Source organism: Toxorhynchites rutilus, chromosome 2 (assembly GCF_029784135.1).
Source record: "Toxorhynchites rutilus septentrionalis strain SRP chromosome 2, ASM2978413v1, whole genome shotgun sequence".
In the NCBI taxonomy this organism is placed as follows: Eukaryota; Metazoa; Arthropoda; class Insecta; order Diptera; family Culicidae; genus Toxorhynchites; species Toxorhynchites rutilus.
Genome location: NC_073745.1, coordinates 214105767 through 214177855, shown reverse-complemented (window position 1 = coordinate 214177855; position 72089 = coordinate 214105767). Strand labels below are relative to the sequence as shown.

At 38.8% G+C, this 72089-nt stretch overlaps 4 protein-coding genes across 6 annotated transcripts; 2 read left to right on the top strand and 2 right to left on the bottom strand.

Moving 5' to 3' along the window:
• Window positions 1-19663: 19663 nt before the first annotated feature.
• On the bottom strand, window positions 19664-21322 carry LOC129766654 (RAB6-interacting golgin; the record flags this gene model as incomplete). The annotated part of the gene is made up of 4 exons (XM_055767232.1): window positions 19664-20417; window positions 20478-20618; window positions 20676-21135; window positions 21199-21322. Coding segments are annotated over 4 exons (978 nt in total), but the record flags the coding sequence as incomplete, so codon positions are not given.
• A 19513-nt stretch (window positions 21323-40835) lies between these two features.
• Window positions 40836-41280, top strand: LOC129768183 (uncharacterized). The gene has a single exon (XM_055769649.1). It carries the CDS (start codon window positions 40912-40914, stop codon window positions 41197-41199), a length of 288 nt encoding a protein of 95 aa, XP_055625624.1. The 5' UTR covers window positions 40836-40911; the 3' UTR covers window positions 41200-41280.
• Window positions 41281-41411: 131 nt separating this feature from the next.
• LOC129766653 (uncharacterized) lies at window positions 41412-61848 on the top strand. Its single transcript, XM_055767231.1, has 10 exons — window positions 41412-42004; window positions 42056-43139; window positions 43201-43459; window positions 43525-43722; window positions 57985-58133; window positions 59404-59972; window positions 60029-60484; window positions 60544-61171; window positions 61228-61483; window positions 61542-61848. The coding sequence occupies exons 1-10, from the start codon at window positions 41480-41482 to the stop codon at window positions 61741-61743; spliced, it is 4326 nt and encodes a 1441-aa protein (XP_055623206.1). The 5' UTR covers window positions 41412-41479; the 3' UTR covers window positions 61744-61848.
• LOC129768182 (uncharacterized) lies at window positions 61833-68307 on the bottom strand. Of its 3 annotated transcripts, none has more exons than XM_055769646.1 (2): window positions 68067-68307; window positions 61833-62500 (listed from the first exon to the last, which is right to left on the bottom strand). In XM_055769646.1, the coding sequence occupies exons 1-2, from the start codon at window positions 68232-68234 to the stop codon at window positions 61877-61879; spliced, it is 792 nt and encodes a 263-aa protein (XP_055625621.1). In that variant the 5' UTR covers window positions 68235-68307; the 3' UTR covers window positions 61833-61876. The 3 variants fall into 3 exon arrangements, with proteins under 3 accessions (XP_055625621.1, XP_055625623.1, XP_055625622.1); XM_055769648.1 differs by lacking the exon at window positions 68067-68307 and adding an exon at window positions 67622-67654; XM_055769647.1 differs by lacking the exon at window positions 68067-68307 and adding an exon at window positions 67145-67267.
• Window positions 68308-72089: the final 3782 nt, after the last annotated feature.

Below are 72089 nucleotides of genomic sequence, written 5' to 3'. Positions count from 1 at the left end.
TGTCAGCGCGGTTTCGATTATATACAGTTTCTGATTTCTTTTCACTGTATATAATTGAATCCTGTATATAATCGAGTGAAAAAAAATTATTTTTTATTTCGTTTTTATTGCATGTATTTTTGTTTTTTTTAATATAAAAGAGGAATTTGATTTTTGATTCATCCCCCTAAAGGCAGAAAACACCTTTCTCACATGAAAAAAATAAATTTATCCAAATTCTCTCAGGAAGTGATAGACGACCAAATTTGATGAAAAAAAATCCTTCTACGCATATGTTTGAATTTCAACAATGACAGAGTTATTGAACTGTTTCGGACTTTGTTGCCTCAAACTAGCTCTACATTACAAAGTACGCTACGGGATACGATTCTGTTGCTTTCATTTGGAAGATGGAGAAATTTAGTACAGGATACAGTAGTGGAATATCTAAATAAGTGGATTTTAATAACATTTTGGAAGTGAAAAACTTAAAAGTTAATAATTTTCAATGTGTTATTATTAATTTCATCCTTAAAATGTATATTAAACTATATTGTTTCTATCAATGAAATTGAAGCTCTCTAACCCGCCCTACAATTAGTTGTTTGACGCCCAACTTCTATCTTAATTTGGCTGCAATATCGATATAAACAATCAAAATCTTCAAAAATCACGATTTTTACCCCACTGTACATGTAATAACCACTTAAATTACACCTTAACGTTGAAAAATTAAATTTCTTCTTGAAATAAGTCATATTTAAAATATAAAAAAAAATCCAAACCATATATAATCGAGTCCAAGATTGTATATAATCGAATCACATATAATCGGGTCTGTATATAATCGATTCCGACCTGTATTTATAATCAATTATTTGAGTCGAAAATTCGCACTCACCTCCAGATTCCATTTTTCAAACGAGTCGATAGCAAGTGAGGATACGACTTGAATTCATAAAAAGTGACTGCTACAATCAAGTCATTCGCCCCAGGGAATACCGTGAAAGTTCATTGGTGTTCATTCGAGGTGTGTTTCCTGTCACATTCGCCGGCCATAATAGAGTAATACGAGTGACTTGAGTTTTCTCACGTCATTCGCGGCGTGGAATAAACCTCAGCGTCTTGGAAAGAGTTATAGCGTATTGATGTTAAAACGTGAAAAAAATATACACTGAGAAAAATTAGTACTCTTTATTTATTTAGAAAAAAAAACTTTAATTGCAATATCTGGAATACACTTTTTTTAATTTTTTCATATAAAATAGAAATCATGTAGAAAATCAATAATCAGTAAACTAAAAGTTTAATCAGTCCAAGGTGGTAAAACTATTTTTGGCGAACTTTGTGAAACATCAATTTTTTATGAATTTTCAAAACTTCGAATTTTTGTATGTTAACAATCATTTTTAGTTACCCATGTTATATTTAAAAGTTTTAACCCACATGTCTTCAATATTTTTCAACGTAACTCCTAAACATATATTCTTACCACAATGATGTATTCGTAAAAGTTGTTGAAAATTATAAGCAAATTCATAAAATATCATGAACATAACGGTATAACACGACAAACATATTTACTGTAAAAGACATTACATAAGAAATATTTTTTTAAATATCTCGAGAATGACCGCATTTAGAAGGAGATTGATAATGAGCTTTTTTGTTTTAAATCTCATCAGAATTCATAAATTGTGGCTAAAAATGATTGTTAACATACAAAAATTCCAAGTTTCGAAAATTCATAAAAATTCGATGTTCCGCAAAGTTCGTCAAAAGTAGTTTTACCATCTTGGACTCATTTTTGAAATTGTTTTTCATGACTTCTATTTTATATGAAAATTTTAAATATTAGAAAATACATATATAAATTAAAAAAAAAATAAAATTGGAAAAGACAATAAATTAGAAATGTTTTTTCAAATATCTCGAGAATGGCTGCATATAGAAGGAGATTGATAAAGAACTTTTTTGTTTTATATCACATCAGAATTCATAATTTGTGGCTAAAAATGATTATTAACATAAGAAAAATTGAAGCTTCGAAAATTCATAAAAATTCGATGTTCCACAAAGTTTGTCAAAAATATTTTTTTTGTAGATTTTCTACATGACTTCTATTTTATATCATTTTATATTTTATATCAAATTTAAAAAAAATTAAAAATATGTATTTTAGATATTGCAAATAAAAGTTTTTTTTTTTTGTAAATAAAAAAAAAGAGTACTAATTTTTCTCTCAGTGTATATTTTTTTCACGTTTCAACATCAATACTTCATAACTCTTTCTAATACACTATTTCGGTACAACTCATAGTTTTTGAGATATAAATTATCAAAGATTTCTCTTACCAAAATCGATACGCTCTTTTCAAAAGTTACACTTGAGTCGAAAAATTCCCAAATGCTGTGAAAAACTCATACAGGGTGGGCCATTTAAAGTGGAAGGATTTGTTTTTGCAATAGCAAAGTAAAGAAGTGGAATTTTAAATATTTTTTTTTGAAATTCATTTATTTTGGTCCAAGGAGATTTGTTCTAACTACTTTTTGATTATGATATCTCGTAAATGATGTTTCCTTCGTTGTTTCCCCGTTTCATATCCCTCCTATCCGATCGATAAACTTTTACTTAGTCGCGGCAATACATACACACACTCTTTACAGATGCACGGGCCAAAGGTTGTGCAGTCCACTGATCATTCAACAAGAGCCAAAGGTTGTACCGCTCATGACAACTCTACACGAACTGATGATTGCGCCGGCTAGTGACCATTCTATCCTGGATTCCTCGAGTCGAGAAAGACGCACCACGCTAGATATGGGGTACAGACTAGGGAGCGTTGCTGATTAATGGTCAGCTGCATCCCAATAGGAAGTAGCCCGTGGCGGGCACACGTATAGAGCATCGAAGACTGCAACATACCAATTATGAGAACACTTGTAATACTAACCTCGAGCCAACCGCGAGTAATCGGTTACATATTACTAACATAGTTGTAAGACAAAAATTGTCAAAATATTGGACTCCCGGCCCCGTCAGGCTAACGCCACATGTGCCTTAATAAAAAATATATTTTGGAAAAAAAAATCTCGTAAATGACCGCCTCTGGCCTTGACCGCAAAATGTGCCCTTTTCTCGGCATTTTCCATCACTTTGCCCAATGTTTCGGCCGATATGGCAGCAATTTCTTGTCGGATATTGTCTTTCAGCGCAGCCAGGGTCCTTGGTTTACCAGTGTATACCTTGGATTTTAAATATCCCCATAAAAAAAATTCAGGAGGCGTCAAATCAGGTGATCTCGGTGGCCAGTCATAATCGCCGTTTTTCGATATTAATCTTCCGGGGAACATTTCGCGCAATAATTTGGTCGTGGCAGCCGCTGTATGGCATATAGCGCCGTCCTGTTGGAACCAGTAATTGTCCAATTCATTTTCACGAACAAATGGCAATAAAAAATCGTGCCTAACTCTTGCGAACGATGGCGACCTGATGTCGATGGAGTCTCTGCAACACTGGCTCGAACGGCATCAATATTCTCGTCGAAACGTCTTGGTCGTTGTCTGGACAGATGACTGGCATTACCAACACTACCAGACGATATAAATTTGGCATATAATCGACGTATAGTGTTGTCTCCAGGCGATGTTTTAACTTTATTTTTATTTTTCCACGCACGTTTAGTTAACACAATTGAGAAGTTATTTTGAATGTACAGCTGAACAATTTCAGCGCGTTGTTTAGGTGTGTATTGTTCCATGGTTAAAATTGTACTGAAATGACGCTTCCAACGCGGTATGACATTTGTTAATCTGACATCTCTGTCAAAAGTTATGGGGTTGCCAGATGCTTCCACTTTAAATGGCCCACCCTGTATTTCCTCCAACCCAAACGGAATACAAATATTCGTTCGAATCAAAAATACAATTTAAAATCTGCATTTTTAGTTCGATTCCATTTGGAATCGCACAAATAAGAGGAAATGAAAAAAATACGAAAGTGACCCCGTTAGCTTCGTAGCACTCCATCCATGCAGACGCTCCTGTAGACACTCCTTGAGGTAGATCTGTCCATTTACAGTCCCGGTAGCCACGAACGACGCACTCCGTTTGCCACATGAGCAGATCAATGCCAAATCATGTGCTTCTTGGTAAACTTTGAAAGTTTTCGAAAAACTGACAGCGATCAAAATACAGTGTTAACAATACACTCTAAACTTTTTCTACCCAAATTTTCAAGAGAAAATACCCAAAGGATAATTTGCAACAGAGTTTTTTTCCGTGATGCAATTTAATGTGGGACACCTTTTGTGATAATATGGCAACAAATGTGTTTGAAAGGCATGCTTCCTAATACAGTACCTTATTCCATTGAAATGTAAACAACCAATATTTTTATCGCATTGAAAATGTCGAAAGAGAGGTACGCATATGTATGTTTCGCAGTGGAAATCATCATTCAGATCAATTTTACAGGTCTGAATGATAACGTACAAACTGCCTTGAAATATATTCGTTAGTTTTACTAACCAAAATATTCTATAGAAATAAATTGTATGGCAGAACAACGTTTGCAGGGTCAGCTAGTTGATTATATTTTTGAGGGACTATTTTAGAGATATGCATGTGTCTGTGCGAAGGAATAATATTTCCTTCCAGCAGCAAATCTCATGGCTTTATTTGTGTGATTAACACAGAAGTCGCATAGCATTAGGCAACCAGAGGCACAAGTAAGTAAAACATAACAATATCTAAGCCTAATGACGAATATTGATGTTGATAGTTCATCGCGAACCGTGCATTTGCAGAAGCAAAAACTAAGAACCTGTTCCGTACATGAGCAGTTTCCAGGAGCTTCATTTGTTTCATCTCATCGCTCCTCTTAATTCCCGAGAAAGTGAAGCTATTACTGCTGTGCTTGATAACGAAAGGTATGAAACGGGTCGTTCCTAACGTGGGACTGGTTTTTCTGCTCAAACTGGCACTAGCGCATAAAAGTGAAACACAAGCAGAAAAGTCATTCAGGGAAATTGAGCAAATGATCTCTACCCGTGCCACTTTGGATTCCTCACTAGATTCTAGCGCGCCATTCATGCCATAGAAGTGAACGCACCGATTCCATTCGAACGGGTTACCTCTTATGCTTACGCTTTTTTTTCTGCGCCCTGCGCAAAATAGTTCAGCTGCAGATCCAGTTCCTCGTGCTTCTACAATTTGACTGACCGGTACCGGGGGGGTTGCATGCAATTACATAAAAGCGATGCATTTATATGTTGCTGTGACGATTTTTCGCAATAAACTACCATCGGCCGATCCAAGTGACGAGAAATGTTTCATTAGGTACTGGTTGATGTATAGACGCGAGATGTTTTGATTCCGAACGTAGTTCACGATATGGTTTCCCCATTCAAGGGCCAGCATCTACCGTATCCTATCATGTGATTCGCTACGAGTCAAAATCGTTTTTCTCCTAATGAGCATTTTAATGAGTCTTATCATTATATGTAGCGCTTGATTGTGGTATAAATAAACCAAGACTGGATAATACTTGCTTGAAGCATAAACAAACTTAGCTACCGGTACATTAACACCAGGTGAACGAAGCATGATTCAAATTCGTAACAAAAAACATTCTGTCAAATATATACCGGGAATTTTTTTTTTTTTTAACCGTTTAGCTTTCCGGAAGGAATTCCAAGAGGACAACACCACAAATATAGAAGAAAACTTGAAAATTTGAAAATTTTAAAATTGAAAAATAATATAAAATTATAAATTCTCGATAATGTTTGGTAGAATGTATATCTAATGTCGGTTATGTGTACAAAATAGAGACACGACCGTTGAGGTAGAACTACAAAATTAATTAATTTAATTTACTTGTTTGTCACTTCGAATAGTATTTTAGAATGAAATGAAATTTGAGAATTAACTGTTTAGTTTTTCTTGTAAAAATGGGTCGATGGTTTGCGTGGATTTATAGATGCCGCTCTCGCGTACTATACACTCTGTCCAACTTCTAAAAGACCATCCTGATTATATATTGTTGGAACACAAACAGTTAGAATACCAACAAGATACATTCATGCATTGTATAATGCTTAGAATAAAGTATACGAGGGTCACTACTCTTAGAAAAATCCTCGGTCGAAAACTACTAAATACATTTGGTAATGCAAAATTAGTAGAATGTACAAATTTTTTGTACATATTGTCAACAAACCCGCATCCCTACCAGAGATTAGTATATTTTACTCGATAACATTAGTAAGCTTGGATATTGTCATATCTGAAAATTGGTGAGAAAAGAGCGCATTAACCATTTTCATTGTTCCCATAAGGCAATACGGAGGTATAATAAGGATATAATTCTGATACGTGCATTTTCGGCGAGAAAATGTAGCCGATATTGGGCTTCTGAATCATGGTTCTGCTTGACATATGTGTTTATTAGTACGGTCGAAAATGACTATAGATTGGTAGTATTTACCAAAAATTCGTTATATTTACTAATTATTTCTCTCAGTGTATTTATATTTCGGGAATTGGCAACACTGATGTCATGTGAGTCCATCTGAGAGAGGATTCTAGAACATGTATGTAATCCTTGAATGATATGAAAGCTGTCTTGAGCTTTCCGGCTGCAGAGAATCCCGCCCGAACCATGCACGAGCCTCCACCAAAACTCCTGGTTGAAAAATACTGTTCCTTCTTCCGTAAATCACACCAGTACTCGTTGAAACCATCAAGACCATCCTAATTGAACTGTTTTTCGTCAGTGAAGATAACCTATATATTGAAGAACTTTTCTTTATGGTATATAGCAAATATATTCTTTTGGAAGAATTCTTTGTCACAACATACCATGTCCCACTGTCGGTTCATGTGAGCTTTGGTAAAACTCAGACGTTTTCCGATGTAAGATGGTGTAAGATGAGGAGCTTTAACCTCTTAAACCCTCTTTATGTGAGGATCTATTACCAAAACTTGACGAATTGTCACCCGAGTATCATTTAAATTGAAATATTGCTTTATTTGCATAAGCGATTTTGTGGTATTCGAATCTGTTCTAGCTATTTCCCGCTTATCCCGGTCAGAGAGCTTCGATTTACGTGGAGCTCTCTTCTTTTTACCGTATCCTTGAGCATTCGTCAAATAATTGAGCACCGACGAGAAATTTCTCTGATACCAACATTTTCTTGGGGAAATGCATCGATTTGTCTTTTTTTCTCTCCGTAAGCACTTTTCCCTTCGACTTTTTCCAGATTTATTGACCAAAACAACTAAAACAACGGAGAAATGTAACTGGTCGTATAGAAACTTGACACTTGAAAAATACAAAACCTTTGGTTTACGCTCAGCGCTTGCACACACACATATGAAATCATGCAGTATATGGAAGTCACCAATATCAACAAACTAGAATATAAGTTGAAGCATTGTTTATTTATAATGGCGATGTTGTTAATTGCGCCCCATCGAAATGTTTATCATCTGCCCCTACCATAAGCGGACCTTACACGGTCAACTTTATTGACAATATGATGACATTTGAGAGCATAATGACAGCTGAACATGGCCGACGACGCAGAAATCCGGATTTTCTGATTTTCGAGCATCAATATCGTGACATTTCATATAGATGCATGATGTTGACGTTTTACCTCACGGACTTCCAGACTGAGTTGCCAGATATGCAAGCGCACATTTAATTTTTGTTAGTCTTTTTTGCGATTGCAATTAAAATTTATAAACTACTGAAATTGTAGGAATCATAAATGGAAGCTTTTGGTTTGGAAAACCGATACTTTGAATAGCAAAATACGGTACTTTTCACGATACAAATCAAAACTTCAAAGTAAACTGACAATGTGATGGTGAGAGAGTGGATGAAACTTAACAACGTTTTAGGAATTTTTTAACGTTGAACTCGGTCATTCTTTGCGCTAGTGAGCGGGTTGTGTGTTTCTTCACACTCCGCTATAAAATTTGGAGAATGAGAAGATCTGGGGAAATCACAGATGAAAAAACATCATGTGTTAATTCAAGCTACAGTAGAATCCCGATTATCCGCGGAATAGTCGGGCAAACTCACCGCGATTAACGAATATCGCGATGACCCATTAAAGGACAAAAAAATGCAAACACGAAAAGAGATGTTTCAACATAAAAACTATGTTCTATCAATACAAAAATCAATCAACTATCCATCTATAAGGTCGTGTACACCAGTGGCTAAATAATGTAAAAGCCATGACCACAACAAAAGAGCATGGGCCTACCACTCACTAACAAATTCCGGAAAGGCCTATTGATTTACTATGGAACTCGCAGTCACGAATAATCCGCAGGGCGGATCACCCGCTCGCGGATAATCGGGGTTCTACTGTCATAGTCTCATTTATGGAATAAAAACATTTGCTTGCAGATAAAATAACTTATATTTTGGCAAACTAAAATAATCTGGCATCTCTGAAACTGAAAGGAACAGTCTGTATTTGTGAAACGAGTATTATGATGTATTTTTGAGAAGAAAAACCGAATTCTAAAGTGTAAATTATGAATGAAAATTAACTTTTACGAATCAAATTAGTATTCTATGTGAATGCAAATCACTTTTTTTTTCTGCAAGTGGTGAGAAAATCCCATACAAAAATTATGTCTGAAATTGACGTTATATTATAATAATACTGTTTAGTAGGAATATCTGAAAATTCAGAGGAAGTAGGTTAAGTTAAGGTTAGGACTACGCGCTTCAACTTATTAAATAATACCAAGTAGATATTTTCATTCAAATTTTACCAATTGAAAATTGCCTTTTAGCCTTCTAATCTGATAGAGAATAGTTTGGATCCCAAACTCGAATGTCGCCACTAGCCATCGCGGATATTTTCGTTGTCTCGGGTTGAGGGCGATATTGACCGTGTAAGGTGGAAAAATATTGATTGAGGTTAGATCAGATGTTGAAAGCCTAGCTGTCACGATATTGAAGACACTTATTGTCAATCCGGTTGATCGTGTAAGGTGCCCAATAGATTTACGCCACTGACATGTAGCCACACCCGTTACCGGTTGACGTATCACCGTGATCGGTAGGACCAAGATGTGTAGAATAAAGGTGTGACCGTGTCGTCAATAAGTGCGCGAGGGGAAACGGTACAAATATACAGAGGACTGTGGAAAGGGATTTGACTGCAAATAGAGATGTCTAAATTTTTCGTTTATTCAATTGTCGATTAAGTTTTCACCAGTTATATCGTTATATAGTTATTGCAGCCAAATTAAAAAAGCAGAAGTTGGGTGTCAAAAAACAAATTTTAGAGCGGTTAGAGAGCTTTAATTTAATTGATGGAAATGATCTAGTTCAATATAAATTTTCAGGATGAAATTAATAATAACACATTAAATATTATTAACTTTCAAGTTTTCCACTTCCAAAATGTTAAAATCCACTAATTTAGATGTTCCACTACTATCCTTCCTTCTCCTTGAATGGCGTTAACGTTCCCTGTGGAACTTCCGTCTCAACGTATGCATTTTACTAGCGTCATTTATTAATACTTAGTTGAGATTTCTTAAGCCAATTAACACACATTAACGGCATGATAATGTGAGACGCTAACCACTCGGCCACGGATGTTCCACTACTATATCCTGTACAAAATTTCTCATATTTCAAATGAAAGCAACAGTAGTTTTTAAAGTAGAGCCAGTTTGAGGCAACAAGTCCGAAACAAAAAAAAAATAGTTCTATAACTATTTCATTGTTGAAATTCGAACATATGCGTAGAAGGATTTTTATTCATCAAATATGCTCGTCTCCTGAAAGAATCTGGATAAATTTATTTTTTTTCATGCGAGAAAGGTATTTTCTGACTTTGAGGGGGTGAATCAAAAATCAAATTCCTCTTTTACATTCAAGAAATGAAAAAAACATACAAAAAACGATTAAAAACTTTTTTCTGACTCGAATATATACAGTGAAAAGGAATCAGAAACTATATATAATAGAGTCCCTGTATTGTGCATCATTTTCATGGTGTGCTCTTTTTTCAATCATCCTCAAAAAATCATGAACTTCAAAATTATGACATATTTTTTTTATCATAAATGTCTGTTTGTTTTGATTACAAGAAATAAATATTGGCTCGATTAATCGAATACTGAAAGACAATTATTCGAATCAATATCACCCCACGATTAATCGACAATCGAATAAACGAAAAATTTAGACATCTCTATTTGCAGTCAAATCCCTTCCCACAATCCTCTGTATATTTATACCGTTTCCCCTCGCGCACTTATTGACCACACGGTCACACCTTTATTCTACACATCTTGGGTAGGACTAAACAGACAAAACAAGAACAACAATTCTCGCGTAACTTTTGAAAAGGTCCTATGTAACAAATGTAAAGAAATCGAGTTAATGGATGCACGCTATTAGTTTTTAATCATTGAATGTATTACAAAAACAATCGTTCACGTATCTATCTTCTTTATCTTTTTGTCGCCGATACAAAAAATATCCAATGTACAGATTCGGATTTTAAGTACCCGGCTGTTACTTCGGACGCCACTTTCCTCCGACGGCCGAAACGTCCGAAGTAACAAAGCAGTCAAAACAACTCGCAGTCGTACTTCGGTCGTTTTGAAATTTGTTTCTTACAGGTGTTGTTATAGATTTCAGTGCAATTCAACGAGCGATAATAATAATAATCAGTCTTTAGAACGAAATGTTGATATTTGGATTGTTGTTTATTAGTTAATTTCAAATTCTTATAGTGCAACGTAATATGTCCAATGTGCAAACGCGGCAGTCAAAACGTCCAATGTAACATTTTTCGCTCCGAGGCTTCAACCTTAATCTCAAATCACGGATCAACAGTTACGATTGGTTTTACGGAGTTATTCTTGACAGCTAGTGGTGAAAACAGTTATAAAGATCGATAGCTTTTAAGACAATTCGCGAAATAATGTTCGGGTCTTCAACTTCGTTTTTCTCGAGTTGGTGAAAATGTTACATTGGACCTTTTCAAAAGTTACGCGAGAATTCATCTCCTGTCATCAGAAAAGAGAAGTGCGTACAAGTGATTGAAGTAATTTAAAAATATTGAGAAATTTCCTCGATAAAAGTATTGAGCGGTGGTTGAAGTAATTGAATTTTCTCATCGAATCACAGAATATTAAGCTATTATAATTTGATAGCGTTTGCAACGACAGTGACTACATTTGGAAGTGTGAGTTTCCCGCGATACCACATTAAGTTGTTTCTTGCTACCAGGTATTCAAAAGCGATATAGATGTCATAAGATTGATATATTTTCTCGCAATTAAAAAAATATTTCAACATTATAAAATGTATACTTAGCAGCCCAGAAATAACCAAAGACTTCAATACTTCCTGATAAAAGGTGCCACGGCAAAGCAAACGGTCACCACGGAAAATACTGTTAGTGTCGCTTGATTCACCTAATTTACGAGTACGGTCGGATTTAAAACTGATATTTAAAACAGCAAGAATCACTAAAGTAAGTCATACACAGTTATTATTATGCCTAGCTACAAGTTTATGAATTTTAGGAGTTTTAAACTCCTGTTCTTAATAAAAAAATTGTTGAACAAGTCCATGGAATTTGATTCGTCTTCGCTGTAACCAACAGATGTACTAAGGCTGAAGTTACCCAAAGGTGTGAAGATCGTGGGCTCCGCGGACGACATCGGAACAACGGTAATCGGCGAGATGCTCCAGAAAGTGGAAATGTTGGCGACGGAGGCAGTAGACACGATCGGTTGCTGGATGGACAGGGTAAAGCTCCAGATGGCACATCACAAAACCGAGGTGCTGTTAGTGAGCAATCGCAAAACAGTGCTGCGGGCTGAAGTCTCGGTCGGGAGACATATCATCGCTTCAAGCGGGCAGTGAAATACCTCGGAGTTATGATCGACGACCGGCTAAACATCAATCAACACGTCGATTATGCATGCGGGAAAGCGGCAAAGGCCATCAACGCGGTGGCGAGGATCATGCCGAATAGCTCTGGTCCAAGCAGCAGCATGAAGCGCCTATTGCCAAGCGTATCTTCGTCGATACTGAAGTATGGTGGCCCTGCTTGGTTGGCGGCTCTGGAAACCCACCAAAATTGCAGGAAGCTGAACATCACATTCCGACTCATGGTCATGCGAGTCGAAAGCGCTTATAGGACCATTTCGACAGAAGCGGTGTGTGTAATCGCCGGAATGATTCCCATCTGCATCACTCTTGCGGTAGACAGCGAGTGCTACAAGCGGCGGGAAACCAGAGGTATTCGGAAATTGATCAGCGGAGTCGTTGGACAAATGGCAGCAAGAATGGGATACGGCAGAAAACGGTAGATGGACGTACAGGCTGATACCGGTACTATCGACCTGGTTGAAGAGGAAGCACGGTGAAGTTAATTTTTACTTGACACAGTTCCTGGACATGGCTGTTTCAGGTAATATCTACATCGGTTCGAGCACGCAATGTCACCCCTCTGTCCGGAGTGTGGAGATTTGGAGGAAACACCGGAGCACGTCTGTCCCAGATTCCCCGAAAGGCGCGAGGGACTGCCTGCACTTCATGCCGGGAATATTGTGGGGGATATGTGTCGCGATGAGCGGACTGGAATGCCGCGAGCAATGCAATCACACAAATCATGTCGGAGCTGCAGCGAAAGTGGAGAGTCGACCAACATGCGGACAACGCCTGACTGTGCAAGGTGAACAACGGCGACGGCTGTTGCAACCGATGGTACCCCACGAGAATAGCTGTGACGGAGTACGCGTCAGTTTGGAGGGCACTACTTAATCGACACTTCGTTGGGAAGAGAAATCCTACGAGGGTGGCTATGACGGGCGCGCGTTGGAGGTCACTTCCTAATCGCTTCACGTCTCGACAGGTGTGCGCTTCAAGTTGAAGGGCAATTCCTAATCGATACACGTCATGATGGGTAAACGGATACCGGCGCGGAAAACAACAACATGCTAGTCTGGTAATATCTGGATGGAGTAACACTGCGAGCGTTTCGACGGAGCGAGCGTCAAGGAGGACGTCATCATGAAACCGGTGAATACCCCACGAGAGTAGCTGTGACAAAGTGCGCGTCATGATGAAGGACACTGCCCAATCGGTGCTCCGATGGAAAATCCCGCGAGGGTAACTGTAACGGGTTGCACTTCAAGTTAGAGGGCAATTCCTAATCGGTACACGTCTCGATTGGTAAACGAATGCTGCAAAATTGGAATAGAATGGAAAAGAAAGAAAAAGGGAACAATAGGCGAAGTGCAGGAGCACAGCCGCCCCCCGAAGTAGTCGCCTAGATGTGATCCCGAGGGGAATTAGGCTATGAGAAGAGGGCTTGGTTTTGTGGGTGAGATCCCCATTCGACGTCTGGATTAACCCTTCCCAGGTAAGGCTGGTAGAGCGTTCCTCACCTCTATAAAAAAAAAGAGTGTTCAAAAAGTTCGAATACACTTTAAAAATATGTTAAAAGTGCAGATACAAGATATTATTCTCTGCGTCAATTTTTATTGAGGCAATGTTTATTGAGAACCTTTACGACATATTAGCGGCGAGCACCCCCGCTTTGTGCTGTATGACGAGCTTGAGACATTTCTCAAAAGAAAAGACGGGTGGGTAATGTCGGGGACATAACCGGAGTGACGTAGGACTATACAAAGGGGACAGTTTTTGCTAAATATATATTTTAAATATATTGTTTTCTTTTCTTCTCCTACATGAATACCTACCTATCTACCTGAAAAATGGATTAATTTACTGTTTACTCTTTATGAACATGTTGGTTCTAAAAAGAACCTTTGGTGTTGTGTTTTTGCTTTTTTTTTTACAAACTTTCTCAATTTTTTCTCACTATCTCATAGTTGATTCTTGATTTTTTTTCTGAAGGCTTTGTACTTATTAAATGTTCAACGCCGGGCATCTTTTGGCGTATGCACATATCGTACAATCTAAATGATGGCTGTGATAGGGAACGCATAGGTGGTCATCAGCTCATTTACTATCATATATTTCCCTATTGAGCACATTACCGTACCTAAAACTGTGGTTTCGGAGACGAATGAATTGTAAGATTTGTATCTCCGCAAACAAAGTAAATAAAAATGAAAAAGAACTGGGGTTTTGGAAACGAACTCTACGATCTGTCGAGAAATAAACGAGCTATAAGCGTTCTGAAAAACCAACAGTAAATACAGGGACGGATGACCTTCGGATTAAAGTCCTTTAAAATAAGAACAGAGCAGCAGGAAATACATAGCGCATCATGTTGCTCCTTAGTTATGTTTCTATACAATGCATATGTAACGTCAGTCAATTTTCAACATCAGTTATCAACCAAAGAAAGCAGTTCTTGCTACCGAAAAAATTCGTTAATGCCATCCTGCATACAATGTGTTGTAATTTGAAGCCACTTTCAATTCGGGAACCATGCATGGGTTTGTGAAAACTGAATGATCAACTTAAAAGACCCCAACCACCAATAAGTTCAAAAACAAGCATAAACAAAATAAATTAGTTCATATTATATATCATATTATGACACTTTAGAATGCATTGGTATTGTGAATAACTTTTAATAACTCTTCTTGAAAAGGTTTAATGGCCCTGAAAAGCGCCGTGTTTTACGGTGGCTGGTTTTGCCACCAAAGCAGTCTGTATAAACAAACTTTTTCCTTTTTTTACCTGCTGCCGTTTTTCGATTGCGTTTGCCACTCGCTGAAACTAGTTGTTGCCACCGAATCGAATGTGCTCTGTTCTGTAGGCGGGTTTTCTTATTGTCGTGAACAGCTTTGCAGACCAGCTCGAGCACTCCGGCGCCCGAAATTCTATAATCGCTGTTAGGTATACTGGTGCTCCGGCAGCAATCCGTTCGGCCTAGTTACCCTTGCGGAGCAATCAGTGAAAGCGACCAACAGGGAACTGCAACCATGCACGGTTCGAGAGGGACTTTGCCTTTCCCTTAACTTGTCCTGCTTTGTCACGTCCACACGTCCAAGTTGCTGCTTGTGTTGCTTTGTTGATGTGATGCGATACGAAGTGAAACGATGCCCCGTACAACCACACAAATTTACGGTTTGAAAGAGAATGTTATATTTTTCAGCAGATCCGCGCGTTTTGTACTTTAGCGGTACACGCTCAGAGGATAGAGACAAATCGGCAGACTCAGCCAAGTTGGGCAACGAGATGAACGAATGAGCGTTAAAAGGCAGCGATGGCAAAAAAATACATACAACCATAGGTATTCTTTAAACATCCCAGAAAACGGTTTCCCCCACGGCTCAGCACTTTCACCTACCCTTTTCAACATTGCTATGCAATCCATCATCGAACTCATTCCCGATCACATAAAGATCATAGTCTATGCAGATGACATAACTCTTATCTCTACGAGCTGCTTCGGCTTAAATCAGAGAAAGAGGCTTCAAAAAACCTTAGACTCCATCCAAAACTGGGCTCTAAATACAGGTTTTAAAATTTCCCCGGAGAAATCCAAGCACATGTACATTGGAAAACATCTCAGTAGAAGAACCTATCTTTAACTTAACAAAATCTCGATCCCCACAACGAGGACATTGAGAATACTAGGAGTTACTTTTGATAAGAAACTCAACTTCTTACCACATTCCCAAAAGACCAAAATAGCCACCAGAAAGAAACTGAACATTATCAAGGCTATTGCAGGCAACCTAGCCTCTGGTAACAGAAAGACACTGCTGAATATTGTAAACGTTTGGTTGGCCCCTAAAATCCTATACGGAATAGGCACCTTCAGCCGCGGAGGGGACAGGGTGTTAAACACCATTCAACCAGTTTACAATAAAGCAATCAGGATTGCAATCGGAGCTGTTCCCACTAGCCCCACTCTTGCCGTAATGGCTGAAAGTGGTCAACTTCCCCTCAAACACCTGGCGACTAAAGCCATCACAAATAAAGCCATCCGTCACCTGTCACTTCCCGACAGTGACCACAATGTCCCACTAATACGTAGGGCCAAAACACCCATGATTTCCTTCCTACCACAATATTTTCCGACTCAGCTAGCTGTCTCCATGACCTTCTAAGTGGAAACAGCAAACACCCATGGATAATACAAACAGAAGAGGCTGCTTCAGATAAAAACATCTCCTTCTGCTGGGTTCCCGGTCACTCAGGAATCAGCCGCCGACATACTGGCCGGCAAGGGCAGCAATATCGAACCCCCAGACATGTCCTGTCCTCCATCAGACATTGTCCGCTGGGTAAAACAGCAAGTCCGTGAAAGTTGGGACATAGGCTGGATAAACAGCCGTCCCACGCATCTTCATAAAATTAAAAATTCCACTCTCCTATGGGAGGACGGCCTCAATTGGGCACACTAACTTCACCCACTCACACTTGTTCTACAGAGCCGAAAAACCCCAATGTGATTGCAACGAAGCACCTGTTTCCGTTAGCCATCTTTTACTTTGGTGTCAACACACCAAAGATGCTCGAGTCCGACACAATCTAGGTCAGAGTCTCCGAAATATCCTCAGTAGAGACGAGACCCAAGAAACCTATTTAATTGCGTTTCTGAAACAAACCGACTTCTTTGGTAAAATCTAAATCGAAACATTAAATACTTTTGAAATTGTTTATTTATTACAGTTCGCCACTTCACGGTCATGTATGCGTGTTCATGTGTGTATATACATGTATGTATCTACATACATATACATATATATATATATATATATATATATATATATATATATATATATATATATATATATATATATATATATATTAATACATATTCTCACATCTATATTCCATTTATTACATTACTTAACTGATTTCCTAACTTTACAGCCACACTCACCAATAAGGACAAATACATTAAATAAACCTATCCATTTTTCAGCTCTACTATATACCATTAAATTTAAAACCACTATATATTATTATCTATTCAAACTGTATTTCATTTCATTTCGGACAGATTTGATGAGTGATTTTTTGGTTTCCCTTTCGCCAGTCCTCTCTGGGCTGGTTTTATTGTGGCTCTTCACTGAGCCAGAGGCGAATGAACTGCAAATGCATGACTGCATTTCTTCCCATCCAGCTAGTGAAATGTTGTAAAGTGACATACAGTAAATTACATTTATCACCACCACTCAGTGTCGGATTGGAGGCAATTTTAACCTGTAGTTGACGAATTTACGTTGGATTTACAACCAGATGGCGCAGCGATAAAATGAGGATGTTTTGTTTTTTGGTATGAAATTCGTTCAAATTTTCTAGAAAAATCTGAATTTATCTTTTCCCGGTTTCATGTATTCTTTCCTCGCTGAAAAGGTTAGAAAATCATCATTTCACAATGTGCTATGTATATTACGAGGAATGGCTTGTTATAAGTATTGTAACTTTAATTTTTTTTCAACTAAGTAAATGATGAATAGGGTGTTTTGTGCTAAAAACACTGCAAATCCTTCTCGTATCGGCCCCTACATAATCAATGATATGAGCCAATTTGATATGATATCGACTTCATCGCAATTATCCATAGTAGCAATAACCGGTATGCATTGTCAAACTTAAAATTTTAGAAAATTCTCTATGACTTTGGTCAAATCGCGTGTTGAAACCATCGGCAATATACTAAACAATAATTTTCTAACCATATACTGACGACATTTAGTGGCTGAAATGAATCTAAATAAAAATAAAATTAATAATTACGACCGAATCGCGCTTTTCAGTGCGTAAAATAAACAAACACCCTCACATTTGTGGTTCTGAGCTCTAATGTAGATGTCGCATGAGCTGATTCAGCTAGGCGTAAATTCGTCAATTGAACATTTGCGATGACAATAAACACAGTATCGACATTCAATGTGGGGTCATAATTTGGACCCTGCACTATATGTTTACAAAAATACGTCGCATTACATGACCGTCCAATTAGCTAAATGTCGAACTAAATGTAAATTACTGTACTTTCAATCTGGAAGCAATTTAGGAATTGGTGAAAATTTAATAATCGGGAAAGTCCCCAATCATCAGTAAGCTCAGAACAACTCCCAAATTCTCATACTCATCATATCCTGGAAAACAAATTATAAAAAAAAATCAATTTGTATTTTATTATTATTTTGGAATGCATTGAACTGTATTTCGTAAACTCTTTTTTGAAAGGTTTAATGGCCCTGATAAGCGCCTTGTTTCATGCAGGGGTACGACTAAAACGTCAAATCCCTCATATTGCCAGTGTACCCAATATTGCTGCGGTTTACTGACATTTTGGTTCAATCAATTACTGTTGTGTACAACTCGGTGCGGTTATATAGTCGAATAGTGGCTAACTTTAAACTCCATGTTAAATGTGAACACCTCCATGTGAAACCGGAATATGAAAATCGCTCATGCAGTTAGAATAAAGCAGCGCATTTTTCGATTTCAATCCTCGTAAATGATATGTTGATAAACAAATGACGCCATATTGATTTTGATTTTGGGTAGCCTATATTCAATTGATGTCTAACCCCTGGTTTCATGGAAAGGTTCCAATTTAAAAAACTTAGTACTCGTGGTTTTGAAAAAAAAACCATTTCGAACGCCCTCGATGCCGCCTTGTTCTGTATTTGCCACCAAAGCAGATTGTATAAAGAACAAACTTATTTCTTCTGCTACCTGCTGCCGTTTTGCGATTGCGTTTGCCACTCGCCACAATTGCCTGTTGTTCTCTTGATGTCCACCGAACCGAATGTGTTGCGGGTTTTCCTATCGTCGCGAACAGCTTTGCCAGCCAACTCGATCACTTTCTTTCTTTTTTAAAAGGCTTTAAACTTTGAAGTTCATTCGCCTCTAAAACACTCGATCACTTTGGCGGCCGAAACTATATAACGGTGGCTAGGTGGACTGGTGCACTGGTACTAACGCGCTCGGCCTAGCTACCCTTGCGAAGCAATTGGCGGATAAACCTACGGGGAACTGCAGTCCAACACGGTTCGAGCGGGATTTTGCCTTTCCCTTCACTTTTCCTCCTTTGTCATGTCCAGACATGGCTGCTTATGTTGGTTTGTTGATGTGATGTGATGCGAAACGATGTGGTGTACGGTTTCGATGAGAATGATCGTTACGGCAGCGGAGCGAGGATTTTTAAGCTGACTGGCTGGCTCGAGAATTACGCATGTGTGAGACTGCGACCAATGTTTCGTTCATTTTATTTCTTTTTCCTTTCCAATCGTGCTTCATTGTATTTCGCTGCTGCTCTGGTTGCCCGTTTTGGTCGGTACGATTTGAGGAACACAAAATGGACCAATCAAAAATGGGCACATAGTGCATTTGGACAATGTTTGACATTTCACAATTATTCAATTGTTTATCTCAAGAAAAATGAAATGTTATTCGTTATGATAGATTTCCTATCAATTGATGCAAAAACCTTTGCGATCTATTGAGAAATGCTCGAGTTATAAGCGTTCCAAATCTTGCATTTTTTCCTACTTGTTCAGTGCCTAGATTTTCATTTCACCCAAAAACACGCCAAAATGCGAAAGTGCGCAGAGTTAGGAGGCATGCGAAGTTCGGTGGAGTTACGGTATCTGATCTCCAAATAAGAGTCCAGCCTCTATTATTATTACTATTATCCGATGTTTGTAACAAAATCAATTTACCAGTAACTTGATGTCATAAAAATTTTTATTAGAATAATTATATAAAATGCGTTACAATACTTATTTACTTGCTATCACGTTTTATTGTCCGTTTGTAGTTGAGTGTATTTCTCGGAGATAAAAGAATATATATATTTTGTTCAGCACCGAACGAAGGCTATTTAATATTTGTAACCGGTTGATAAAACACATTGAACTTGTTCCGAAACAATGTTTGTCAAAGAAACAGATATCCGTTATAGATTTGCACGAACAATTACTATTGCCTCTGGAAAAGGTAAACAACGAATATCTGCTAAAAATACAATTCCACAATATTCAACAGTTACATATAAAAGTTAAACTTAAAAAGAAACAGTACAATATTATTGCAAGACTTTTCATAAGATCATGAAGCGGATTACGTCCTCTGCTGCAGCTCCATCTTTGAGTTTTTGGTTACTTGTAGCGTGAAAACAGGAATTAGTACGTTAAAATTGGTTCATCAAGGCAAAGCACCTCAAGGTCACTATTTTTTCGGTGTGTCAACCGTGGACGAAATTTGAGAGGACGATACGTCCGTATTAATGGTGTCGTCGAAATCTCCGTTCACAGAGAGGCCTACTTTTTCCATGAGTTCCGAAAGCCGTTTCGCTTTACGCTCTTCATTGTGCGAAATTATAGTGCACAAATGCTCCGTTAGCATCTCCTTCCGTTCATGAGCCTGATGCAGTTCGACCTTCGCCTTCAGGAAAAGGTTCTCAATACTGAGGTAGTTTTTTCTGAGAAAATAAAATGTAAGCGATGATTGTTATTTACCAAAATTGAATCAAATTGCTTACTCCACGTTGGAAAAATGTAAACTTGCAGCATCAATTTGTTTTCGCAGTATCGAAACATCCGACGCGAGCTCGGTGTCCAATTTTGCCAATTCTGTTCTAATTTCCTGAAGTTTACTGGCTTCTGCGGCAGTCTTCTGCGCACTGGAATTCAAAAGCAGAAATTCAATAAAAAATAATCCGACAAAATGTTCAAAATACTGTTGGTCTATCGTTTTCTGGAGCATCGCCCGCTTCTGCTTGTTCTGTTCCTGCATCAGTCTCCTTTGTTGCTCGAAGTCTTTCAGTGACATTCCCTTGAACGGAGTTACTGTATCGGGTATATTCCTATCCATTGGAGTGGAAGCCGGTATTCCGGTAAGTGTTGCTCCCTCCGCGATAGAGCGAAAATTTCCTGTAGCACCAGTAACCACCGGTAGCTGCGTTGGCAGTATTAAAATGGATTCATCTTCCGGTGCGTTCATCATCAGCGGTAACGGTTTGAAAGCAACCGCCTGTTGAATGGGATGATTGGGGTAAATGCTAGAATCGACGCAACTGGTGGTTATGCTGCTGTCAGTGACATTCGGCTTCACGAGCTCTTTCGGTTGAGCCATTGTCGGTGCAGCTATCTTTTCGCCAAACCGCACGGGCTTTTGGTGGGGTCGCGAAATATGTTTGCCTACGTAGAAACAGAACACAATATTATATTGACCGTACACGTAATTTACGCTCCCATATTTACCGGAATCTTTCCCATTTGTTTGGCGCTTGATTTTGTAGATATCGTCGTCAGAGAACCCAACAAAAGGCTTGGACATTTTAACACGGAAGATTTGTTGCTTTTTAATGTTTGATTCGCACAAATTTGTTTACGCAAGCTGACAGTTTCGGTTGAAGCGTCGCCTCCAAATAGTTGAAGCATCATGTGAAATATTTCAAGAAAATGCGGTGCAGCGAACGTCAACGCTTTTTGAAAAAAATAAATAAGATTGCAAATTGTATATTTTCTGAAAGCCTTAAACTTAAAAATTCGTTCGCCTCTGCGATTATGATTAAATATAACTAGTATCTAGTATCCCCATAACAATCAACTTCAGACCAAGGATGGAAAACAAGGGAGCATGATGCGATTTACGATTAATCGCAAACTGCACAGATCGCGATCTTTACAAACTGCGACTAACGATTAATCCTCTCCCATTAGAGGCGAATGAACTGAAAACTTTAAACCCACTTAAAGCCAAAAAGAAGAAGAATCCTCTCCCATCATAACCAACTGTGTTGACGTAGGACTACGTCTTTCATTTCTATACTGGGGTGTAAGTTCAAACTTTCGAAAACGAAAGCGTTACGCCGGAGAACGAGATTTTGAGCGTTCATAGCTCCTAAACAACTGAACGAAATGGTATGATATACACTTCATTCGAAAGATAAAATATCTACGCATTCTATGCTTGTTACTTTTTGATCCAAAAACTTGTTCCAATAGCCTTAAAATTGCCTTCAAAACAGGCTATTGAAATCACACCAATCGGTATAAAAGCGAGTGTCGCTCGGAAATCCACTCAGTTATGATTGCGCAACGATTGAGGTACCATCGCTGGAATGAATGGATGTTTCCCTAACACAGACTTCAAAAACCATGGAGCCAAGGGAAACTGGTATTGCAAATTAGATGCAAGCAGCAGGAACTTTTGTACTCGTTTGAGTTTTTGCAAAACGGAATGTTTTCTAAATACAGTGTGTTGGGGAAACCGTAAATCGGGCCAATCAAAACGAGACATTTAAGGCATTTAGATAGCGCTTGACATGTTGACGTAGGACTACGTCTTTGATTTTTATATAGGGGGGTCACTCTACGAAAAATGTAACGTTTTATTAAGAGTTTTCAAATGCATATTACGCAGAATCGTTCTTGCGATATATTAGGCTGTCAAAAAAGTCCTGCGGTATTTTTTTTGAATTTTCATTTGTTCATAAAATTAGTTACAATCATCTGTTTTACGTCAAATATGCGCCGTTTTGTTCGATGACTTGTTCCCAACGAGATGCCAACTTCATAATACCCCTGTTATAGAGCTCGCTTCCTTATTGGCAAAAAACTCGGATAGCCAATTTTCACAGGCCTCTTTTGTGGCTAACTTCTGACTACCTAGCTCATTCGCCATGGACAAAAACAGGTGGTAGTCACTTGGTGCAAGGTCCGGACTATACGGCGGATGCAAAAGAACCTCCCATCCGAGCTCCCGGAGCTTCTGGCGCGTCACCAAAGAAGTGTGTGGCCTGGCGTTGTCCTGATGAAAGACAATGCGGCCTCTGTTTATCAAAGATGGCCTCTTCTTCATGAGTGCTACCTTCAAGCGGTCCAGTTGTTGGCAGTATAGGTCCGAATTGAGCGTTTGGCCATAGGGAAGCAGCTCATAATAGATTATTCCTTGACAATCCCACCAAACACACAGCAGAACCTTCCTGGCCGTTAATGAGGGCTTGGCCACCGTCTGAGCCGCTTCAGCGGGCTTCGACCAAGACCGTTTGCGCTTCACGTTGTCGTAAGTGACCCACTTTTCATCGCCAGTCACCATCCGCTTCAGAAACGGGTCGATTTTGTTGCGATTCAGCAGCGATTCACATGCGTCGATACGGTCAAAGATGTTTTTTTGCGTCAACGTGTGTGGCACCCATACATCGAGCTTCTTTGTGAATCCAAGCTTCTTCAAATGGTTAATAACGGTTTGATGACTTATCCTCAGCTCTTGGCCGATGCTACGGCTGCTACTATGCCGGTCTTTCTCGGCTAATTCAGCGATTTTGTCGCAATTTTCGACGACAGGCCTTCCGGATCGTGGCGCATCTTCGACGACCTCTACACCAGAACGAAAACGTTGAAACCATCGTTGTGTGGTGGAAATGGAAACTGTATCGGGTCCATAAACTGCACAACTTTTATTGGCAGCTTGAGATGCATTTTTGCCTTTGTCATAAATATAAACTGTAAAATATGTCGGATTTTCTCTTTATTTTGCTCCATATTTGCGACACTATAACTCACGAACGACTTAACCAAACAAAACACTGTCAAGGACTATATTATAGCGCGCAAAAATACCTTTCCAACAAGCTATAGTATGACTCGATACAATGAATACAAGTAGAACTACGCGCTTACAACGACACCTCGCGGAAATACCGCATTACTTTTTTGACAGCCTAATATGTTATAACATATACCATTAGACGGCAAATTTATCCAACATTTTTTTCGCCTTAGGCATCAACAGTGGAAATAATTAAACAAGTGAGCAATTTAACAAATAAGAGAAGTATGTTTTGCGAGCGAATGCGAAGGTGAATAATGTATTGTGAATTCTTTCTTTCAACTTTTCTTTCGTTCCCATAAATGTTGTATGCAACATAAAATTGTGTGCAATTGTTCGTTCTCTCAAACAAGTTAGCAAGACGTTTTTCGAATCTAATAAGAAATCAGATGCAAGATGCAACGAGGAAAGTGTAGCCCATACAGTGATCGTTAGTTAACCCCTTGCCGTATGATTTAATTTCTAACAACAGGGCCCAAACACGAGCACATTGAATCGTCCCGATACTCTGTTGAGTGTGTGCATCTTACTAATGATCGTAACAGTCCCGCATCATCACACGTCTGAAGCATGTATCCATTTCACATCGATAGACCACGAATGTGGTTCTGGCACAGTTTAATCGCAACGAGTGTGGTTCGACGTTATACGTGAAGGGGTTAATTGGGCCGGAAAATCAATACAATTATCGAATTTCACTCGCTAACTGGACTGCAAAACAGTAAAAGCTATATTTCAAATTGAAGATGACATCTATTATTGATACATAACTGCTTTGCTAACTGGGCTAACGTTCGCCCAGTCATAGATAAGTCCAGTTGAAGATAGTCCAGTTATGAATGACTTATGTATATGACGGGGTGACGAACATCTTAAGCGAGTGTCTTCCGGGATGCGGCAACATGGGCAATTGTACAGCGAAAATGATATCAATACTAGGAGGGTGGCATCGATTATCATTCAAGGACTTCTTGAGACATGCATTACATGGCATCACAACAATGAAACGAATAATCTTTATGACGCATATTCATAATTCTCAATGACTTAATTCCTTCTATGATAGATTGAGCAGTAGAATCAACACGACTTGAGCTCGAATTATCTGAAAAACGTGAATACTGATTTAACAAACGAACGGGATTCGCAACAAAAAAAAGTGGCGTTTGGTAGGCAGATGAAAAAACTCATTTATACGAAAACTAGAATAGATGTTTCGTTTGAATTGTTTAATTTTCGAAAGTTCGAATGAATAGATTTGATTCGAACGAATTTCATTTGTATTTTAACTCAAAATATAATGAAATCGTTTCATGTGTATTTTGTTACCTCAAACATAACGAAATCATAAGTATTTTCAAATTGTTTTTTGTTTCTTTCCCATAAAATTCATATTCGATGTAATCCATGATGATATTTTTTTTGTTTGCTGATCCACATATACTTCATCTACCATTCAATCCTGTTATGTGTCTAAGTTAAACTAACAGATCTCTGAACAATGAAAAGAATTACATTAAAAAAACAACTGTTCTGAACAATCACAGTCCTACGTCAAACTACCGTCCGTGCCCATAGACTCAGACCCTTCTACTTTTATTTGCTTATTTCAGGAAAAATAACATTTTATAAATTGTGGTAGACGCGTAGGAATATTAGGTTGGGGAAAAAGTAATCCATTATTTTTGGATGAAATTCAAAACTATTTTTAATATGCTTCAGATTGTCCCATTTGGGCCAAATATATACCGTTTTGTTGGAAAATTTATTGCTATTCTAAAGGTAGCTTCATAATGTCCTTATTATTAAAGCTCTTGGTCCTTATTAGCAAAAAAACCATAGCAATAGATTTTTACAATCTTCTCTTGATCCCAATTTCTTATCAGTCTGGAAATTTTTCCAATGCGAGAAAAAGGTGATAATCGTGAGGTCTGAACTATATTGAAGCATTGAAGCATCCCAATCAAGCTCTCGAAATTGTGTGGTTTTGCGTTGTCCTGATGGAACACAACACCTCTTCTGTTGGCCAATTGTGGCCGTTTTTGGTCAATAGCTAGCTTCAAATGGTCCATTTTGACGTAGGACTACGTCTAACCGGAAGATATAGGGGGTGAAATGGAAATCTAGGCACTGAACAAGTAGGAAAAAATGCAAGATTTGGAACGCTTATAACTCGAGCATTTCTCAATAGATCGCAAAGGTTTTTGCATCAATTGATAGGAAATATATCTACGCATCTATCATAACGAATAACATTTCATTTTTCTTGAGATAAATAATTGAATAATTGTGAATTTGTCAAGCATTGTCAAAATGCACTATGTGCCCATTTTTGATTGGTCCATTTTGTGCTCCTCAAATCGTACCGACCAAAACGGGCAACCAGAGCAGCAGCGAAATAGAATGAAGCACGATTGGAAAGGAAAAAGAAAAAAATGAACGAAACATTGGTCGCAGTCTCACACATGCGTAATTCTCGAGCCAGCCAGTCAGCTTAAAAATCCCCGCTCCGCTGCCGTAACGATCATTCTCATTCAAACCGTACACCACATCGGTTCGCATCACAACACATCAACAAACCAACCCAAGCAGCCATGTCTAGACATGGCAAAGGAGGAAAAGTGAAGGGAAAGGCAAAATCCCGCTCGAACCGTGTTGATCTGGAGTTCCCCGCAAGGGTAGCTAGGCCGAGCGCGTTAGTACCAGTGCACCAGTCCACCTAGCCGGCGTTATATAGTTTCGGCCGCCGAAGTGATCGAGTTAGCTGGCAAAGCTGCTCGCAACGATAAGAAAACCCGCATTCGGAACAGAACACATTCGGTTCGGTGGACATCAAGACAACAGGCAGTTGCAGCGAGTGGCGAGTGGCAAACGCAATCGCAAAACGGCAGCAGGTAGCAGAAGAAAAAAGTTTGTTCTTTATACAAACTGCTTTGGTGGCAAATCCAGAACAAGGCGGCATCGAGGGCGTTCGAAATGGTTTTTTTCAAAACCACGAGTACTAAGTTTTCTAAATTGGAACCATTCCATAAAACAAGGCGCTTTTCAGGGCCATCAAACCTTTCAAAAAAGAGTTTAGGAAATACAGTTCAATGCTTTCTAAAACAATATCCAAAATAATAATAAAACACAAATTGATTTTTTCATAATTTGTTCGCCAGGATATGATGAGTATGTGAATTTGGCAGTTGTTCTGAGCTTATTGATTTTCACCAATTCTTAAATTGCTTCTAGATTGAAAGTACAGTAATTTACACTTATCTCGACATTTACCTAATTGGACGGACCTGTAATGCGACATATTTAGTTGGACATTTTTGTAAACATAGAGTTCGGGGTCCAAATTATGACCCCACATTGAAAGTCGACACTGTACCACTATCATCACAAATGTTCAATTACAGGTTAAAATTACCTCCAATCCGACACTGAGTGGTGGTAATGCGACGTGCCATTGAATGTAATTTAATGTACAATATGTCACAAGCTGGATGGGAAGAAATTTTCCAACTGTGAAAGCTGTGGCGAGTGGCAAACGCAATAGCTAAATAGGAAGGTTTAACCGAACAAGATAGGAATATCGAGTGATAACAAAAACACAACACCAAAGGTTCTTTTCAGAACCATCAACATGTTCATAAAGAGTAAACAGTAAACTAATCCATTTTTCAGGTAGATAGGTAGGTATTCACGTAGGAGAAGAAAATAAAACGATAAATTTAAAATATATATTTAACAAAAGCTGTCCCCTTTGTATAGTCCTACGTCACTCCGGTTATGTCCCCGACATTACCCACCCGTCTTTTTTTAAAAGTAGAGATCATAATTTAGTGTATTGCACTGAAAAAAAATTAAAAAATTTACAAAAAAATTTAAAAAAAATTGAGAATAAATTAAATTGCACGTATTCTACAGGTGCTGTATCGGCACCATAAACATCAATCACAATTTCAGCGGTCTAGTTTGCATTTTTGCATTTTCAAAATAAAAATGTAAAATGTACCGAATTTCATCCTAACTCATAACTGAAAGGAACAAACCAAAAACAACATTTCTGAAAATTTATAGATAACAGTTTCAATTAGGGTCATTAAAACGTATTTTAAGTAATTAAATAACGTCTGGATGAAAATTTCATACAAATTTTAGCAATTTACAACTACCTTCTGGCCGACTAATCTGATAGAGAATAGTTTGCACCTCAACGACTTGTCTATTGGGAAACGAGGAAAATATATCCTGATTACTTCGTCACTTTCAGTTCTGCTATTGTTTCAGCATCGTGGGACTTTGCATTTCGATATTTTGCAGGAGTAAACAAAAAGAGAACGCTATGATCTTGAGGAAAGATAACATAAAATCGTACCTGCAACGAAACCCGATACACTATCGTATTTGACGTCAGATCAGCTTTAAGTGTATCACATTTCCCTAATTTAAAAAAAAAATTATAAAAAAATAATTTTTGAAAAACTTTAGTTTGTCGAACAAACCTAGAATTTTTGAAAATATTTTTTTTTCTTTGGCACATGCGATGTAAGGGGCTGTCCACATACCACGTGGACAACTTTAGGGGGGGTAGGGGTCACGGAAATGTCCACGCTTGTCCACGGTGAGGGGGGAGGGGTATAGACAATATCCACGTGGACACGTTGAATGAATATTTTGAAAAAAAAACTGTTCACAAATGTGTTCAACAATATATGGACATTTCTGCATTCTGAATTTTCACTAAATTCAGTCGTATTTATCGACAAAAAGGATTGAGCTGTCTGTTAGTGCTGAACATCTATATTTTTTATATAGTTGGAACTTCTTTGCTGAAATGTGTATTCAGAGGATGTATTTTGGAGTGTATCTTTGAGGCAAGCGGAATGAACCATAATCAGCTATTCCCAAAAGTGGTCTTCACCCGGAGAAAGTCAACTTTGTATCTGATGAGATTCGAAAGGAATTCTGCAACTACACAACTGAACGAACCAAAATCAGTGATTTATAATTAGTCAATATGATAGATAAGCTGTTCCACCAGAATTATGCCAAATCCCATGTTTCTTTGACAGCCCGAAAAAAATCTTGAAGTTTGGCTGGGATGTGATACTCGGTGGAGTACCTATTTGGGCCGTACTCACCAGATATTGCATCTTCAGATGCCGTTGGAAAAAAAGGGCAAGAATTTCGACTCATGGAATGGCATAAAAGCATCAACTATTAGGGACAGATTATTTTGATCGTTTATAAGATTGGATATTTGAAAAAAAACTGAACCGCCAGTGTTTCATAACTATAGAATCAGATGGAAAAGTCAGGAGTAGAACAAGTATTTCGGAATAATTTGTTACTGTTTTTGTGTCAAAACGACCGCGATTTTTGGGTAATTGGGCACCAGTTTACGAAATCCGGACGGTCTTCAGGAACTAGAGTCTTCCCCCTGAAAACCAATTCGAGAACTAGTGATGAATAATCTTATAAAGGGTAAATGTAGCTAAAAAGCACTATCATTATTTGAACGGATATTGAACTAAAATGAGCTACGGATTAGAAACTGGTTGTAATTCATGCAAAATCGATTAAAATTTTGGAAAGGAGTGATAGTTTTCCATCTGGTTCTTCATTTATGAATCACCGGCATTTTTTGTTTAATTTCACGGGCAATGTTAGGCAATAAACCAAAAATTGACTATGAACCCCTATTACTAATGAAGCTAACATTTTTATCAAGTAAAACAGAGAATAGAAAATAAAAACGAATTTAAAATGGAATTTATACGCAACACAATTTTTTCGCCGAATTTTGTTTACAAGAATAGAATAAATGTCCACGTGGTCAACAGAGGGTGGAGTATAGAAAATGTCCACGCTTGTCCACGGATTGGGAGGGGGGTGTCTAAAATCACGCTTTTTCTGTCCACGTGGTATGTGGACAGCCCCTAATATACCTGGTATTCTATTTACTTTGGACGAATCGATATCAGAAAATTCGGATTCTCATCATAATTTACTGAAATACTATCATATTGAGTACACCATCAATATACAAATCACGGCCTTGTGAAGTGAAATATTTCATTCCGACGTTAAACCTGACCTCTATATAGTAGTAGCAGAACTATATTGGTATATCAGCACTAGGGATGCCAAGTTATTTTCCAATTTTTGATCACGGAAACGAAACATGCCTCAGACTTCTTAACACGTTCATCGCCCCGTCACCCAGATATGGATGACACTTTCCTCGTTCGAATTGAATGGGATTTTTAAAATGAATTTGATAGAATAGGCACCAAAACTAACTGTAACTATGACTAACTGTAACTGTAACTACATGTAAAAAAATCATCAGTTCATAACCATATTAATATAATGTTGAAACTATACTTTTTATTAATTTACACTACGGATGGTTTGTACTGCAGGTTTTGGCGAAACCCATATTATATGACATTGGCATGTGTTATTGTTGTCAATTCACCTTCAAATTAAAACAAATATTGCTAGACCATGTAAAAGTTATCTACAAACTAAGTTTGATTTTTATTTTATAATTTATCCGCAAGTTAGGCCCTGCAAGAAACTCAGAAACGTCGCTTTGGGCGACAAACGTGTTAATCTACGAATTAATTCACCAAAGAGCGGACCAAATTCAAACGTTTCCGTCAGTAACGCATCGAGAAATATCACTATTCTGCTGAACGCCATATGATAAGCAAGTGTACCACAAGTCAGACTCGGTGTTATAGTTCTTGGTCCAATTGATTTTACCGTTACCGGGTTTGGGTAAAAGGGTCAAATATATTTAAATTCAATGTAAGTGTAAATTATTTGAAACAATGTTTGATTTCTGATTTTTAAATGCTTCCGTGGCCGAGTTAACCTCACACATATAATTCCGAGGATTTGGGTTCGATTTTCGTTCTGGCCTGTGACTTGCCATTCAGAATACATTTAAGCCTTTTTATTTGACATACAAAATTGGCGAATACAAAGATTTCCGCATACCGGTGCATGTCGGAAGAAGTAGTCGGAGAGATTGGTTGGCTCGGTTAGACCTTGACTACATGTCCTAAATCTATGTGTTTCTCAAAGCTATCGTTTTTCATTTGTGAATTGCCCTTATACAATTATACTTTTTTTTCTTCGTCAAATGTTTCGAGATATTCGGCAAAAAGCACAGAATATATACAATCAAATCTGCAACATTGTCTCTGGGATTGTAGGATTGAAAAAAAAAACAAGTTTTTGTGTCAATAAAACTCAAAGTTTTATCAGTCAGCAATAGCAATCGTCATGCATTGCACTCGCGCAATGCAATCTAGTTGACTGTAGTTATTGAGCGAGACTTAACATCGTTTCGCACAATATGCATTTAACTGCAAAAGAGCAGCTTGTTTTCCATAGAGCTATGTTATGATTTATGGCAGTTCTGTTTGTACATGCCGTACCTCGTCACATCACTTGTGTATTATGCTGTTATTCTAAATTTGCATAAATACTCAATATTTTTGTTCAAGCGGTTCATCTAATCGCTCGTGTACGATCGAATTAGGATGTTGAATATTTATAAAATCTTTCTATTAACTTCCCTTGTGGATAGCTGGCTGGTTGGATAGAATCATCGACCCACTTTTAAGATCTTCATAAGTTTTACTTCAGATGAATTCTACAAGAGAAATCATTAGCCAGGAAACAGGTACCGATCATAGTCACTTGCTGTCAGTCCGGACAACAGGGGGATTTTTTGGAGGTTAATTTTTACGTAGGACATCTTTAATTTCTGTACTGTAAGTTCAAAGTTTCTAAAACGAGAGCGTTCTGCTTGGAGTGCAAGGTTTTGAGCGTTAATAGCTCTTTGCCGGCTGAACGGAGTGGTATGAAAATCACTTCATTTGATAGACAAAATGTCCAAGAGTTATATGATTGTTAATTATTGACCCGGAAAATTATTTCAATACCTTAAAAATTGCTTTGAATACGAATATTGAAATCACAATAATCTGTATATGAGTCGGTACTCGCTCGGAAATACATTTAGTAATGATTGCAAAGTGAAATGGTCTCGCTCGCTTGTCTAAACACTATGCTCTTCTCTCCCAATTCCATTTATTTTCTACCACTGGACTCAACGGTGGTTTATTTTGACACGATTGTCAGGTGCTTTGTCGTGTTTAGACGTTTTCGTCCATGTTGGTGATCGTGACCGGAATAAATCGCCACAGTAAACAACTGCAACAGAAACAACCACTTAGAAAAAGTGTAGTAGGCGCGGGAAAAACATCATGTGTATAAATGCCTCACATTTCTATTATAAATTTATTCTCTTGTTCTCGTTTTTCGAAATTTATTCTGAGGACAATGTAATGGGAACGAAGTCCCCATTTGGCGAGGATAAGGAATCGAGGCGGCCCAAGCCGCCAAGATGACGTGATCCGAGTACACCGCCGACCCGCCGTCGGAAGCGGCGGTGTCTCGCACGCAAACCTGGGATCCACTGATTGCCCGATTAGTTTGAAACATAGGATACGATCCTTTAGCAATGTCCGACCGAACTCTAGCGAGCGTCGGACGGCATACGTCTGCCCGGGGCGTTACGTTTGCCTGGGGCAATACGTTTGCCCGGTTAATTCTTGTTTTGAAATACAATACCGCGCCACAATATTTATAGCCTACTACACTTTTTATGAGTGGTGGTTTCTGTTGCAGTCGTTTTCTCCTGCGTTTTATTCCGGGAATCATATGCCCCGTGAAATTAAATTGAAAATTAGTTTTTTTCGAGGCGGTTTTTCAAGTGGGAGCATTTGCTATAACTTCGCGGATCACAAATTTCCCGCGGAGCACCATTTGAAAACCCCTGAGATATAATAAACATGTGACATGTACACGATTCAAATTCGGCTCTGTTACAGCTAAATGCTAATGAGTCTAAAATAAACAAAAGAGATAAAAAAAAAATCACAGGAGGGTTATGTCCAGGACACGACCGCATAGTTGACGTAGGATTCCGTTAGGCTATCTGCTGATTTTGGATATGTTTGAAGACATTACATTGTTAAACACTTCGATAATGATTTGGGTCCGTTTTGACTGGTTGTTAGGTATTGTTTGTTCACTCCACCAGTGTCCATAACCGAGTGATAATGATAGAAGAATGGTGATTAGTCATTAGATAGTGCGTATCACGTACCAAAACCGTCCTCTGTGGTCCTGGACGAGATGGCTCTTGTGTTATGTATGGATGAAATAAAGAAAAAAGCTGATCAATGTAATATAAGATGATTATCATCATCGAACACAAGTTTTCTCACCAGAAAAAAGAGTTACTTTAGTATAGAGAAAATATATTTGAAATGGAAAAGGTAATTTCATCTATATTTTTTTTATTTTCTGAGTGTTTATTCAACCCATTTCCTTTTCGCTTTAAACCCAACGGAAAATGATGCTACATACCTCAAGGCGATTGGGCTAATCGCCTTGAGGTTCAATTGAGGTTCACTTTTTCGAATATTCCTTCATTTTTCCAATTTTGCTCGTCGTATGAACTTTTTTTGGGGGAAAAAAATCGTTTCATATTTCAAGTCATTTTAACACAATAGCTACCATATACAATTTTACGCTTACAATTGTGCTAAAAGTTTTAGAATACATGATCGGTCATTGATATGAAATTTCACGATGCAACCAACATAAAAGTTTCAAATTTAAATTTTATTTATATTCTATCAAGCATAAGTTCTTTTCAGTTCATTAAACACCATTCTTCAATCAACCCATCGATAGATTCTTATTGGATCGAAAATAACAAAAAAAAAACACTCGTTCATCGCTCCCAACTTATTCGCCAGCACGTATGCAATCAGCAATGCCCACACTAGTTACAATGAGCACTATCCATTTGTGCGCGTCATCAGTTAAACTATCGACCACGAGGGTATTTACATGCTGATTTCCCCCAGACACCTTGGATTTGAAATCTCTGCTAGGGAATACATGTCGGTGGGAAAAAAAGCTCACCCTACTTTCATGTGTTTGCAATGTCGATTTCTCCCAGGCAGGTTTTGATGTCTCTGTTAGGGAACCGCGACATGTGTCGTCAATTTCGACCAATCAGAAGTGGGTATTTCCGTTAGGATAGGGGTTGAGATTTTACAATTGTTTGATAGTTAGTTTCATGACATATATTATTTTATTCAATGTAAAAAATTGTTTTGGAGTGCCGAAATTTATTGACGCAAAAATTTCATCAATCCATCATGAAATGACTGAGCAATAAGCATTTGAAAATGGACAATTTTCACGGTGCGCTCGATTTTCAATTTTCAATTTGTACCCCAACATGTTCCCGAAAGACGTAATCCTACGTCAAAGTAACTATTTAGATATGTGTTTAAAAATGATAAATGATGACTCCTCCTTGAAAAGGGTAGTAATGGTTTCGATGGTTTTTTGTGTACATTTTTGAACAGAATGTGGTTTCGAATTCTACCACATTATCTCATCTAACTCGTTTAAAGTATACAAATTCATACGAAAAACGTTTTTTAATGGTTCCCAGGGTTTCAAAAAAGAAAAATATACAGATTTTGATTAATGAAAAAACTCAATTCAATGCAATTACTACACATAATCACAGTCCTATGTCAAGATCCTGTCCGTGCCCCTGGGCTCAGACTCATCAACATTTTTATATATTTTCTTATTTTGTAACTGTCAATCCCAGATATCAATTTTTTCTATATGAAGTACAGAAAAAAGATGAGATCCTATATTCTGTAGGAAATGTAGGTGAGCGATGCCATTTGAATTCGAAGGGCGATTTTTTTGGAATTTATTTATTTTATATATGATCAAAAGAGCGTCGTGAAATAATCCTGCGCACTCATTTCGAGAATCCGGAGTTGTCACATCGGGACATCGGTAAGATGCTGGGAATCGTCCAATCCACGGTCAGCAGAGTACTAAAACGATACTTCGAGAACCTAACCATCGACCGGAAGGTGAAGAACGGCAAAAATGGATGCTCCGTCAGTGAAAAAGATCACAAGCGCGTAGTTGAGCAGTTTAGACGTGATCCGAGAAGTTCGGTCCGGGATGTCGCCAAAAAGCTGAATTTGTCAAGTTCATTCGTCCAGCAGACCAAGCAGCGGGAGGGCCTGCGTACATACAAGGTTCAGAAGGCTCCTAACCGCGACGAAAGGCAAAACATGGTAGGGAAGACGCGAGCCCGGAAGCTGTACACCGAAATGCTGACGAAGCTGCATTGCCTGGTAATGGATGACGAAACCTACGTCAAAGCGGACTTTCGTCAGCTGCCGGGCCTGTTGTTCTTCTCCGCAGAGGACAAATTTAGCGTTCCGGAGGAGATTCGCAAGCAGAAACTATCCAAGTTTGCCAAAAAGTACATGCTGTGGCAAGCGATCTGCTCTTGCGGAAAGCGGAGCGCCCCCTTCGTGATGACCGGCACGGTAAACGGGCAGGTTTACCTTAAGGAGTGCCTACAGAAGCGCTTACTACCAATATTGAAGCAGCACGAGGGCCCGACCATCTTCTGGCCGGATCTCGCTTCGTGCCACTATTCAAAGGACGTGTTGGAGTGGTACGAAGCCAACGGGGTAACCTTCGAGCCAAAGGAAATGAACCCGCCCAACGCGCCGGAGCTTCGCCCAATAGAGAAATATTGGGCGATTATGAAGCAGGCCCTCCGGAAGAACCCAAAAGTTGTCAAATCGGAGGCGGACTTCAAGAGAAAATGGATTTCTGTTCAAAAAAAACTACAACCTGACGTTGTACAGAACCTTATGGACGGGGTAAAGAGGAAGGTGCGAGCATACGGGCTTGGGCTCGAAGTATGAATAAAAAGAAAATGCCAAAAGTTGTTTAATAGTTTTTATTTTGCTGTCTAAAATTTTCAAAAGAATCGGTCTACTGGGCGAATTTCTACAGCGTTTTTTCCGTAATGCAATTTGATGTGACACACCCTTTAATCTATTATGAGCTGCTTCCCTATGGCCAAACGCTCTATTCGGACCTGTACTGCCAACAACTGGACCGCTTGAAGGTAGCACTCATGAAGAAGAGGCCATCTTTGATAAACAGAGGCCACATTGTCTTCCATCAGGACAACGCCAGGCCACACACTTCTTTGGTGACGCGCCAGAAGCTCCGGGAGCTCGGATGGGAGGTTCTTTTGCATCCGCCGTATAGTCCGGACCTTGCACCAAGTGACTACCACCTGTTTTTGTCCATGGCGAACGAGCTTGGTAGTCAGAAGTTAGCCACAAAAGAGGCCTGTGAAAATTGGCTATCCGAGTTTTGTGCCAATAAGGAAGCGAGCTTCTATAACAGGGGTATTATGAAGTTGGCATCTCGTTGGGAACAAGTCATCGAACAAAACGGCGCATATTTGACTTAAAACAGATGATTGTAACTAATTTTATGAACAAATGAAAATTAAAAAAAAATACCGCAGGACTTTTTTGACAGCCTAATATTTTCGATCTGAACATATTTCACTATCTTAAATCGAATTGAATATATTTCACAAATTTATTGCTTTTTATTAGTGATTTTATTACTTTATAAAATTATAATATTTTTGTCCACCAGTTTTTTCATATGGATCCACTTTGCAATAATTAATATTTGTCATGCGCTGCGACATCCAAAGCAATTCAACCATCAGAAGATTATTTTCTGAGAAAATTTCTCTAAAAAATTAATAAAATAAGGCTTATCGGCATCGAAAATAATCTATGTTTTACGAACATTTATTTCTAAGTTAAAAGGACTCGAAACCTCAGAAACGGTAGCACTTTGCAAAATTTCTCCGCACACATTTTTGACTGAAATGCGTACTTTCATAAAATCGGGTCTTAAAACAATTATAGCAAACATTTCAACAGCGCTGCGACATCTAAAGCAATTCAACCATCAGAAGATTATTTTCTGGTAAAATTCTTCTAAAAAAATAAATAAAATAACGCTTGCCATAATGTATATTTTTTAACACAACCTTATATCCTAAATATTAATCACAACATTTAAATCATACAAGCGTTACAGTCGCGAAAAAAATCTATGTTTTAGGAAATTTTATTTCTAAGTTAAAAGGTCTCGAAAAACATATGAAAACGACCAAAAGTTGAGAGTTTCCAGTTAATTTTATTTCAAAACCACTGTATCTCAGAAACAGTAGCACTTTGCTAAATTTCTCCGCACACCTTTTTGGCTGAAATGCGTACTTTCATAAAATTGGGTCTTAAAACAATTATAGCAAACATTTCAACAATTTTCAAAAATCCAACCCTTAAAAAAATTATATCTATTTTGTTCATTATTTCTCCATTTTGGCGCACTGTGCAATAAACTTTATAAGTTGTCTGCTGCAACATTTCATATATAAAAAAAATCAATAAAGTAGATGGGTCTGAACCTAGGGGCACGGACGGGATCTTGATATAGGACTGTGATTGTGTGTTGTAATTACATTTCGATTGAGTTTTTTCATTGTTCAAAATCTGTGATTTTTTCTCCTTTGATACATCTAATGAAATCGGTTTTCCTCCTTACTAACCATAGATGTAAGAAAATTGTTTATAGATATATAGTTTTAAAATTATATCAAAGAATTTGACTCCTTTAAACTTATGTAACTGAGCCTGTAATAATAATCGAATTATTTAAAAAAAAATCAAATGGAAGACCTGATAAAACCCTTTTCCTGTATGAATTTGTATTTGCAATTATGCAGAAGAAGAAGAAGAAGAAGAAAAGTCATCATGTATCATTTTTAAACACAAGTCTAAATAGTTAAGATCTACATAAATATAGGCCTAAGTCAAATAAACCTATGACAACAGAAAAATATTATAGATAAAAATAGGATTTTCTCCTCCGTTGCCACGTTGTCCGGAACATTGTTTGTAATAACTTTATAGCCCGGTGATGTACAGTAAAACCTGTTTTTGTGCGGTTTTTTTGTGCGAATTTTTTTGTGCGATTTTTTAGGTGCGATTTTCTGTTCTTGTGCGGTTTTTTTGTGCGGTATATGAAAATAAGCATATTTGACGAAGTTATCGTCCATTTAGTTTTTTTCGATGGTTTATATGCATTTCAGTGCGAAAAAAGCATATTTGCTTCTCAATTATCCACTTCTGAAATCATTCCCCTCCTCTCATCAAATGCTCTAAGTTTTTCTAAGTTTTTGCATGGCATGATTTCTAACATCAATACGTTTCGACATGCAACTAAAAGCACAAAACAGCCACGCGCAACCGAAAAGGCAAACTGTCTCATCGCAAAGCAGGGATACAAAAGGAAATTGAACAGTGAACGGCGTGGATTTGAGTTATTTTCTTGGGGAAAACTCCCTATCTACCGCACAAAAAAAGTTTTTTTTTCAAAATGTGTACCGAACACGATTTTTTAAAGCTAATGGTTTAAAGTTTTGCACGATTTTTTTTATGCGTTTTATTTATGCGGTCCTTATCCCCCGCACAAAAAAAAGGTTTGCTTGTATATTGAGTATTCTCTGGCCATGAGTGCTCTCTTGGAAAATTCGTGTAGCTGCAGTAGTCAATTGATCTCATTATGTATTAAGTGCTGCTCATGTATTAAAGTGAAAGGAGAATGGGCATGTGCATTCGAGGAAGTGAAGCGGGTTTCTTAGGAAGACATATATGGGGAGCATAATATTAATATCGCGACTACTCAAGCTATCATAATCTGATATGCGTGAGTATACCCTTTCGATATTCTAAATCAGCAGTCAGTTAAATTCATTGATCGCATTTTTTACATAACCAAACAACGTGCTCGATATTATGACATCCTAGACAACAATTAAATAAATTGTTAGCAGCAAAACCATGACATGACAAAAATGTGAATTGAGCAAGAACTGATTAGGCAACATGCAATACTATAACTGATAAATGCCTATTATCGGTGAATAGAAAATAATTCATATACGCATCAACTCAAATGGTGAGTTAACGCCCGAATTTTGGCAGAGAGATTTCTCGTTGCGTCGGGGAGGATAGCGAGAGGTTAGTGCAATCGAAAGAAAACATACCCATTTTAATCGTCAAATTGTTAACTTTTTTTGCTATATTCACTGTTCATGTTTTAAGCAAAAAAAAATATGCTGGATAAATTTCCTGTCTAATGGTATATAATTTTGAGTAATATGCGTTTGAAAACTCTTAATAAAGCGTTAAATTTTTCATAGAGTGACCTCCCTATATAGAAATCAAAGACATAGTCCTATGTCAAAACACCTTTTTAGAGAAAATTGAGTTTTGAGTGTTGTTTTTTCAGCGGTACATGTTTTCTCCATATAGCTCCAACAATATCCTAAAACGTTGCGAAGGACATCAACTCAATCGGACCAACCGTTTTTGAGTTATATTTGTTTTGAAATTTTCCGAGCAATTTTTATTTAGTCCCTTCTGAAATGTAAGGCTAGAGTCAAAATATAAAAACAATGATGCAAATTGTCCTTTTTGGGCAGATAGAATACGTCTGCAAAACTCGAGCCAAATAAAAAAATATAAAAATAAAATTTATGGAAAAACTCGTCATTTGCGGTGGAATGCTTAGGTGTGTTTTTCGAGATCAAATTCAAAATTTGTGCAAGAGTATTAAAAAGTAGTATCTAGCGTTTTGTTAATATATAATTTATCAGCACCTCTATCAGATCGATGTTGAGTAAGAGCGGACTAAGTGAACTAGTTTTTACTTTGTAAAGAACGAATTCAAAGCTTGAGATTCTGTACAATGCCTTTTCATTTGCTGTTTTTCTGAAGATGCTGTCGTGAACCTAACTACTCTGTGCCATTCACAAGATATCTGCTGTGAATCTAGCTGATAGTGGTGATCATGCTCTGTAGGAAACAACCTGTAGGGATGTGTTCAATAAATTCAAAAAATATGATTTTGGATAAAAAAAAAATTTTTTGGACGTGAAATTTAAATGCTCCCAGGAGGTTGAAATGGGTATTTGCCAACGATGAACAGTAATTGCATGGTTCTTACAACTTCTTTCAAATAAGAACTAGTTTATTCGAAAGTCAAGCAAGAACTTGTTCACTGTTCAGTTATGTTATCGGAAATGACTTATAACCACAAAAAAGTTATAGTTTTTTTTCCGTAGCACATTATTTATTATCACTAAACCTACCAATGTTTCATGTATACCTATTCCTACCACAGCGGGTCAAGTGACCCTTTATAAATAGTGATAAATGACTCGATTCATATAGTTTTGTTGACAAACGTGACACACCATATTTCTCCTGTATATTTCGACATTTTCGGATATCAATTATTAGCAAAATATTGAAATTACAATTTTTGACACGCAAAATAGCACTGTAGCTTGGAATGGTTACTGTTAGCTCGCTTGGATAGTCAGCAATACAATTAATTCTGATCATTCACTATTCATTCACAAATACAACAAAATATATAAAGCAATAGCAAAAAAATGTGTAATGCAACGGTTTTGTTTCGCAACCACACAAGCAAATCTACAAAAAAATACAAGAAAGGAGTAAACACTGGAAAATACATTCGATGTATGTTTCAGGAAAAGTAGTTTAGGTAAATGATGTTGTGACAATGTAATTTGCAAAAAAAAATTGAATAAATGATCCATTTTAAAGATCATTTGACACCTCGTGATAGGTTTAGTGTTGAACAATATATAAACGATTCCATGATCATTTAACACTTTCCCATTTACGATATTCAACCTCTAGAGTGCTTTCATCACATCGCGCAGTCACAACAAACCGCAAAAAGTAATAATAAGGTCTTATGTAAGCGTGTTTATTCTTTATCGTGGGAGACGCATCCTATTAGAGAGATGAAAAATGGATGCCGTTGTAAACCGACATCCGATATTGAGATTTCGTTCCAAGTGCTTTTCCCTGCTTCTACTGGCGCAAATCTGAATGCGCAAAAAAAAACTGAGTGGCAAACAATTGCACTTGATTGGCAAACGCTATATCCGCATTATGTGTAAAAGGTTCCCACGCGTTATCAAAGTGTATCATTAGTCCGGGAAGTCTCGCGCGTCCCGAGAAGCGCTAGAGGTCGCGTTGAATCATCACCAGTTTGTAACCGTTTACGGGAGAAAAACATTCAACTTTCCAGCACAATTGTGCTTCGTGATGCACAGCTTTAATTTATTCAATTTTCTCATCGATGAATTTTATAGAACAATTTCTCTAATTGTTAGATATCTGCGTGCGATTTTTTTGCAACTATAAAAGACTAGAGCTAAGCTTCTTGGAGCATCAGTATTACTCGAAAGTTCATTAAAACAATTGTTCTAATCCCGCTTAAATAACACAAACTACAAAATGAAGATCACTCTGGTGCTGTTAGTTGTTTGTTTCATTTGTGCTACGTACGCCCAGGATGCTGCCAAGGACGCTAAGGACTCTGCGAAGGCTGCTGCTGACAAGGCGAAAACTGATCCCCCCACTGATGCACCGAAAGTAGACAAAGATGTTACCACTACCCCGGACCCGAAGGATGCATCCAAGAAAGTGGAAGATGGTGCAGCAAAGGCTAAAGATACTGCGGCTAAAGCTAAGGAGGATCTTTCCAACGCCGGCAAGAAACTCCAGGATGGGCTTAAACTATGAGTGTGATGTTTCTGTTGCTTGATAATGAGGTCAACTTTGAGAGTGTTGTGATTGAAGGAATAAATCGACCATTCAAGAGTATGTGTTGAGGTTTTTGTTTTGTTTATTATTATTATCGTATCCGAAACTAGTCCAAAAAGCTGATAATGTCCCGTTTTGTGGTATCTGATGATGGTTGCGGTTGAGTTTATACACTATAAAAGCGGCGACGTATCTTTCATTAGTAACAGTTCGGTATTTGCGATCCAGAGATTCTAGTTTTCAGCTACCCAGTGAAGCCATGACGGATGCGAATAATTTACTAGCGCTACTGCAGCGTCCCCTGGAGCCAACGTTTATGCCGAAAGACGACGGCAAGACCATCATCGATGTCCCGGATGAGTTCTATACCGACCGTTACCGACCGATTGGATCCGATTTACAGACCCGATTTTCGGCGGATGTCGAGCAACGAATTCCTGTCCGGAGTGTTACGCCACCAGATCTATCGTTTGCCGATGGAATCGAGCGCCGTGGGTCCTTTTCGCTGTTTGTGCCAAAGCATAGAGAGGCTGCGGCTGCTTTAATCCAGCTTTTTATGGATCAGCCGGATGTTTCGTCGCTGATGAGCGTTGCTACGTATTGTAGGGATCGGTTGAACCCGGTTCTATACCAATATGCGCTCACCGTAGCGATGCAACATCGAGCAGACACCAAGCATGTTAACATACCGTCTATTGTATCCCTTTTCCCCGACCAGTTCGTCGATTCTTCTGTATTCCCGAAACTCCGCGAGGAAGGCAGAGTCATTCAGCAAGCGAACCGAGTAAGGTATTAAAAAATGGGGTAGATTTTATCTAACGAGTCCATTTTCCAGATGGTGATCGAAATCCCACCAAACTACACCGCCTCCGATAGGGAAGAGGAACAAAGGCTGGCGTACTTCCGTGAAGATATTGGCGTAAATATGCATCATTGGCACTGGCATCTGGTGTATCCAGGTGAAGGTCCGGATGAAGTCGTCCGCAAGGATCGTCGCGGTGAACTGTTCTACTACATGCACAGCCAACTGATCGCCCGCTACAATGCTGAACGATTCTGTAACCGTTTGGCTAGCGTCAAGAATTTCAACAATTACCGAGAACCCATCCCGGAAGCATATTTCCCCAAAATGATCCGCAGTTCGAACAATCGCTCGTATCCCGGAAGACACGCCAATATACTGCTTCAAGATGTGAACCGTATCGACAACAAAACGATTGTGCAGATAAGTGATCTTGAACGCTGGCGCGATCGCATTCTTGAGGCTATCGATCAGGGCTTCGTGCTGGATACTAGCGGCAATCGTATCATGATTGATAACGAGAAAGGAATTGACATTTTGGGGGATGTTCTCGAGTCGTCAAGTTTGTCTCCTAATCCCCGATTGTATGGCAGTCTGCATAACTTTGGACACAACGTGGTTGCCTATATCCACGACCCGGATTACCGATATTTGGAAGACTACGGTGTTATGGGCGATGTAACAACGGCAATGCGTGATCCATTTTTCTATCGTTGGCACGGTATGATTGATGAGATTTTCCGTCGCCAAAAGGACCGCCTGCCAGTGTACACTGCATCCCAGCTGGGCTTCCCCAGCGTGAAGGTTACGTCCGTGGGCGTACAGCTGAATCGTGCCAATACTCTGCCCAATGTGCTTCTGACTTACTGGCAAACCTCTCAGGTCGATCTTGCCTCCGGTATGGACTTTGGACCGGATGGTAACGTGTTTGCTTCCTTCACCCATTTGCAACACGCTCCGTTTTCGTTCCGTGTTGAGGTTGACAATGACACTGGATCAGTGCAAAAGGGTACCCTGCGGATCTGGATTGCCCCTAAGGTAGACGAGCGCGGAACTGCGTTGAAATTCGTTGAACAACGGCGGTATTTCATTGAGATGGATACCTCTACTGTGACCTGTAATTTTTTGGTTTGAATTTAATGTTTTATGTCACAGCTGAATAACACTTCATCTTACAGTGAACCCTGGAAAGAACACAATTGCCCGGCGTTCGGACCAATCCAGCGTGACTATTCCGTACGAACGAACCTTCCGAGCTGTGGGAAAAACTGCATCTCCCACCGACGAAAAGCAGTTAGCTCTGTTCCGCTTTTGTGGATGCGGTTGGCCAGCGCACATGCTGGTTCCCAAGGGCTCAGCCGGAGACGGCGTGCAGTTCGACATCTTCGCCATGGTTACAAATCACGCGGAAGACTCGGTACACCAACCAGCTGACCCGTAAGTTAATTACCCTGAGTACAAGGTTTAGGGTCTCGATTTTGATACCCTTTGTTATTCTCCAGAGCTGGACCATGTGACGATGCTCATTCGTTCTGCGGCCTGCGGGATAAGCTGTATCCCGATAAGCGAGCGATGGGATTCCCCTTCGATCGTCCGGCTGCCACGGCGGTTACGACCCTGCAAGACTTCGTCACTCCCAATCCGAACATGGCAATCGGAACCATTCTGGTGAAGTTTAGCAACAAAACATTCGCGCGGACGTGAAATGCTTTCGTATGGTACACGAACATCAAAAGAAGAGAATAAATTATAATTGAAATTGCAACATAGAATTCACTGTTTAACTGACCGTTCGCGCTTTGAAGCGACTCAACATTCGTTAATTGACAAACCATTTAACGAAAGAGACTTTCGAAAAACTATGTCATGTTGTGTGATAAGTGTGGTGTAGCCATCGTATCTGACGTGTGCCAGACCACATGTTTGTGATAAGAATTCGAGCCGCAGCCATAACTGAGCCTGGGGAGTGCATTTGTTTTACTGATATCCATTCGATACCAACAGAGTTTACACAGATGTATCTGCGCGTTCATTCATCCAACCACGGATGAACTTATTTGTTTTGATCTTGCGCCACGGAGTAGATAAACATTTGTTCTTTGCTCGCTCCGTGTAAAAATTAAAACCAAAAACCCAATCAATCATCTTGTACGACTGCATCGCGGTATTTTGGGAAGCTAATACTTGACTTAATTATTCCCTTCGTTTAACTTCGAGCAGAACGATTGAAATAAGTTAGATTTAGCATTCTGTTACTCATGATTGGTGCTTTCCGCGTGTGAGCATTATACGATAATGTCAGGGCTGCCATAAAGTTGTTGCATCGGAACTACATTTTTGCACAACTGTATGCATCTGGTTGTATGTTTTTTGACTCCTCTGTGTGCTTATTTTTGGCGAAAATATTCAATCAGTGAGAGCAAAGTTTGTTCGCGGATCAATGGTTAAAAGTATGTTTGATTTATGAGAGATGTATAAAAATAACATAGTTTGGATTTAAACGCCTTTGAAATGGTGTTGTCTTGATATTCAGCAATATTCATGGTAGTTTTACTCTAAGACAATACCAGACAATAGGGGGTCAATTTCGGACCAGCTGCTGATTGGTCAATTTTAAAGGGTTGAAAATAATTTTTTAAAATAAGCTTCTACATAATGTACTCATGGTATGTACTCTCATACTAGTTTTCATGATGAAGCATACCAGAAAAATACAATTTATTGTGAAACACGCAACAATTTTGCTTTACATAATCTAAATGTAATTATTCATAAAATATCTAATACGAAAACATATGTTAGGGACGTGAAAAAATAGTCATCAGAAACTTTGTCTCATTTGGAAACATGACATCTCGAGTGGTTCGGCATCCCTGTTGCTCACACTTGGTCGAAGAGTCAGAGTAAGAAACCAGTTGTCACGACTTGTCTTAGGTTTTACCACAGCAGTGGAACTCCATACAATTCACTGACTAAAAAGTGTCCACATTTTCAATCCTTGTTTACATGAAGAATACATTTTTCTCAGGCACACTTGAATTCAGATTGTATTGATTTCTAGCAGTCTTGCCGCAAGGTCTTTAATGAAGAATGATATAATGGGAAGGTTTCTATAATTTTTATTTACTATGACTCTACATCCCATTGATATTAGATCTGATTCACTACTCTTCTCCAATAAACCTGGTCCATGGCTGCAGTTCTCCAACTCCCGGCTGCACCGATTCTTGCCAAGTCCTGCTCCACCTGGTCCACCCACCTCGCTCGCTGGGCTCCTCTCCTTCTTGTTCCTACCGGATTAGATGCGAACACCATTTTTGCAGCGCTGCTGTCCGGCAATATTGCAACATGCCCTGCCCATCGCACTCGTACAGCCTTGGCGACTTTCTTGGATGCTGGGTTCGCCGTAGAGTTGCGCCAGTTCGTGGTTCATTCTCCTTCTTTCTCTTGACTCGAGGAATCCAGGGTAGAATAGTCACTGGGCGGTACAATCTTCAGCTCGTGTAGCGTTGTCATGAGCGGTACAACCTTTGGCTCTTGTTGAATGTTCAGTGTCCTGCACAATCTTCGACCTGTGTATTTGTAAAGAGTATGTGTATGTATTGCCGCGACTAAGTAAAAGTTTATCTATCGGATAGGAGGGATATGATACAGGGATAGAACGGAGGACACATCATTAAACGTTGACATCGGCGTTTCTGAGGAACAGGTATAGATGAAGCAGAAGATCAGGATCGCGGCTACATAAGATATCCCGGACGGGGATAACCGATTGTCTGCCTAGTGCCCTCAATGCTCTGGTGAGCTGAGAGCGGGCAGCATGGAACCGGATACACGACCAGACGACATGCTCGATGTCGTGGTAGCCATCGCCACAATCACAAAGATTGTTTGCTGCCCAATTCTCCTTCATTCTCCTTCTCCATACTCTGTTTGCCTCTACACCACCGTATATTGTTCTGAGCACTCGGCGTTCGAAAACTCCGAGCACTTGTGAGTCCTCTTCAAGCATCGTCCATGCTTCGTGCCCATAGAGAAAAACCGGTCGAATATAGGATTTGTACATGGTACACTTCGTACGGGGTCGGAGCTTGTTGGACCTCAAGGATTTGCGGAGCCCATAGTAGGCACGACTTCCATTGACAATGCGTCTTCGAATTACACGGCTGTTGTTGTTGTCAGTTGTTATCAACGAGCCAAGGTAGACAAATTCCTCCACCACCTCGAGCTCGTCGCCGTCGATCACAACACTACTATCAAGAAGAACTCTGTTGCGATCAGTCCCTCCAGCTAGCATGTATTTAGTCTTAGACGCATTGATCCCAAGCCCAATCAGCCCTGCTTCGTTTCAGTCGGGCATACAATTCGGTTACCGTCGCATGTGTTCTTCCGATTATGTCCACGCCGTCGGCAAAGCAGATAAACTGACTAGACTTGTTGAAAATCGTGCCCCGCATGTTGAAGCCCACTCTCCGCATAACACCCTCCAGCGCCACGTTGAAGAGCAGACAGGAGAGTCCATCGCCTTGTCGAAGTCCCCTGTGAGTTTCAAATGATTCCGACAGCTCACCTGAGATCAGCACACTGCACCGCACACCGTTTATCGTTGCCTGAATCAGTATTGTCGGCTTTCGGGGAAAGCCGTGTTCGTCCATGATCGACCATAGCTGTCGTCGGTCGATTGTGTCATATGCGGCCTTGAAGTCGACGAAGATATGGTGTATAGGGACCTGATACTCCCAGCACTTTTGGAGGATCTGCCGCAGTGTAAAAATCTGTTCCGTCGTCGAGCAACCGGGCATGAATCCGGCCTGATAACTTCCCACAAATCTACTTACTATTGGCGATAGACGGTGGAAGAGGATCTGAGACAAAGTTTTATAGGCACCATTCAGGATTGTGAGGGCACGATAGTTCCCACAATCCAACTTGTCGCCTTTTTTATAGATGGGGCAGATTACCCCGTCGGTCCACTCCTCCGGTAGCTGTTCTGTGTCCCAGATCCTGACTCTCAACTGGTGCATACACTCTGCAAGTTTTCTCGGACCTCCCTTGAAGAGCTCCGCTACGAGGCCATCCTTACCAGCTGCTTTGTGGTTTTTGAGCTGATTAATGGCCCCCTTAACTTCACCCATCGTCGGGGGTGATACGTCGTCATTGTTCATTGCACCGGTGTAGTCCTCCTCAACGCCGTCTTGATCTCCTGTCTGCGCGCTGTTCAAGTGTTCATCGTAGTGCTGCCTCCACCTTTCGATCACCTCTCGTTCGTTCATCAAGATGCTTCCTTCCTTGTTTCTGTACATTTCGGCCCGCGGCACAAAGCCTTTGTGCGAGGCGTTTAGTTTCTTGAAGAACTTCCGCGATTCTCGAGAACGATAAAGCAGCTCCATCTTCTCACACTCTTTCTCTTCCAGGCGGCGCTTTTTTCCCGAAAGAGATGTGTTTGCTGCCTTCGCTCCAGTTTGTATCGTTCCACGTTTTGTCGAGTCGCTCGTTGCAGCATGGCTGCGCGTGCTGCATCCTTCTCGTTCAGGAGCGCTCGGCACTCGTCGTCAAACCATTCGTTCCGTTGTCCTCGTTGTTCATACCCGATGACGGTCTCTGCTGTGCTGCTAATTGCTGCTTTTAGGGTGTTCCAGCATTCATCGAGGGGAACAGCATCCAGTTCCATCGATCGAAACATGGTCAATTTATGTTTCTGTTTGCTGTGGTGATCTCCAGGTGTAACGGTATTGGAGGCTGTGCTGGATAAAGGTGCTACGTATGGTCATGTTCTTGGAGGCAGCGAAGTCGATAAGTCTTAGGCCGTTTTCGTTGGTTCGCTGATGGCCGCTGAACCTACCAATTACTAAATTGTGTGTTGCCGCAGCTCTGATAAATGGTATACCCACCATGGAACGATCGCACCATCGAACCTTTCCAGCACACCTCCTGCAGCGCTACGATGTTGAAATTGCGGGCTCTCAATATTTCCGAAAGAATTCGGGTACTCGCAAGAAAATTCAGAGACTTGCAATTTCCATGTTCCGAGTTTCCAATCTCTAGTCCGTGTTCTTTGCGTGGGTCTAGTCCGATTATCCTGTCTCGAATTTCTTTGTGAATTTTCCTGTGCGTTTTATTTTTACGGATGGCTTGCAGGGCCTGCACCAACCCCCTGTCTCGCCGGAGGACCGTCGTGCACAGCTTTTTAGAGTCCCCGCTGGCACGAAGACAATGATCAGCCGCCCCTAACATGGGGATCAGACGCTGTTTTGAGCCGCACCTCCATGGTGAGCAGACGCTAGGATAGGCCCCCTTCCCTGTCAGCATACGACCAAGATCCCATTGGAGTTGGTTACCCGATCTTCACGATGGTTACTCGTACCCCAGCCGGCACCACGGGGAGGTAAGGATAGGAGTTACTGGACAGAAAGCTAAGGAACACGAATGGGGTCTATTTTATGCCTGCAGGTACGCGGAGTACCGATGGTACGCTTAGTCCAGTCATTTACCAACCTTTATATGAACATGTTCATAATTACATAAGTTTATTCAAATATTAATAGTGCCCTAATATTAACTATTCAGTGCAATTTTATCAAAATTTGAAAGAGAAATTAAATAAAGGAATGTTTTTTCAATAATTTTTCTGATATTGTTATTGAAAATCCATGATTACCTTTGCTTTATCAATTACTCTCCATTATTTGTCAATTTTCCTGCTTTTCGTTCTTTGACCTATCATTTTGACAGTTCAATTTGAGAGGTTTGAAACGAATTGTGGAAAATGAAGTGGCAAATTTTCTCAGCTTTATAATTGGAGTTCTTCTGTAGCCCTAAATTTCTGATTTTGTTGAATGACAGATTGAAGTTGATTCATAGAAGAATAAAATTTTATTTGATGTGTCGATTTTTGAAATCGGCTCAATGGTTGAAAAGTCATAAATTATTGGAAGAAATCATGAGTTTTATGTGTTTTTTTTATTTACTTTTAAACCATTGAGCTTATTTCGAGGATCGACATACCAAATGGAATCTTATCTTTCTTAAAACTAACTTAAAACGGAAAAAAAGAGTCTTCGATTGTAGGATATGTAATGATAGAAAAATTTTGTATGATAAAATTTAATTATACATAAAAAATATTACACTTACAATGGTGATATCTTAAAAAATATTTGAAAAAATATAAATATACATACAATACACATTCGCTTATTGGCATTTTTTTAGTTGAAGTACTTCTTAATTGGCGGATTGCTAGTTTGAGTGGAGCACGCGCAAATCAAAAAGCAATCATCCTTCATAATTGTATGTCAGTTTTACTCTGTTTTTTCAATGTCATTTTTATTGAAGGGTTTTTGAATGTTAAAGTCAAAAAATAAAAGCACAATATAAAACGTTTTAGTGTTGCAGTTTGTTTGACAAATCGCCGGCAACTAAAAAACTGATTCCAAGAATTAAATTGATGCGAATGTTTCATTACTTTGTAAATTCTAGATACAATATCACGACCAACAGAGGATATTTTCAGAAATAATAATGGATTTTTATGGAGTTTGTTTGAAATAATAATTTATTCAGAGATCATATATCTATGTTGTATTTTAAGCGTACATACGAGGTCTGTTCAAATAGTATCACGACTTTCGAATTTACGTGGGTTGCGTATATTCGATTCTAGATTTTTTTTGTGGCCATATGTTGTTACTCATCTCTTTCACTTATGCTTACAAGTACGGCTATTTTGAACGTTCAGTTAATTTTTGACAACTGCTTTTCTTACACGTGTTTTTGGTTCATCTTCGATTTTTGCCTATTGCAAAAATGAATCAAAAGATATGTATCAAATTTTGTGTGAACAACAAACTTAAGTGCGCGAACACATTCTGAATGTTGATTATGACATCTGGTGAACCTACCTTGGAGCGAAACAACGTTTATCGGAGTTTGAAAAAATGTTCTCGGAGGGTCGAAAAGATTCAAACGATGCAAAGCGTGTCGGAAGCCCGAGCACGTCAACAACTGAAATCGAATATAAGTAATCCGTGGGTATACAAAAATCGTGATACTTTTAGAACAGCTCTTGTAGATAGAGTGGTCCACTCTATCCCACTCCATTAAACATTTCCATAGCCAAAGCCGATTTTAGGCAATAGGCATAAACCGAAGATGAACCGAAACACGTGTAAGAAAAGCAGTTGTCAAAAATTAACTGAACATTCAAAATAGCCGTACTTGTCAGCATAAGTGAGAGACATGAGTACCAACATAAAGCCCAACAAAATCTAGCATCGAATATACGTTACCCGCGTAAATTCGAAAGTCACGATACTTTATGAACAGACCTCGTACATTATTGAGTCGTATAATTGTTCAATCATTCAATTTATTCTGATGAAAATGCTTGAAAATATTTTGTTCACAACTGATGAATCAAACGAATAGCGGAGCGATGCAAAACGCGTCCACACCCGACGGCTGTTCGATCGCCACTCCATCTTTAAATTTTTTCACTGTTTACATTTTCTAACAACAAATTGTTGCCATTTTTTTCTCTTAAGTTCCATTTCTCTTCTCTGGTTTGCACTACGTTGGGTACCATTGGCTGACTGACGTATAAAACACGAATAATTCATTTTCAACATACAGAAAACATATTATCTTTGGTAGAAAAAAATACTTTTACGCGTGCTGAAGGGTGAAATGAACAGATAAACTCACCTTTTTCAAAACCTTCAAAATGTTAGTATGTATGGGGAGCAGACATCTTTTTCTTTTAGACTGAACGTCAGCTTGGAATTGTACCCAAACAAAAGTTCAAACGATGCCAAGCGGGAATCGAACCATGGCCGGATGGACGCAAGGCTGTTTTACACGATCACGGTATCCACATAACCACTGCTACATATATGCGTGATAATATTACAACACATTATAAAATGAAGTTGGAAAGTGTGTTCTAACGTAAAATGTTGATGGAACTGTGTCTAGGAGCACGTACGGTATCTTGACATAGGACTTTGAATGTGTGTAGTAATGACATTTGGATTGAATTTTTTCATTGCTCAAAATCTGTATTTTTTTCCTTTTGATACATCAAATGGGAGTCCTGAAAAAACCGTTTCCTGTATGTTTCCTGGGATAGATGGGATAAGGTGGTATAATTCGGAACCACATTCTGTTCAAAAATGTACATAAAAATACCATCAAAGCCTACCCTTTTCTTCTGTTTATTCAATTAAGCAGAAGAAGACAAGGAGTCATCATTTATCATTTTTAAACACAAGTCTAAATAGTTAATGTTCTACATAAATAGCCAAACAAATCTATGACTACAGCAATATATTATAGATAACTGATCTCATTGGGTGCATAGAAGGAACTGAAGCGGGCTTCTAAGGAAGACCTATATGAGGATAATAATATTAGGATCGCGACTACTCAAGCTATCATAATCTGATATGCCAGAGTATACTCTTTCGAACTTCTAAATCAGCAGCCAGTTCAATTAATTAATTGCATGTTTTACATAACCAAACAACAATATTATGACATCCTGGACCACAATTACATAAATTGTTAGTAGCTAGACCTACACGATGAACACGTGAATTGAGCCCGAATTGATTCAACTTTGGGGCGAATAGAAAAAAAACCATCTTCTAAGATTATCCCACCATTAATTCTGCCAAATGAGTAATGCCTATTATCGGCAAATGGATTATTTTTATTGTAACTATTATCATAATTCGCATTTGCTCGCATTGTGAGCTAACGCCGAATTGTATGCAAAAAGATTGCTCGTTGCGTCAGGGAGGAAACGAGTGGTCAGTGCAATCGAAAAAACATACCCATTTTAATCGTCAAATTGTTCAAGTTTTTACAATATTTTCTGTTCGTGTTTCAAGCAAAAAATGGTTGTATAAATGGTATATAATACAACATATGTCGCGATAACTATTTTGAGTAATATGCGTTTGAAAACTCTTAATGAATCGTTACATTTTTCGTAGAGTGACCTCCCCTATATAGAAATCAAAGACTTATGACAAAGACAAAGTCTTATGTCGAAAGTGTCCGAATGTGCCCCCCTCTCGCCTAAATATTTCAATCATAGAATTCTGAGTTTCGACTCTGGTGTGGATGGAATAACAAAACAATATATTCATAACCTAGGCGATGATATGCAGGAAAAAACACATATTTAATATGTAGTGTAGCATGACTAGATAACGACACATCTGTTCAAATACACAAGTTGGATGCAATAATATCGAGTGCAATGAAGTGTTCAACGCCTTCACGAGATATTCAGTATCACATCTGCACTCTCTTCACCCAGTCATGGCTGAAATACGAATTCTTATCACTGCCGCCGTGTGGTTATCGTTACTAACGTTTGGGGATACAGGCAATGAAATTTCACATAACGCTTATCGCCCCGGGCAGTCACTGGAGATAGTTCTAAACACGTTGAACAAAATTTTGAATTTGAAAAATTTCACTCCGCAAAATGAGTCATTCCCCATTGTTCGAAAGCAATCGTGGTTGCCACTCAACGAACAGTGGGAAATAGTATTCAATCCAGTGGTTAATGCTACAATAAACTGAAAAAATGTCTCCTTATTTTTATTGTAACTATTATTTTTTATGGAACATAAAAGAACTTCGTGAGCGCGCAATTGTTAATGTTGATGTTCTCATCCTAACATTTGGATTGTTGTGAGAAAACGACGAACAGGAAACAATCCCAATATTTGTACATTAAGGCTGTTAGGTTATTCAGGTTTGTTTGAGCTCAACTTATTTTTACTTATTTGCCTTAAATAAACTATAATTCGAAAAGTACGTTCTTTAGAATGAATGATTCGATAGCTGATTTGACGTACAACAAGATGGTCCGTTCTGCTGAAGATAATGTGTTGATAAGAAGAAAAGTTGACGTTCACCCAGGGAAGCATTTGGTTCTTCAAAATATAAAATTTACTGTAATCTATCAGTATAATTTTAGCGTCAACATAAATAGACACAAGATGCATTTGGTTTTTAACCCTTTTATAAGACCGTGGCAAATTTATTGTCACCAACAATTTTTTTTTTTCGCTGCACTTCAATATTTTACTCAACCTAAAACTTCTGAAGGCAATGGCAATACTGGACGGCGCCAGTGGTTGTGTGGTTAGCGTAACAACCTCACAATCCGATCGGCCTGGGTTCAATCCCAGCTGGCGTCGTTGGGATTTTCTGAGGCTAAAAATCTCTGGTTACTTCTTCCTTTGGAGGGGAAGTAAAAGAAGTTGTTGGCCCGGCTCATGAGTTGTTGAGTCTGATAGATAGGAACAGATGGAGTCGCCTCCCTGATGTCGGTGATTGGCACTGAAGTGGCGGAAATAGACCAACGAAAAATAAGCGAAGATAAAAAAAAAAATGGCAATACTGTTTTCGGGCTGCAAAAATGTACAATGTTGATTTGGGAGTCATTTTTATGTAACAAAACCTGTTTAAATTCGTTGAAAACGCAACAAGTTGATAAGATTTTCACTGAAAACGTTCTACTCAGGATTCACTGTGTAAGATCATGCCATTTTTGCAATAAATTAAATGGTGTATTTGATGAACAATTCAGATTTTCATTTTTTCCTTTGTATGTCTATTAAAAAAAATTTTTTTTGCTGCACTAGAAATATTGTTTTAATTTTTGCAAAACCAAATAACAAAAATAAATAATAAATATAATAAACGAGCTTAGGAGGCAGCGGCAAATATTGTTTTTGGGGTTAACGGGCAGTGGCAATTATATTCCCACTGTTTCAATAGTTTATTTTTTATGAAAGTGTTCTCGTGTAAGGTTTATGTTTTCTTATGTTTGATTCGATAGCTAGTTTACACGGTCTTATAAAGGGTTCATTCACAGAAAAAACACAGGAAATTGTAAAAAAAAAATATTATTAGAGGTTAAAAATCAATCGTTTCCATTTATTTTTCAAATATTATTTGATGTAAATGTTAGAAACGACTACGTTTTAGATCAGCTATACCCAACCTGCGTTGGCCCGTTTGGCCTGTTACCATTTTTCATGTGGAACAATCACGAATACTTATGAAATCATCCAGGAAACAGGAGATGAGAATAATGGAGTTGGACACATTACACATTATTACCCATTACACATTTACACATTAGTTAGCTGTCTAGTTTAGTGGTATTAGTAGATTAAAAATAAATCGAATTCGCGACATAGAAGGTACGCTGTCGCCATCTAGCGGATATTATGAATGTATGAGGAAATAGTACACAAACCGTGTGCTTTTCAACTGTATTTTGAGTGCTATTTTTTCTCGAACTCTTTTGTAGTTTATAAAAAAAACAATACGTAGTGATAGAGTGAAGCTTAGTAAAGCAGCTTTTCTTCAGGAACCATTTATTTATGGCGTTGACATACAATACAGAGTACCTTCATTGAGACTAGCATGCTCAAATGCAGTTGTAAATTTTCATACATTGAATGAAAATTAATTTGAAATGTTGTTTGCATGGTCAGGTTACATAGTCCGGATCCGTGTATAATTATCACTAGAAGAACTCCTAAATCTTTTCACCAGAACCTTTGAAAAGTGGGCCTCATAAGTTGAATGAATTGCCTTTGCAACAAGGAAATTGCTTTTGATAGTAATACTGAAAAAATATGAAATATGACAATATGAAATATGAAAAAATATGAAAAAATATGATATCATAACGCTGAATCTAACTGTCGATTCTCGATTTGTATAGTCGTTCCAGATTATAAATTAAGATATTGGCCCAGAATAGTGTAACCTTTCATCGAAAACAGATGAAACCTGATACATCTGGATGGAGATTGAGCCATTGATAAACAACCGTACCTAAAATCTTCATATCAACGCGTTGCATTTCTTTCCACCAGGTATGTAAAATAACCCTCGACGACCAAACGACTTCCTCCGGCAGTGAAATTAAAAATATCTCTCAAGCCCACAAATACATTGCATGTGGCGTTTTCTTTCAATAATGGCTCCTGAAAAAACGCGAAAAAATCATTACTAGACACTGTTTTCGCTCACGATTTTTTATCACTTGTACAAAACTCGTTACGCTTTTATTTAGAATATTCATTTGTTACGGACAATTTGATTTTCATTGATAATTTTGTTCCTGAAGCTGTGTTAGTTTTTCCCGCCGCAAAGAAAACGTCATTTTCTAAAGCAATAAAAAGATGTTTCTTATGTTGCTAGTGTATATATTTCAACCTATTTAGATCTGTAGAACATTATTCTTCCATTCAACGCTTACCATTATCAATTCACTACATTTGTGAAACTACTTGTTAAAAACTACCAATTTTTGCTTTGCGTTTTGTTTATCTTTGCTTTATATAAACTGGCTGTCAAACTCAGATTCGATGTCCCGAATTCGATCATTAGGGCCAATCATGTTGACGTTAGTGAATAAAAATGAAAACATGAATATGAAAATATGAATATGCAATCGTTACCTATTTTTTGACCTAAAACTACGTCTTTCAGTAATGGTACCAAATCAGAAAAAGGTCAGGTTTTTTTATGAAATTGTTTTAACATTAATAATTATTTTAGCTCCGAGTCGCTTGATGACTGATAAATCGTGAATGACTTATTTATAATTTTTTTTTCAATCGTTCATTTTGTTTTCGAGATTTTAATTGTTGTTGATAATTGTGTTCTTCGGTGGGAAATTGAAGATAAATTTTGTTCTGCGTTGGAGATGTAATTTTGCTAAACGACACTGAAAAACTACTTGGATATTCTAGAAGGTCAGTATTTCAGTTTCAGTGCAGCGAGCAATCAACAGTACATGTTAGTACTTAGAATTAATTTGACAAAGACAAAGACAATTCCTCACCCAATGGAAGTATTCATTTATCGACCCTTGTTATCTCTATCAAATATTTATAACAAAGAGTTTTATTATAAAATTTTTTTAACGTTTGCTCTCGCCGATAATAGTTTCGTAGTTTTATAACGCTTCTTTATTATTTTTTTGCGGCCCGCGACATCATGCATTACACGTGTTTGTGGCCCCTGTGAATAAAAGGTTGAGTACCGCTGTAGAACAGACCTGGTTGGATGGAGTGGGCAATACAATCATGACCACTGCCTATAGAATGCCACCCCTTGAGAACCACAGGGACGCCATTGTTTGGTCGAATTTGAATAGCTACAGCTGACCAAATCGGACAAGAAAAGACAAAACAACTTTATTTGTAGACACTCTTTGTGATAAATGTCCATGGTTCCAGAAGCTATAAAAGTGCATCTTTAGGTCCGGAGCTACAGCCAAACCAGAAACTTTTTCGGGAACTTAAAATTTTACCTTATTTTACAATTGAGGTATGATTTTTTCCGAGAATATGTCCGAAAACAGCCTAGAAGTAAGTTTCATCATATCGACGCAATTGTATTTCGTTATTGAATTCTCTGGAATACGGCGGGTGGAATAGGACCTCCCATTTCAGCGTTTTCAAGTATGTTTTGACCGGGTTTTCCTTCAGTACACGGCTCAAACGCATCAATTGTCGTCGGTAGAGGTCCCCCGTGATGGTTTCATTCGGTTTTAGCAGCTCATAGTACACCACACCCAGCTGGTCCCACCAAATAGACAGCATAGCCTCCTGGCCGTGAATATTTTGCTTGACGTTCGCAGCGGTGAGTTGCAAAACAACACGGAGCAACATACCGATATGACGACTGTGAACTTCAGACGCTGTAACTTCGAGTCATTAAATAACGCTATTGCTTCTCTCGACTGGCAAGCCACCTTGGTAGATAACTCGGTAGCTTCAGCTGTATCAACCATCTACGGTAAACTATCTGAAGTATTCCATGTGCATGTCCCGCGTGTACGACGTAAGCCTGACGTATCAATGCGAAAGCCCTGGTGGACTGCTGATCTTCGTCATATGAGGAATGTGCTTCGGAAAACAAGAAAACTCTATTTCAAGTCGAGAGCCACGGCTGACTGTATCACTCTTCGTAACATTGAAATAGCATACACAGATCTTCTCGCTGAAACCCACTCAATATATATGCATAGAGTTCAGCAGAATCTGGAACAAAATCCGGCATCCTTCTGGAAGTATGTGAGGTTACTGAAAACGGATACATCGATACCGGAATGTGGAATTTAACGGAGCTACTACTAGTTCAGATAGCGAAGCAACCCGTCTCTTCGCCAACTTTTTCCAGGTTGTTTTTAGCACAGCGATGCCCGAGATGTATCCAGGATGCTTTCGGCATATTCCAACGTACGATATAAATATTCAAAGGAAGGAGGAAGTTCAAAAAGCGCTCGAAAATATTGATGAGTCCAAGGGAGCTGGAGTTGATGGACTGCCACCGCTATTTCTCAAGCATTGTGCCTCCTCATTGGCTTTTCCTGTTGCTTGTCTATTCAATAAGTCACTCTTTGAGAAGACATTTCCAAAGATTTGGAAAGCAGCTCGAATTGTTCCGATCCACAAATCGGGCAGTACTCACCGCGTCGAAAATAACCGTAGAATATCGATTCTATGCTCACTTAGCAAGGTTTTTGGAACCATGATTCATGCTATACTGTACAGAGCTGCGTACTCGCTGATATCAGAGGAACAATACGGACTTGTACAGCACAGATCAACGATAACAAATCTAATGTGTTACACTCGCGTTCTACTTGATGAAGTCGAGAACAGGAACCAGGTTGATTCAATTTACGTCGACTTTTCCAAAGCATTCGACACTGTTCCGCATGAGTACTTGATTGGGAAATTGAAACACGTGGGATTTCCAGAACACATAACTGGATGGCTACACTCATATCTCACCAACCGTGAAGCTGCAGTTTGCATCAACTCAGTTTGTTCCGAAATTTTCCCATTACGTCGGGTGTGCCACAGGGAAGCGTGCTTGGTCCATTCGTCTTCATTCTTTTCGTGCTATAGACTGATGTCTCCGAAGAAAATGTTTGCCGATGACCTAAAATTGTATAGAACGATTTCATCTGTCCTCGATTGTCTTGTTCTGCAAAGCGACATCGATGAGCTCATGCTGTGGTGCCGTGAAAATACTATAGCGATGAACATAACGAAATGTAAGACAATCTCATTTTCACGGCGGTTCGACAAAATCTATTATTTATACAAAATCGGAAAAAACACGTTGGAACGGGTCGAGTCTATACGCGATCGCTCGTTCGCTCAGTTGGAGCATGGCCACCATAAACTTCCACCAAAATGCGATAACTTTCCGCAGCTTTTTCCTTCAAATTGAAATAATGATGTAACACTCCCCACAAAAACACTCTCGTTGGTACGAAATTCGACATATTGGAAGTGACAAAAATCTATGTTGTTTACGCTTCAACTGTTTGACATATACTGAAAAAACGCGCAGTTACAGCAGCTTTCCAACAAATGTTTGGAAATTTGATTTACTGGAATAATAATCAAATTACGCCATTTGTTGTAAAATCGAAGAAACTTACCGGTACACCTAATAAAAACATCAGAACTAAACGACTAAATGAAGAATGTCAAAGCTGTTGCATGGAACAATGCATATTGTGGTCAGTTTGAATTGGAAGAGATGTTGTAGATAGAAAAAAATGAAAACCATTAACGAACAAAAAGCTCCTTTTGTTCAACAATTTAATTTCTGTAAAGCAATCATCTAAAATTATTTGTTAAAAATAATTTGCTATTTAGAAATTGAAAATTATTGTCTTTCGTCATGTCTGCAATCGGAGAAGAAGAAAACTGTGTTCCCAGGCCCATGTATTGACTAGTCTGTTGGGTAGAATTATGAGAGAACGTGGGTCCGTCGTATAATATCCTACGTTAAGTGATCAAAAAATATAATTTTAGCCGAAAAGATATGTTGCCGATCGGCGCTTGAGTTCGATATCGATAGCCAATTGGGAAAAGTCGCTCCCATTCGTTAGCTCTATAACGAAGTCCAAAAGTTATCTTCCAAACTTGATTAAAGCGTTACTCAATTAAGATGAGCAAATTAACCCTAAAATCGGTTGAATGAAAAGGACACTTGTTATCGTACGTCCAATAGAAAACATAATCATGAGTTTATGTGAACACAATCGATTTTATATAAGAAACTAACTTTGTTGTTTTCCTTTCAATGGCAGAAGAAAATCCATTCATGCTTACAATGTATCTAACAGAAAAGTTCAATATACCGCTATCTCGTAATGCACAAGCGGAAAAGGGCCTTATCTTCCATCTAATGCTAGTTGCATACAATGTAGGCAGTTACATTTTCAAATGTAACTGTGGATTTTGTGGTTTGCGGCCGATTTGTTTGTTTTTCACTATAAAAATCCAAACTCGAAAACCCCCTCAACTCAGTTTCTTTCGATCTTCGATCCAACAACACACAGTTCTGCATCGCGATGACCGATAAAAATTCCCTTCTGGCATTGCTCCAGCGTCCGCTAGAGCCGGCATTTATGCCAAAAGACGACGGGAAAACGATTCTGGTAATCCCGGATGAGTACTTGAGCAAACGTTATCGTCCGCTGGCTGACGATCTTCAGACTCGATTCACTGACGGGGCGGAACTGGAGATTCCGGTGCGCAACGTTGGTATTCCGGATATCTCGTTTGCTGAAGTGATTGATCGACGGGGCGCGTTCTCCCTGTTCATCGAGAAGCATCGTGATATTGCCGGTCAGCTGATCAATCTCTTTATGAACCAAGCGGATGTAACGTCACTGATGAGTGTCGCTACATATGCCAGGGACAGACTGAATCCGATTTTGTTCCAGTACGCACTGACCGTCGCGATTCAGCATCGTCCAGATACCAAGGATGTGCAGATTCCATCTATCATCAATCTGTTCCCGGATCAGTTTGTCGATCCGTCGGTGTTTCCGAAACTGCGCGAGGAAGGTAACATAGTTCAGCAGGAAAAACGGGTAAGTTGAACAGTGAAACATTTTGCACCATCATGTCTAAACATCCTATCGAGCAGACGACGATCGATATTCCAGCAACGTTCACCGCCTCGGAACGGGAAATGGAACAGCGGATGGCTTACTTCCGCGAGGATATTGGAGTGAATATGCACCACTGGCACTGGCATTTGGTTTATCCCGGCGGAGCTGCTCCTGAGATCGTTCGCAAGGATCGTCGGGGAGAGCTGTTCTACTACATGCATAGTCAAATTATTGCCCGATACAGCGTGGATCGTTTCTGTAATCGTTTGGCCCGTGCTCGGCCTCTGGTAAATTATAGGGAACCGATCGCAGAGGCTTATTTCCCGAAGATGGTCCGCAGTTCGAATTCGCGTGCGTATCCGGCCCGTGCAGCAGATTCTACGCTGAAAGACCTCAACAGAGTGGACAACGATACAGTGGTCTCTGTCAATGATGTACAGCGTTGGACGGATCGTATTCACCAAGCGATTGACCAGGGATTCGTGACCGATGTATTTATGATTTGTGATGTCTCAATTATAGGTTAATAAAAGCATAAATTCTATTGTAGACAACGGGTAAAAATATTCCACTAGACGAGGTTAAAGGAATCGATATCCTGGGAGATATAGTGGAGGCCTCTGTGCTGTCCGTCAACAGGAGATACTATGGAAGCTTGCACAATGTGGGACATGACATACTGGCGTACATCCATGATCCCGACTATCGCTATTTGGAGGACTTCGGTGTGATGGGTGATGTTACGACTGCTATGCGTGACCCTGTATTCTACCGTTGGCACGGAATGATTGATGGTATCTTCAGAAAATTCATCGAAACCTTGAATCCATATACTACGGCCCAATTAAGTAACCCGGGAGTGAGGGTGACCAGTCTGAACGTTCGCATCAATCGAGCGAATGCTCCACCTAATGTTTTGTTGACATATTGGCAGAAATCTCAAGTAGATCTAGCTGCGGGTCTTGATTTTGGTCCACAGGGGAACGTGTTTGCTAGCTTCACTCATCTTCAACATGCGCCGTTCGTGTATGAGTTTAAGGTTACAAACTCATCGGGTGCACCGAAACAAGGAACGGCAAGAATTTTCATTGCTCCAAAAGTTGACGAACGTGGGACAAACCTGTCATTCAACGAGCAACGCTTACTCTTCATTGAACTTGATAAGTTCACTGTAAACTGTGAGTTGAAAATAATAGAACGATCATACCCTAGAGTGTATATTTTCCTTCCACAGTGAAACCCGGCGAGAACACCATTATTCGCAGATCGGAACAATCTAGCGTGACGATCCCGTACGAGAGAACATTCCGTAAAGTGGGTGCATTCCAAACCCCTGCCGAAGGTAATCAGCGGGACCAGTTCCGTTTTTGTGGATGCGGCTGGCCCGAGCATATGCTTCTACCGAAGGGATCCCCCGAAGGCGTACAATTTGATCTTTACATCATGATTTCGAACTTTGCCGATGATACGGTCAATCAGCCGTTTGATGAGTAACCTATAACTACCATTTACTGAATTTTAAATAGTACTGGAATTATGGTATTTCAGAAACATCGATTGCAACGACTCCCATTCGTTCTGTGGTTTGCGGGACAAGTTGTATCCGGACAAGCGCCCGATGGGATTCCCGTTCGATCGTCGAACTCCGCCGAGCGTTGCAACGTTGAGAGATTTTATCGCCCCAAATGCCAACATGGCATCGACTAACGTGCAAATCAAATTCACGAATACCGTAATCGCCAGAACTTAAAGATATGATTTGGCTGCAGATTTTATCGATTGCAAATGGAAGATGAGGCTTTCGGAATATTTAATAAATCAAATGTACGCATAATTTAGAAGAAATTGTTTGAATTCTGAATACTTTTCAAATGTGGTTGCATTTACTGAAGTTTCGTGGGATCCATTCGCTCGTAGAGTACTCGAGTTGGCGCGATCCAGTTGCTTTCCGATACTTTCGACGTTCGCAGAAGAATTGGTGCCGGAAGTGTGATCGATGAGGTGGATGTAACTACGATTGTGATAGTGCTGGTTGTGGTAACGGTAACGGGATAGGTAGTAATCGTGGTGGTGATGATCGATGTTGTACTTGTAATGAATGTTGTAGTCTGCGTTTCAACGACCAGCGCTGGTGTGGTAGTAGTCGTTGTGGTGCTTGTTTCGGTAAGTGTGGTTGTTACAGTGGCTGGATCCGGGGTGTAGATAACAGTCGGAGTGAAGGTGTAGGTGCTTGTGACAACTGGTGGTGTTACGGTGTTGGTAATCGTGGTGGTGGATGTAATGATGATTGGCTGAGTTTCGGTACTGGTTGATGTTATTGTTGTGGACGGGGTAATGGTGAAGTCTCCCTGAAAGATTGTGGTTATGGATGTGGATGGTATGCAATTCCGGTTATACACAGAGAAAGCTGTTGAATCGATATAACGAGGGCCATCTTCTAGAGATTCAGTCCAGATTCCGGATGCACAGATAGAAGTTGCAGCGAGCAATATCAGAATTAGCGGGGGCTGAAAAATTGAACGTATATAATTAAAGTTTGATAATAGGTATATATCGGGTTTCATTGCAAATGTAATGTATTTGAATTTTAGGAAGCAGCTTTAGCAGCTGTCTGAGTGACAAGCACGATATTCAAGCAACCTCTTGCATTTTCAAGTTTTAAGCTTTTTGTCCTGTAATTTATACTGCAGTTCGTTTAGATGTAAGTATTCGAGCCTTTCAAACCTTCTTGCTGCTAAGATTAATCTGAAACTTCCAAAATAAACAACGAAACAACTTTAACTCCTTGAACGGCAATTTATTTTCAGTCAGCACTGCTCTGGCAGACGATTTAATTTTCTTAGTTTTAAGAGAAGAGATTAATATTGAAACTTACGGTTATGACTATCCAGTTAAGTTCGCCCAGTTAAAGAGCAGTATAATTAAACCAGGTTCAGTTATTGAATGATTATTTTATATTTATTATATTACCCTCAGACAAAAAAAAACTTATATAGGCGGATATCACTAGCAAAATAACCGCAATTGCCCTTCACGTTGAGTTTTCCATATATTTTACGCGATAATGGCTGCATATATTTATACATACATTACATTCTAACGGGAACTAACAGGTGTTCAATGAAAAATGAGAATTGTTTCAATATCTCTCTGTAAAATAAGTAAAAAGCGTATTTTTTTTCTCGCCGAGAGAATTGCTCTCTGGGCTCCCTAGAAACGGGTTGCTCGTTCCTTTTCGCTCGGGTGCTGTCAGTACGATCAAAGATGGCGTCGAAACAACACGCATTTCGCGAGCGTCATACGGTTCTTCGAAACGCGTGAAGGTCATGGAAAAAAGTTTACAGTAGACCACTTTCGAGACTAAAATGTACCGTTGAGCACTGTTTACAGGACCCTGGCATCCCGGAACGTCGAGCGGAACCGGCAATGACCGGATATACCAGCGACAAAGCGTCCACACCCCCGGGGTGAAGTACAAATACAAGCATAATGAAAGTTATGCTGTATATTGCAATCTCCGACAAGGGGATTTCAAAACCCTGGTTTAACAAGCCGAGCGGACTTGCCATCAACCAGAAGGTGTACCAGGAGTAGTGCCTGGAGAAGATTCTGATTCCGTTAATATAGGAGCATCATTCTCATTGGAAGTACGTCTTCTGACCGGACAAGGCGTCTTCCCATTACGCCCAAAAGGCGTTGGCAATCGCGTCTTAAATGTTCGAGATATAAGTTAGTTATATTTTGGAGTAGGACTACGTCTTTCATTTCTGTACCAGAGTGTAAGTTCAAAATTTCGAAAGCAAGAGTGTGACGTTTGAAGTGCAAGGTTTTGAACTTTAATACGTCTTTGCCGGCTGAACGGAGTGGTGTGATAATCACTTCATTCGAAAAACAAAATGTCCAAGAGTTATGTGATTGTTAATTATTGATCCAAAAACTTGTTTCAATAGTCTAAAAATTGCTCAGAAAACAGGCTATTGAAATCACACAAATCTGTATATAAATGGATGCCAGCTCGGCAATCCATTTAGTTTCTGTTTTGCTTCCGCATGGAATGGTCATATGAAAATGTTCGCTTGTAAATGTGCCCTAGCAAAGGAATATTCGTATACGTTTGGCCCATCGATTAGATGTTCCAGGGTTGCAATGATATCCAAGAGCATCAGTTTCTTTTCTGCTTCCGAGTGGAGTGATCATGAAACATCTGGTGTATTATTCTCACGATTACATAATAGAATTATGCATCAAACTTCATCAGTTGCTTATTAAAAGCCACGCAAACCCAACGGTTCTTTTCTGAACCACCAAGAAAGAAAACATTCAGCAATCTTTGAAAATATTAATTCATTCATTCAATGAAATTTGATTCAGATGCAATTTCAAACAAATGATTACAGAGCCAGCGGTAGCCATGCGGTTATATTACAAATATAATCCACTTCTAGTTTTTTCGTGTTAACTGTGACGGCTTGATCGATGAACATTGCTTTTCGAATTATGTGTGAAGGAAAGTAAGTCTTTCTATTAATTGACACAAACACATTGTTTGAAAATGTCCAGTCGATTTGGGGTAAAACCGACACTTTCAGTCGGGGTTAAACCGATAACCTGTTTGTGTTTATCTGACATGAACAATCCGTTCTAACTTTTTTTAGATATCTCGTGTTTGTGTACGGAAGATAAAACGGCAGGGCTGAACCGAAAATCAACTGAAAAAAAACTAGAAGTGGGTTCTATCTGATATAACCGCAAGGTGGACGTAGGACTACCATTGGCTTAGCAATTAATAAGTAACAAGCATATAGCTGTTGAAATAGTGGCTCCGTTCAGTCCGACGACAGAATTGAAATGGGATTGGGAGAGAATAGCATAGTTCTTGGCGAGCTTGCGTACTATGCTCATGTCATTCCGGAATCACAATTAAATGGATTTCTTCCTCTTTTGACGTAGAACTACGTCTTTCATTAAGGATGCCAAATCAGAAAACAGGTCACGTTTTTATGAAATAAAGTTAACGTTAATAACTATTTTTGCCGCGAACGGTTTTTGGCGATTTACATACCAAACGAATCGAAAATTCTCAAAGATTTGTTGGTTTGTTATATATTACAATCTCCTGGTGTGTAAATGGTTTAAATTGATGAAAACTAGAAGCATTTCCATTTTCCCATATATTTGTTCTTCAATCATCTTAGACAGTATTCGTCAATAAATGCTCTGACTGTATCGACTGACTGACTGCCTGACTGTATCGTCAAATTCGAATTCATTTCATCTCTACAGTCTAAATCGCACTCTGAAAAAGTGCATTTTGCAATCATTCACACTGAAGACCAACATATTTCACATTCAGAGTGGACCAAGTTTATTTTTATGTGCACATTTCAAACTAACGGGTTCGAGCACATTTCAACAAAGTAACTATTAGCTTCAAGAAAAAGTTTTGTTGCTTTGAATTCGGCGCTTCAAAATTGTGTAAATTCAATATGCAAATGAATGCTACATGGTTCACTCTGTCTGCTCATGATATAGAGCCATTTAGCCATGGTAAATGGTACATGGTCCGCTCTGACTGCATACTATGAGTGGTTTTCGTTGATCAATCAGAAAAATTTCGATCAATTATTCCTGCTGTATGCGTGATTTTCCAAATCTGATAAATGTGGTATGTAGCTTACATAATGCTTAACCAAATGTAATTAATAACTCTAACGCTTATTTTAGAAGTACATTTAGTATACTATTGAAGAAAAAGTCCGAACACTATACATCTTCTATGAATCTTCAAATATCTGGGTAGCCTTATCATTATGAAGAGCACTGTACACTGAAGTGGTTTTTTTCGCGACCTTTTTTGTACGGTTTTAGGAATTTACGCGGATTTCGGAATTTACGTGTTTTTCAATGCGGCACGTATCAACCGCGTAAAAAGTGACTCCAGTGTAAACAGATTTGATGTGCTAATTGATGTGACTTTCCAAGAAATAAGTTTGTATTGAATCACTGTTTAGTAGCTGTAGGAAAAACAGTTAGTCAATTGTTAGAATATGGGTTGCATTTTAAATTAATAATTCACTGTTTGTTAGATTTTTACACGGATTTTGAAATTTACGCAGTTTATTCTTACGCACATTTTGGGATTTACGCGAATATTGGGATCTACGCAGATTTGGGAATTTGCTCGGCTTGCTTTTACGCACCAAGATTCTCCGCGTAAAAAGCCACTCAAGGGTGATTGGATTTGTTGTTACTTGGTAGAGAATATATATTTTGTCTCGAAAACATTAAAAAACTGTAAAAAATATTTTTTCTTTCCCGGTATTTTTGTGCATTTCATATTTGACTACAACATGTATGTGCGCGAGATATTTCAAAACTAAAAACTTTTAGTTTCAAAATGTGGTATATCGCATTTTGATGCATTCATTTAAAACGAAGCACGATTTAAAGCTATTCAAAAATTACAGTTACTGCGCTTTGCTTCTCTAATTTTCTTGTTGATTGTTTCCAACTGAAGCTTTAACTTGAATCGAAATATGAACAAATCCAGTTTGGGGAGTCCATCAAAAATGAAGTTTCAAGAAACTCCCGAGGAGTTGATCAGTCGCACGCACAAACACAACACAGTCAATATTTCTTTTAGTTATTGATCATTGCTTTTTCCAGATTTACAAATCCATACATCGATGACAATAATCAAAATGCTCCAAAATTCAATTTCATTTTTGCAGCTTCTGTTCCACTATGCGAAGTGAATTGATGATTTCGTTGTGTCCTTTTGCCGAACAACTTCACCGCGAGGGAATGGGACTTGGTAAAATAGTTTGCACACGGAATGATTTACATGCTCGATTAAACAGAACGTGGCATAGGCCAAATTTGTATATGATGTTCGTATCGTTTCAGAAGTGTTCATATATTACGTTCATATAAGTTGCACAAACTTAATGATCAGTTTTCCGTCGAAATCGTTACTAAGAATAATTGAATTGAATGTTGGGATTCTCATAATAGACTGACAAATGAAAAAGATTAAAATCACTCAGTGCGTAGTAAATTAACCATAACATTTTAAAAACGAAAACTAGTCTCGAGATCGGCACGTGTACAGTTTCAAAATACAACTGTTTATACCGAAACAATCAATTTACCATTTTGGGAATCTTCATACACCACTCAAACTGACTTTTTGCGGTCAACTAACGAAGTTTCTTCACCTGAGCTGCATTTTTCGAAATATGCACGAGCTGATCGCATTATCTGGCTCTGAAAACCGGTTGACCGAAAAGAAAGGATTCGTTCTAACGCATGATTATGTTTCTTGTGCGTTGAGAACAATCATTGTAGTTGAGTCCTCAGAAATTAACGAGGGCGTAACGAAACATGAATGGATTTGAAAGGATTCAGAACAATATTGCTCTGTAAGTTTAGTTTGTTGAGTGTCTAAAAATATGGAAAGGTTGCTTAGGTGATCGTGCATCATTTTCACCGCCCTAAGAACGTCGCGAGGAGAAGAAATTTACAAAATTCCCTTCACTCTCAGTTTATTTTTGGATTTTTATACCAGTTTGAAACTTATGATCGTACGTTGTGTTCAGTGATTTTTCTTAGAACAAGATAATGTATACCGTGAGTAGATGAACCATGTTTGTGGGGTGATCAATCCTAATTAGATCTATGCCATTTTATATTCCAGCGGATACTTCTCTGGTTGATTTTGCTCTCTGTGGGAGCGCGAACACAGTCTATCGATGGCCGAAAGTGGTACGATGCGAAATGCGGATGTTACTCAACTATGACAACAACTCAATCTAGTTGCACTATAACGATCGCTGCAATCAAAACTGTTCCATCGTGTGTTGTTCGGCTTCCCCCAATAACGAATATCATCGTTCGAACTAGTTATGTGATTTTGAATACGAAGCTTAGTACCAGAACATCAACACTGAGACTACCACGGCCAACCAAAACAGTGCTGTCGATGGCACCAACGGTTATTTCTACTACGAGACCCGTTAAAACTAGAACAGTGGTTGATACCGTAACCAGCACTGAAACGACAATAGCACCTACCCCAACGAGCACATCGTTTTCAACGGAATATGAATACGCAACTGCCAGTGCCACAAACACAGAATATGTCGAAGGTTCAGACCTAACCATTACTAGCACTATTACTGAAACCAATGTCGTAGATTTGTGTTTAACCATTTCGACATCGATGATTCCGACCGACACCATAACACTGGATCCATCAACAACTTATGTAACCGAAACCACTTCAACCACGGAACAAACAGTGGTAACTTCTATGACAGATACCACTCTGACACCGGTCACTGAAGATCTTACAATAACGGGCACAACCTTCATCTCGACACTGCCACCGAAAACCAACACTGTATCCGTGACGTCGACATCTACGGTTACTGATGAATTCGTTGCACCGACCCCAACATACACTATTGTAACAACTGAAATTTTCAGCAGCATAATTTATTCGTCAGTTACTCGCACTGTTGCCGTAGCCAGCACCTCGACGATCAGTACCAGAACCACCAGTACCTCGTACACAACTATAACTTTGTCCTGTATGACTGCCGGGACAACCAGCTGCAGCCAGGTGCAGCAAACACCTGTCTTTAAACCTTGGATGGTGACAGTCAGTATCGTTCCGGGTACGGTGCAACGTAAGGCCGAAGCTACGTTGTACCCACAGTCTCTCTCGGCCTGGGATCAAGAATTGTTGGATGGGTTGTTTGAATAGAAAAAAAAAATGCCAACGATGAATATTGTGCTCATCTATTAATAACCAATGTAAAGAGAGTGTTCTAATAAAAATATATCGCTTACCGGCAAAAGTTTTTTTTCCCCATTGATTATGTGGAATTATAATGATTATTCTCAATTTCGGAAATTACTTTTCTCGTGGAATCATCATTGGAACATTAATAAAGTTTTTTTTTTTCGTATTTGGTAACAGCTTCAAATCATCTTGTTCATCCAAAGTTAGGTACTTTTTCAAATGAAACGCTTCAAAACTCTCGATATGCCTATATTTAAAACTCCTATACTCGCGCATTAGTCTGTCAGACCGAGAAATCAATAATTCGTTCATTTCTCAGAAAATATCAACACTACGACTTTGCGATTCTCTCTAGCTTCGTTATTCGTCGTTCGTCGTCATTTAGCATATCGCATGTGTTGATACAAAGGGGACATGTGCCACTTTTTTAACACATTCGGTCTGACACACCGACGCGAGTATAGGAGTAACTTTTTTGGACACGTGCCCTTTTCCATATTTTAGAATATTGTTGATTGAAATGTATAAATTAATGTTAGTGGCGTGGAATATTTGTTGAATACTAGCTGACCCGGCAAACTTCGTCCCGCCAAAAATTTGTTTTTTGTTATCAATATCTTCAAACATTCATGTTTTCTTACTATGAGCAAGTCCATGGGTCCAATCGCAGAACTGTTCATTGATTGATCTTCTATTTGTTGAATTTAGCCTTCACCCTAAAATTCCTAGTATTTCTAACAAAACTCATCATTATAATATCAAACTGTTTTCAGACACAATTCTCGTGCAAGATTTTTCAACCAACATGTTTCTCCGTTACATGGAATAAATGTTTTATACAGAAAATATGATAGAATAAAGACAGCCCTAAATCGGACAATTCCTTCCTCCAGTTCTGCTCTTATCAACACATCCGGCGATCCTTTTTTTGGTATAGATAGAAGAAGATATAGGAGTGCGTTTCATCACATTAAAATCCATTCCCAGCTTCGAAAAAAAAGATCAATTTCGCTAGTGCAAACATCAAATGGACTAACAGCACTTGTCACTATGTAATTGTAGAACATATGGGAATTTAATTTTCCGAATTTTCCCTTTTTCCTTCAGAGTTTTCCGAAAATTTCCAATTGTCATGTTTGGTTGGAATATTTTTGGTTGAAATATGTGTAATATTTTTATAGGACCCCCTCTTCATTCCAGAGGTGGGAGGGGTGTAGAAGTTATAGAAACATTTCTTATACTCAAAAACCCTCACATCCCAAATTTTGCTTGATTAGTTCTCGAGTTATGCAGAAGTTTGTGTTTCGTTTGTAGGCAACCCCCCTTAAAGAAGGAGGGGAAGGAGTGTATTCACCATAGAAAACTTTCGTGCTCCGTAAAACTCCCACATGCCAAATTTTATTCCATTTGCTTCATTAATTCTCGAGTTATGCAAAAAATTGTGTTTCGTTTGTATGGCAGCATTTTGTACGGCAGCTTAAAGAGGGGGGTGGAGTGTAAACCATCGTAAATATATTTATTACACCCTAAAACCTCCACATGCCAAATTTGATTCAGTTTGCTTAATTAATTCTCGAGTTATGCAGAAATTTGCGTTTCATTTGTATGGCAGACCCCCCCCCCCCTCAAAGAGGGAGTGGAGTATCTAACCACCGTAAAAACATTTATTGCACCCTAAAACATGCCAAATTTGGTTTCGTTTGCTTGTTTAACTCTCGAGTAATGATGAAATTTGTGTTTCATTTGTATGACAGCCCCCCTTTATAGAGGGGGAGGGGTCTGGAAATATCATAAGAACCTTCCCCGACCCCAAAAACCCCTACATATCAATTTTCATGTCGATCGGTTCAGTAGTTTCCGAGTCCATAAGAATCAGACAGACAGACAGACAGAAATCCAATTTTATATATATATATATATATATATATATATATATATATATATATATATATATATATATATATATATATATATATAAATATATATATATATATATATATATATATATATATATATATATATATATATATAATATATATAATATATATATATATATATATATATATATATATATATATATATATATATATATATATATATATATATATTTATATATATTATATTATTTCAAATGTTTAAATGATTGCGGAGAGTTGGCATAGACACGGTCTCTCGCATAACCCCACAGAAAAAAAGTCTAGCGGGTTCAAATCGCATGATCTGGACGGCCAATTGGCATCACTAAAACGCGAAATTATGCGTCCCTCAAATTTCGTTCGCAATATGGCCATGTTCGGTCGTGTTGTGTGGCGCGTCGTCCTGCTGAAACCACATGTCATCCGCATCCATATCTTCAATTTGTGGCAAAAAAAAATCGGTTAACATGTGGCCATAGCGCTCACCACAGTTACCGTCTCGCCGTCCTCATTTTCAATGAAATACTGCAGGATGACTCCACCAGACCATAATGCGCACCAAACAGTGACTTTTGGCGGATGCAATGGCCTCTCAACAATCACGTGTGGATTTTCTGATCCCCATATACGGAAACTTTGGGTGTTCACATAGCCACCGAACTCGAAATGTGCCTCATCGCTGAAGAAAATTTGATGCGAAAATTCAGCATTTTGCTGCTGTTGTTCGTTCACCCAATCGACGTATGCCCGACGCATTCCATGGTCACCACGCTCTAATTTTTGTACCAGTTGGACTTTATATGGATGTAGTTGCAAGTCCAAATGCAAAATTCGCCACAATGATGTGTTTGACAAGCCCAATTGCTGAGCACGCCGTGGAATCGAAACATTCGGGTCATCTTCCACACTGGCAGCAACAGCAGCAAAATTTTCAGCCGAACGCACATTACGATGATGCACAGGTTTCACAATATCCGCTACGGATCCAGTTTGTTCGAATTTACGCACTACATTAGCGATTGTGTGCTCTGTAGGCCGTCCATGACGACCAAAATCCGTCGGTAATGCTCGAAAAACATTTGCCGGTTTTTCATAATTTTTATAGTATAATTTAAAAAAATTAACACGTTGTGCGATGCTAAAACGTTTCATATTGTAAAATGGCAGACATTCAACTAACGATATGACGCTTTGGTTGACAGCTATGTCAAACGGTTGTCAGCGCAGGGCTGTATACTTTCGGAAGCCCGAAATGGAAAACCCTGTATAATGGTCATACATTTACACACTTGTGGAAGAATTGTGAACAGTAAACTATAAACTAATCGGTACCTCATGGTAATTTTTAACAGTTACAGTTTCGGGGATATTTAT

What these genes read in the sequence shown, in the direction of transcription:
- LOC129768183 (XM_055769649.1), top strand. Translation starts at nt 40,912, where the DNA reads ATGAAGATCACTCTGGTGCTGTTAGTTGTTTGTTTCATTTGTGCTACG.
- LOC129766653 (XM_055767231.1), top strand. Translation starts at nt 41,480, where the DNA reads ATGACGGATGCGAATAATTTACTAGCGCTACTGCAGCGTCCCCTGGAG. An exon ending in GGATACCTCTACTGTGACCT is followed by an intron (nt 43,140 to 43,200) that starts GTAATTTTTTGG and finishes TTCATCTTACAG; the next exon opens with TGAACCCTGGAAAGAACACA. An exon ending in TGATAAGTTCACTGTAAACT is followed by an intron (nt 61,172 to 61,227) that starts GTGAGTTGAAAA and finishes TTCCTTCCACAG; the next exon opens with TGAAACCCGGCGAGAACACC.
- LOC129768182 (XM_055769646.1), bottom strand. Translation starts at nt 68,234, where the DNA reads ATGGTGTCGGTCGGAATCATCGATGTCGAAATGGTTAAACACAAATCT. An exon ending in AAAACGATGTGCTCGTTGGG is followed by an intron (nt 62,501 to 68,066) that starts GTAGGTGCTATT and finishes TCAATTTTTCAG; the next exon opens with CCCCCGCTAATTCTGATATT.